This window comes from Drosophila simulans, chromosome 2R (genome assembly GCF_016746395.2).
Source record: "Drosophila simulans strain w501 chromosome 2R, Prin_Dsim_3.1, whole genome shotgun sequence".
Lineage (NCBI taxonomy): Eukaryota > Metazoa > Arthropoda > Insecta > Diptera > Drosophilidae > Drosophila > Drosophila simulans.
Window position 1 is genome coordinate 17,103,005 of NC_052521.2, and position 52,858 is coordinate 17,155,862.

At 43.3% G+C, this 52,858-nt stretch overlaps 8 protein-coding genes across 17 annotated transcripts; 5 read left to right on the forward strand and 3 right to left on the reverse strand.

The window, feature by feature from the left end:
- Nucleotides 1–13,344: 13,344 nt before the first annotated feature.
- On the reverse strand, nucleotides 13,345–14,100 carry LOC27207758. 2 transcript variants are annotated; one of them, XM_044922494.1, is made up of 4 exons: nucleotides 13,961–14,100; nucleotides 13,812–13,906; nucleotides 13,649–13,751; nucleotides 13,345–13,535 (listed from the first exon to the last, which is right to left on the reverse strand). In XM_044922494.1, the coding sequence occupies exons 1-4, from the start codon at nucleotides 14,058–14,060 to the stop codon at nucleotides 13,465–13,467; spliced, it is 369 nt and encodes a 122-aa protein (XP_044778429.1). In that variant the 5' UTR covers nucleotides 14,061–14,100; the 3' UTR covers nucleotides 13,345–13,464. The 2 variants fall into 2 exon arrangements, with proteins under 2 accessions (XP_044778429.1, XP_016028663.1); XM_016183431.3 differs by having other exon boundaries at nucleotides 13,601–13,751.
- Nucleotides 13,961–15,090, reverse strand: LOC27206758. 3 transcript variants are annotated; one of them, XM_044922495.1, is made up of 5 exons: nucleotides 14,807–15,088; nucleotides 14,661–14,755; nucleotides 14,452–14,608; nucleotides 14,301–14,391; nucleotides 13,961–14,101 (listed from the first exon to the last, which is right to left on the reverse strand). In XM_044922495.1, exons 1-4 carry the CDS (start codon nucleotides 14,904–14,906, stop codon nucleotides 14,330–14,332), a joined length of 414 nt encoding a protein of 137 aa, XP_044778430.1. In that variant the 5' UTR covers nucleotides 14,907–15,088; the 3' UTR covers nucleotides 13,961–14,101; nucleotides 14,301–14,329. The 3 variants fall into 3 exon arrangements, with proteins under 3 accessions (XP_044778430.1, XP_016028665.1, XP_044778431.1); XM_016182568.3 differs by lacking the exon at nucleotides 13,961–14,101 and having other exon boundaries at nucleotides 14,184–14,391; nucleotides 14,807–14,932; XM_044922496.1 differs by lacking the exon at nucleotides 13,961–14,101 and having other exon boundaries at nucleotides 14,258–14,391; nucleotides 14,456–14,608; nucleotides 14,807–15,090.
- Nucleotides 15,091–15,275: 185 nt separating this feature from the next.
- On the reverse strand, nucleotides 15,276–17,463 carry LOC27207019. Of its 4 annotated transcripts, none has more exons than XM_044922493.1 (5): nucleotides 17,254–17,463; nucleotides 15,774–15,881; nucleotides 15,632–15,726; nucleotides 15,424–15,580; nucleotides 15,276–15,365 (listed from the first exon to the last, which is right to left on the reverse strand). In XM_044922493.1, exons 2-5 carry the CDS (start codon nucleotides 15,871–15,873, stop codon nucleotides 15,295–15,297), a joined length of 423 nt encoding a protein of 140 aa, XP_044778428.1. In that variant the 5' UTR covers nucleotides 15,874–15,881; nucleotides 17,254–17,463; the 3' UTR covers nucleotides 15,276–15,294. The 4 variants fall into 4 exon arrangements, with proteins under 4 accessions (XP_044778428.1, XP_016028666.1, XP_016028668.1 ...); XM_016182782.3 differs by lacking the exon at nucleotides 17,254–17,463 and adding an exon at nucleotides 15,967–16,147 and having other exon boundaries at nucleotides 15,424–15,489; XM_016182784.3 differs by lacking the exon at nucleotides 17,254–17,463 and adding an exon at nucleotides 15,967–16,147.
- On the forward strand, nucleotides 16,132–16,994 carry LOC6735324. The gene is made up of 2 exons (XM_016168531.3): nucleotides 16,132–16,286; nucleotides 16,360–16,994. The coding sequence occupies exon 2, from the start codon at nucleotides 16,402–16,404 to the stop codon at nucleotides 16,861–16,863; it is 462 nt and encodes a 153-aa protein (XP_016028669.1). The 5' UTR covers nucleotides 16,132–16,286; nucleotides 16,360–16,401; the 3' UTR covers nucleotides 16,864–16,994.
- Nucleotides 17,464–20,343: 2,880 nt separating the features above from the next.
- LOC6735325 (dynein light chain roadblock-type 1) lies at nucleotides 20,344–20,972 on the forward strand. Its single transcript, XM_002082240.4, has 2 exons — nucleotides 20,344–20,499; nucleotides 20,550–20,972. The coding sequence occupies exons 1-2, from the start codon at nucleotides 20,479–20,481 to the stop codon at nucleotides 20,871–20,873; spliced, it is 345 nt and encodes a 114-aa protein (XP_002082276.2). The 5' UTR covers nucleotides 20,344–20,478; the 3' UTR covers nucleotides 20,874–20,972.
- Nucleotides 20,973–22,382: 1,410 nt separating this feature from the next.
- On the forward strand, nucleotides 22,383–23,616 carry LOC27206875. Its single transcript, XM_016182655.3, is given in 4 exon segments — nucleotides 22,383–22,963; nucleotides 23,029–23,104; nucleotides 23,164–23,277; nucleotides 23,279–23,616. Coding segments are annotated over 4 exon segments (390 nt in total). The 5' UTR covers nucleotides 22,383–22,881; the 3' UTR covers nucleotides 23,397–23,616.
- Nucleotides 23,617–25,188: 1,572 nt separating this feature from the next.
- LOC27208632 lies at nucleotides 25,189–25,980 on the forward strand. Its single transcript, XM_016184188.3, has 4 exons — nucleotides 25,189–25,351; nucleotides 25,416–25,507; nucleotides 25,563–25,716; nucleotides 25,770–25,980. The coding sequence occupies exons 1-4, from the start codon at nucleotides 25,246–25,248 to the stop codon at nucleotides 25,877–25,879; spliced, it is 462 nt and encodes a 153-aa protein (XP_016028671.1). The 5' UTR covers nucleotides 25,189–25,245; the 3' UTR covers nucleotides 25,880–25,980.
- A 17,247-nt stretch (nucleotides 25,981–43,227) lies between these two features.
- Nucleotides 43,228–48,777, forward strand: LOC6735326 (organic cation transporter protein). Of its 4 annotated transcripts, none has more exons than XM_016168532.3 (4): nucleotides 43,228–43,317; nucleotides 46,314–46,719; nucleotides 46,928–47,071; nucleotides 47,134–48,777. In XM_016168532.3, the coding sequence occupies exons 2-4, from the start codon at nucleotides 46,325–46,327 to the stop codon at nucleotides 48,101–48,103; spliced, it is 1,509 nt and encodes a 502-aa protein (XP_016028672.1). In that variant the 5' UTR covers nucleotides 43,228–43,317; nucleotides 46,314–46,324; the 3' UTR covers nucleotides 48,104–48,777. The 4 variants fall into 4 exon arrangements, with proteins under 4 accessions (XP_016028672.1, XP_016028673.1, XP_039147540.1 ...); XM_016168533.3 differs by lacking the exon at nucleotides 43,228–43,317 and adding an exon at nucleotides 45,024–45,252; XM_039291606.2 differs by lacking the exon at nucleotides 43,228–43,317 and adding an exon at nucleotides 45,947–46,221.
- Nucleotides 48,778–52,858: the final 4,081 nt, after the last annotated feature.

Sequence of the window (52,858 nt, forward strand, 5' to 3'; positions counted from 1 at the left end):
CACTTCCCTCGCAGGCATCCGAAATTCATGCCTCAGTTGCCTTTTATTCGGAACCGCAAATTCCCAAGCTCGATTGATCCGAAAGCAACTCGCTGATGGCCAGGGAATGAGCAGTTATCCTCCAGCTAGGACCTCCTTTTACATAACTCCGCGCAGTTCAGTGCCTCTCAATGCGTACATATGTACTCGGAATGGCCGGGAGAACCTCATTGCTTATGCGATGATTTATTCAGAGGAGTCCATAATTGCATTTCGTTTCATATACTGCTCCGGTTGCGTTGGTTAATGGCAGTCGTGGTTGATTAGCACACTTTATTGGGAAATCAAAATTGTTCAAGCGCCCTGTACATCTGTCATCAGCTTGATTGTTTGATTATGATTAAATGATAACTAATTTTCTCACAGGAAAAGAATATATTAGAAATTAAAAACGAAATCATTTACATTCTAGGATCAACGATTTTCACTTTGTTAATATACGGCCTTGTATATTTTTTAACTCTTTTTAACCTTTAGAACCAAGATATACTTATCTCCTGTTAGTGGCAGGAAATTACGTAAATAATCTTTAGTGAAGTTCTCCCTTATCATTGCCAAATCAAGTACGCTGACCGACATGAGTGAATGTCCCACCTCGAATTAGGCCCAGCTGCAAAAGAGCCGCTCTGGCTTAAGAAGTTGCCAAAATGCAGGCATAATTCTGTCGGTAATTTCACACGTCTACTCTACCTGTGAATCCTCCATGGCCAAATTCAACTTCGTAAGCCAACTGGTGGCCACGTCCTAATTTACACGAGACTCCTCCCGCGGATCTTCCAATCCAGACATCCGACAAGGAGGCTTTATTCGCAGGAAAAAATTAACGCAGACACAAATTATATCTGGCGCTGATTAATCACTTAACAAGCCTTGTACTCCGCGGATATTACCCACACACACTCGCACTCGATCCGGCCCACGTTCGTCCTGACCTCCGGACCGCCAGACCGCCAGACCTCCAGAAAATCGAGGGAGTGGGGAGTTAAATAAAATGCCACGTCAATTTCATGCAAAGGTGCGCAGTCGTAAATTTAACTGGACGCGTAAATCCTGTGCGCAAATGTTTCAAGTTCGCGCCGACGACGCGATCGCCAATTCAGATCACACGGAAAATAATCTTTAGTTGGTCAAGAGTGTGGTTTTATATTTTAAAAAATTGCCAGACCAAGAATTTATTTCATGCAAACTAATCCATTGTGTTGCCATTAATTCGACGTTTTTAATGTCATTTTTATTGTTTTTTATAGAATAGGCTTAACAGTTTCAATATATTTTTTTAAAGTGCAGCTTGGTTCAGCTGAGCTCGGCTCATTTCCAGCCGATCCAGTCCAGACCATTGCTGTCCAATTGTATTTATTTAGGGCCCGCTCAACTGCCTTTTGCCAGGCATTCTGGCCTGTCAGCTCGGCTGGCCGCGCTAAAATTTAAATTCATACACGATCGTTGGCCCCAAAAAGACTAATGAGCACAATTATGCATTATTGCAGCTCGTTGCATCGAAAATGAACTTTAACAAGCCTCGGCGAACACTTGATGCGCCCTGAGTTCAAGTTGAGGGGATTCGAGGGAAGAAATGTCTGGCAGCTCGAGTTGGGTAAGTCGCAGAAAACTAGTTTTTCGCGGTTGTCTGTCGGCTTCTTTTTTGGGTTTTGGCAAGCCTGGGATTGGCTTAGGTTGTTAGCACTGCTCCTCTGCATTCTGCAGAGCTCGCAAGACAGTCGAAGTCGGAGGAAGTCCGCGATAAGGTCAGCAGACAAGGAGACAATTGCACATGACACTTGCCGGGGCACTAATCCGATTTAGAGCCAAGAATAATGCCTAAATTTGTGCTTGGGTAAATATACCTTGGGCAAATGGATTGGTTTACGAGCAGAGAGAATGGAAAATCATTTAAGCTTTAGATTACATTTAGTTCATGTTCGATTTAGCTATTGATAATAATTTGTAATGCTTGGGAAATTTCGTAATCAAAGATCAAATAAAAAACCAAATATCGATAGCCATAACAATTTATGAACTAATAAAATAAATTGCACAACTTAACTATTTTATTCTCGAACGAAATCGTCAATTCAAATGATTCTCAAATAATTGACATTTATCAAATATGTAATGCTTAATTTGCGATTTGATTAAAGTTTGTGATGACTGGAATTATCCGCACTACTGCGGTTGAGTCATGAGTCATTCCCCTTTCGTCCACTTCAGAGTTCCACACAGAGGGCACTTGCCAAAATTGTAGCAGTCAAAACAGATCGCCGGGATTGGCAAAAGGCAACAGGCAACGGGCAACTTGGCCTGACAAATAAGGCTGTGAGTTGCCCAGGAAATTCGCTTTTTCCTGGTCGCCTCTTGCGTGCGCATAAAATTCAAATCAATGACAAGACGTCGAGAACGACGACGACGAGGACAACTTTGCCGGCAACATTTGCGTTTCATTGCCAAAACGCCAATTTGGCAACTGGGAAAGCGGAATGCTGTTGCGGTGCTGTCCTGGCTTTTTATGGCTTATAGATATTGTCTCAAGATGTCTGCGGCGGATAATCTTGTTATCGCGTCTCGTTGCATTTAATTGAGGCAAGCCAACTCCAAACTCCAGGCTCCAAGCTCCAAGCTCCAAACTCCGATCCCAAAGTTCTTCAAGTTGTATCTCGAGGGTAAAAAATTAATTGGTATATCAAAGCATTTGAATTTTAATGTGTTTTGCGTGGTCAGCGGTTAGAGTTTTTTTTATAATTTTTCTAGTGCTTCCCGCCCCAAAAAGGAAGGCGTGGCCTTCATTTCCATTCAATTGCACTTGAGCGTCCATTTCTTTTCCGCCTTCTCCATTTAATTTGTTTTTCTTTTCATTCCATTCTATTTTTTTTTTTTTTATGTCATAAAAGGGGCAGGTTGAGAGGGAAAGACGCAGCTGCCGTTGACATTTGGCATATCCATTCGAATTTCAAACCGAATTCTAAGCATATCAAAATGTTATTCAATACTTTTTGCCCAGCATTCCTTAAATGCTTTGTAGTAGGCTCCCTCCTTGGCCCTATTCTAATTTACCTCCGAAAAGGAGCCGGGCGCAAGGAAAAAAATTGTCGCATAAAATTACAAAAGACAAAAGGTCGATTGTCCGTCCGAAACGCTTTAATAGAAATCTACGCCCGTATTTTCGTTTGACAGAATTTCCAGCCATTTGGGCCCTGCTCTTTGGTTCGTTGGATTTTTGGTTCTTTGGCTCTTCGGCTGTGGTACACGCTTTTTGCATTTAGCTCTATTTTCGGGCAAAGTTCCTTTTGTTTAGCTCATTGTTGGGTCTCCCTGCGATTCCATTTGCCATTGCCCCATCCAGATTCGCAGTTCCATATGCAGATTGAATTACACCGCAGGCCGCCATCGTCTCTTTAATTGTCAGTTCAAAGTGGACCAGTTAGGATAATTTGCAGTTGTTCTGGATTAATGCTCTCCGGGGCGGAACTTCAGCGGTTGGGGGATCCACGCCTCCGGCTAGAAATATCATTCTTTATAGCGGGGCGGGGTCTCTTTCAAACTCGATTGGGGTTGTTTAGGCCTAGAACTCTGTGGGAAGCTTAGCTCGACAGAGACGAATATATGTATTCGTAAAACTTAACTGAGGCCATCCTTGTTCACCTCGCCCATTGCCTAAAATATCAAACTGTATGGGAAGCGGTCGTAAAATTACCACTCAGACCGCACTAAAAACTGAATTATCCCATTGCCAGGGGGTTCAACGATCGTTGTTACTTCAAATTTCTGCTGCCATGTCGTCGCTGAAATCTCGTTTCAAGTGCCCCGCCAAAAATTATTATTATATATTATATATTATATAATATTATTAAAAGAATCTGCAAATGACGCGCAAATGTTTCAACACTCTCGGCATCAGCAGCTCCTTCGTCCCGTTGTGAAAACCGCCGCAATGCCAAAGCAAGAAAAATGTAATAATAATAAAAAACGAAATTATTGCACTTCACATTCACAGTCATCGGACAGTGCCATCTTTTGCCGGCGGCCATCCCGTCCTCTCCTGCACTTCACATTGCGCAATGGGTGCCTCCATCGTGGAAGAGGCCAAGAAGACCAGACCCGCCGATCGAGAACCCAGAATTGAGGATCGAGGATCGACAGTCGACTGGTCCGCCACTCGTTCTAACAAGAAGGTGATATAAGTGGTTCGATTGCGCCGGCCATTGCACACTGCTTTCGAATAAAGAACCCTATCCATCACTCGCAACTTTACTTAACGATTTCTTTGGAATTAATACAAGTCAACTAGGAATTACCATTTAAGTGTGAAGAATACATGGAAAACCATTTAACCATATTTGTTTTTGGCTTATCTCATTTATGGAACCATTTAATAAAATAATCTAGATAGGTTTACAAGTTTCTAAGGTTGACTTGTTACTTAAATCTTTTCCTAAAACCACTGTGCCAACGATCTTGGCGGCGGCGCGTTAGCGCTAATAAGCAATTGCCAAATTACATTCGCGTGAGTAATCTCGCGCCCCGATGCCTGCGAACGGGTTAAGACGGTAAGACGGTTAGGCTAGGACGGCTGCAGCTTGGTGGGCGGAGCCTGCTGGGCACCGCGAGCGCAGATACTTAAGTGATGCCTCGTCCGCCGGAGTCCGCTGTCCGACGTCCGCCGTCCTCAGTCCGCTGCACGTCCATGGCCATCCGCAGGGGCCTGCCAGTCACTCACTCACTCAGTTAGTCAGTTAGTCAGTCAGGCAGTCAGTCAGTTGGCCGGGCCACTCATTCATGCCGTCTTCCGCACACAAGAAAAAATATTACAAAATATAAATCATTTCCCTTATATTATAATATACAAACATATTTATAATTGTGCAAAAGAACGAAATAAAAAATCTGCGCAAAATATTGTCAGATGCCTATTGTAATACCTGACACACGAAATATATATTATTTCCTAAGATTCCCGCATTTGTTCTGTGTACTTGAGGAAGCAGCTCCGAGCTCCCCGACTTCGCAGACTTTTCGAATCGAAGACTAAGCCTGTAATTTAATTTTTTGCCCGTTCGGCTGCTTCTGCTGCTCTTGCTGCTGCATTTTGTGGCCCAAAGTAGTCAGTTAGTTAGCGCTGCGATCGCCATTTCTTCGCTCCCTTTCCAAGCCGCTCGCTCGGATTGGGAATTTCTTCCCTTTAACACATTTTGGCATGCAATTTGTTGAAATTAACTTCAATTGCAATTTCTGTTCTGTTCTCGCCGTGCTCAAGCCGCTCTGGCTCCTCCTGCAACCCAAAACTTGTGTCATTCCCATTGGGTTATCGTTGCCGCATCTTTTTGGGCCAACTGACATGTGCATATAGGCATGAATGTGGCCATTAGAGCGGCAATCTGGCTGTCAGAGCGAGGGGAGATCGGTTCGCAATTCGATTGCCGTTTTGCTGTGAAATAATGCCCCCCAGGCGGGATAACTGTTAATGGCCAATGAAAGAGCCTTGCGATTAATTTAACGGACAAGAAGAGCAGGGGAACCACTCTTCGGATTTACGAACAACTACCTAGTACATTGTAGTATAGGGATTCCAGCTCCTTTCTGAGTTCTTTACTTCTTACTTCTGCTTAATTTACTTCGAACTGAGGTATTTCGATTGCAATCCTGCCATATTATATTGGTATCCGCCAGGTATTTCACACAGAGAAAAAATCTATCTGAAACTATATGTATATGTCAATTTTCAATATTTGGCTGCAAATGAAACATACATAAACCAAGAAAATGTCAGATGGCAGAATTGCTTTCGACTGGCCATGGCCTAATATGAAGCAACACCATTAACAGCATGCAAATTAAAAGTACTCAACAACACATCAACTGGCCGGCTACCAGGCTCCAGCTCCAGTTGGAGATCCAGCTGCTCCGACTAGGAGCTGGGCTGCATCCTGCTGCTTTTGCTGTCGGCTGTGGCACCCAATGCTGTCGAAACAAAGACTAAATGCCTGCAAAACCTAGCAAAGAGCGCTGCAACACGAAATGGCCGGCAAGAAGCTATCAAAGCTGGCGATGGTAATTGCAGGTTTCGCTGCCAACATTTTGCACCAAAACGACGTCGCTGCTTTCAAGGAGCTGCCTCATCCTCATCCCCATCAACATGGCTTTCAGCTCCGAACTTCGACTACAATGTCGGCGATGACTGCCCTCGATGCGCATGCGCAACGACCATGGAGATCAGAATGGCAATGGCCATCAGTCAACCGACCGACTTTGCGACTGACTGACTGCTCGACTTAATGACGGGCCAGTGAGTGGAAGAAACACACTAGAGTGAGTACTTCTTCACCAAGGGCCCCCTGCGATTGGCGGTCTTAGACTTGTACCACAACTTTCTGCCATTGGGCCCAGAAAAAAGTTTAACTTCTTTAATAACTTTATTTTTAGGAGTATACGTATAAGACCATTCCTTTGATTGTATAACCAGAGGTGGTTTCATTCTAATTTTAAATACAATTTTTTTAATAGTATAATAAGAATGAAAAATGTCGTTTTTTATTCTTACCTAAAATATCCATCAAGGATTTCCCCCAAGTGTCCTGCAAGATCTTCACAAATGTATTGACTTTCGGTCTAGAGCCTAGATGAACGACTCAGTTCCTGGTGAACCTGAATTTACCAGCCATTGTGGCCAACTCCCTCTGGCTACCTGCTGCCTGTTTGTCTTTGCCATTAGAGCCACCGCACAATTTCCCAAATGACAAACATGCCAAAACGGCTACAGCCCTAGACAATGGCCAAAAGGAGCAGCAGGATGGCCAACAAAGGCAGCAACAGCAACAGCAGCAGCACATTAATCACAATGCTCCAAAACGGCTTGACAGGCATCTACGAGGAATTGTCCCTGGTCCCCGACTGAGTGTGTGTGTGGTATCCTTGGCATAATTCTTATTCAATCGCTAAGGACAATGGCTACGGCTCGTTGTAGTTTCAATTTGCGGTGGGCTTGAGATTTGTGCCAAGACAATTGCCAAGAAAGACAGGAAGCCAACGACTCCGGCCATCAATTTAAAAAATGAAAAATTTCCTTCTGCCTTGGCAGTGGCCGGAAAATGGAAAATTAAATTAACCTTTGCTGCTGTCTTTTCCTTTTCCTTTCCCTCTGTTCTTGCCAGCTTTCCATGTTTTGTTTGCTGGCCGAAAACAAATGCAAGTCCAGAGTCCGAAGTGCGATAGCATCTACTGCCGAAATATGTTAATTTTCAATTTAGTAGTTGGTCGCTCTGGAAAAATTGTGTTTTTTATACACCCACCCCTCCCACTCAGTTTCTCTTTAATTTTTCGTTTATTTTCGGGCCTGTTCTTGGCCTTATTGGAGGCACTCGAGCGGAACGGGAACCAAAGTTTCCAGGGAGCAGCGCGTCGAACGAATTATCACATCCACTAATCTGCTGCATATCATTTTCGGAGGCGTAGTTGAACCTACTGCCCCGCCCCTTTATACTACTAGAGGAAGTGTTGCCATGTTAGTTTGCCGCTCACCGACTTCATAAACAATTTGTTGGGCCTGCTGTAGAAATAATTAAGACATTATAAATTATTTGGGCCGGGGGTGTTGAGTGTCCGGCTTTGTCTGCGGCATTTTCGTTCTTAATGAGCATAACAAAATATTTCGTTTGATATGTATCTGCGCTCTTTTCATCATACTCGTTGATAGTTTGAGTTATGTGATGCGGCCTGTTAACCTTCCGTTTTGGGGATTTTTTTGTGGGAACTGCTTTTCATAGCACAACTTAGATTCTAATGATCCATTTCGGGGCGGTCATTCAAAGAGATTTTGAGACATTTGGTTCATAACATAGAAACATATATCATATGAGATAATATAGTTAAAAGTAAGTTATTTCTTCTAATATATATTAAATTACTGTCTAAACTATACTCTTAATGATTTAAATTCCAAATACATTTTTGAATTTTACTTCACTTCATAAAGGCAGTTGGCAGGTGAATGCACTCCTCAAAAACCCTTTGCGGAAGTCGCTGGCTGAAACACATTCAATTCGCAGCGAATTCAATTAAGCTGAAAAAGTTTTTAAATCAAAACTGCTAAATGTCGAAAACTTCAGCAATTTGAAGGGCACTCACGACCAGTTAACTGGACGGATCAGTCAACGAAGCGCCTGCCAGAGATGTAATCTCAGCCGGGATCTGCATTTCAGGCCCGGTCGGAATCGAAATCGGAATCAGAATCAGCGCAGCAAAAACGATTTTTAAATCAATTTCTCAATCAATGTCAGGGCGAATACAAAACACACGTCGGAGGAGAGCCGCTTTGCTTTTCAGGCTGGATTTCGATTGGATTCGCGCGATTCCTGGAAGCCCAAGCCGAAGCTGGAAATCGTGTGCTCGCATACTGGTACCCAAAAAGTAAAAGGTTCAAATTGTGTCCAAAATGTCAAAAGCGGGCTCAATATGATCACCGCCGCCTCGCCGCAACAGAAGCCCAGGAAATTTGATCGCATGCAGATAGCGCTGGGCCCTGGGACTCCAAGTTAACCAAGGTTCTGGGCTTAAACTTGGGCTATGGACTCGGGCCTGGGCTTGGGCATGCAACTGTTTTGTCGTTTTTGGCGTGCGATAACCCAAGTCAATGACTGCCACTGCGGTCTGAGATCCGATCCCCACCCCAGCCCACCATCTCCTCCTTATCCGGCATGAAAAGTGAACTTGACTGCAGCCGGCACTCGAGTGCACCGCCAACTTACGGGAGCCATGGGCCAAGGCGGTTTCGGCCCGGCCAAAACTGCAGTCCCGGCCGCGGTCTCATCCTCATCAGCATCATCATCGCTGCATACAATCGCCGATAATCTCACGCTTGGCATCGGCAATATCGGCGCAGACAGCGCATCCGCACTGGGAGAAATTTGTATAGAGTTCTTTGGTTGCTGACAAATAAATAGTACGTGAACTTGTATTACCTTTCAGAACTTACCTAGCTTACAGAAATCTTTTCAGCATATGTGTTTTAAATATTTAATATTATAGTTTACACTTTTGACGTGCTGCTTAATTTCTCTCTCTGTAAAGTCAGATGCGACCTGAGCTGGGAGTTCGGCTTAGTTCGCTTTAGTTTAGTTTGGCCCCTGGTCGGGCAGTTGTTGTGACTTGGCATTCAATTGAATTTCGTTAAATTACATGAATGTATAACCATTTTAATTTTCTTTTCGGCTGCTGCTCGGAATCGTCGGGCATCTGGATTTTAGGACCAGGCTGGCCAGGGATAGCGACTCCTTCGCTGCGACTGCTTCGTTTTGGTATGAGATCTCGCCGCGCTTGTAGTCGATGCCTTTTGAATGATGACCCTACAAATCACGTTTCGCAATGGCTCTGGTTCCTGCTCCGATCATCAAGATGCTGGGCCGCCGATAGTCCCACCAGGAGGCATTCCCATAATGACGATGATGATGGGGAAGTGCCAGCAGCGACGGCTCCCAGGAAAATGGGTTTTTCGAAGGTGTTGCCACCGGTCTTCTTCTTGCTCAGCCGGAGGCTTTTCCGCAACCATTCGTAGGTACAGTGCGAACTCAGTTCGGTAGTCGGTAATGCACTATTAGTTAATGGTTTTTCAGTTGATTGACGTAGTCAATATTCCTAGTGTCATATGGGTGTTCTTTTTTTAATTTTTTGGACAGTGTTTGTGTAACAAATCCCATTTCGTGACTGTCAAAGGCCCAACCACTTTTGTTTACTTAGGTTCCCAGACCTTCCCCGAGCTATTAGCCCTGTGACTGACTGAAAAGCATAACGATTCTGCGACTCCCACCCAGAATTTTCGCACTGCACAAATCATGTTCATTACCCAACCACCGCTGCTGTGTCAGTTAATTTCAATTTTGAACATGATACGCCCCAAAAAGGATAACTCGTGTGACAAAAAACAATTAAGTCCCGGGGTGACACGAAACGTGAATGTCCCGCTGCATAGAAATCAGGGAGTGGGCTGTGCCTCGGATTCAGATTTGGAGTCGGAGTAGCAGGCGACAATCCAATGCCCAAGTAATGCTCGTTCACAGTTCCCATACCAAATAATACCTGCATGCACGGTGAAAGCGTGAAAACGAAATGAAAAATCACGCTCGAGATGATGGGCCAAGCGGGGGTAGGTGGCTGTAGGACGCGGGGTGGGGCGGGACGGGCACCGAGGCATGCACAATTGGGCGTTGTAATTGAATTAGTCACACCCACAGATTGCACACATGAATGACTTGCCGAAGACAAAAAGACACAGGAGTCCTGGGGGAGGGACTCGGATCGCAGGCACGAAAAAACTGCGATTTATTTATTAAACTAGGTTACCAGGCAACGGATCACGAAGGCGGGGCAGGGATGAATGGATTTTCCCAAGGCTGGACTGGTAAACGATGCAATGCAATGCATTTAAGTAGCGACTTAGACAGATTACAGAAAAGAACAGAAATGAAGATTTAATATGGATGCTAACCGCGCTAAATGAAAGTTTAAAATTCAAAAGCAGAGAATCCAATGTTTTCGCAACGTTTTAAGGTAACTTAGCTCAAGTCCTTGACTAAATTCTTTCTAGTCATAAATATGGGCACATACCGCTTAGTCCTCTGATTTGGCCGCCCGGGAACTTTCACCTAGTGTATAAGTGTCTGTGTGGGTGGGTTGTAACAGTGTGTGTGTGTAACTGGGTAATGCGTCTCAAGGACCTCTGTGGCACTGCTCAAGTATTTGCCGACATGTGCAAACACTGCGAGGCCAATCTGCATTATAATCGGGAGTGGTGACGACTTGACCTTGTCACACACACACACACTGTAACGGTAGTACAAGCACACAGATAGACACTCACACACGAACAGCCCGTTGCAGCCCGTTTTTCTACTACACTTTCACGAGCACTTTTTTCAGCGCCGCCCGAAAGTATGCTTTGAGATTTTGCAGCTTGTAATTAAACATGTAACCCGGCACTACATTAAGGTTATTTATCGCCGAGTGTCGAGTGCCCTCCAGCTGCTGCTCTCCAACTTTGCTGCCTTTCTACATTTTGCTATTTAAAATGATAAAATGCATGTTGACCTCAACGGAGCAGCCGAGAGTGGGGAGCACTCAGCATCCTGACACGGGCCCCGTAATAAAATCCAAAAATGTGTTGCCACAAAAATGTTATTTCCTAAATAAACCCACCCACCAGGTGCTCCTCCTCCACTTCCACTTGGCATCTCAGTTCGCCGGATAACGACAGTCTGCTCCACTCCGCTCTGCTATGTTCTCATCCCGGGCTGAAGTTACTCATGCGGTTTTTACTGGTAATTAAATTAAATTTATTTAAGTTGAGTTAGCTTACGCTCGCTGGATGTCCTGGATGTCCTGGGCGGGTTACCTTCTGCCTCCTGGCTTGGGTTACGGTGGTTTTCTACCAACAATGTTGCGGTGGGGCAACCACAGCACTCATCCGCTCAGGTGTCCATCCACTTGAGGCCGCTTCCTGTTCTTCTCCACTGCATTTAAAGTGACAATTTTGTTTTTGTGCTTAAAGTGTGTAATCGGAGCTGATAAAAGCTTTTGCTATTTGGACGTTCCGAATGCCTGAGGTCACTGGGAGCTAGAAGGGAAGGAATTCTATTCCGAAGCGCAGGAACTCAAGAGATTGTAGCTAAAAAAATCGCATTTCAAGGCTGAATTGTGAAGATTTGTTGGGGAACAAAAACAAAAAAATACTAATTAAAGTTAGGAGTCCAGAAAAATTCAATAATTTTCATAAAGGCTCTGGCCACTTTATATATATCTACTATATATTTTTGCTGCAAACTTTGCCTTCCATTTAAGAGCAACTTGTAAATGAAACTGGTAAGGTCAAGAGTCAAGAGTGGGAAAGGCGGAGCACCGACGATGAAAAATCAAAAGGGATAGAAAACCAATTGAAAATCTGGCTCTTGCGGTTGTTATATTCACATTATTTATTTTTTTCACAATTCACGCTGTTTGCCATTTCTGGGCTCAGTTGTTCGGCTGCCAACTTTATTTATAGGTCATTCATTGTGGAACTATATGGAAAGGAGGGGGAATTCACAACAACAATGGCTTGTGGCCAAGTATGCAAGTATTGTGCACAATATATTATTTTATTTTTCACAATTTTCCAATTGCAGCGAACGCAGTGCCTGCCTATTTTGTATTTGTTTCATTGCTGGAAATACTTTGTAGGTATTTACAAATGTTTTTTTTTTATCCACCATAGACACGAATTACACCTCAAAAAAGCAGGAAATGCCCAAAGGAAAGCTTTCAGCTGGAGTGCATTGATTACGATATACACTTTAATTAGGCTTGGAAGATATATGTGAAGTAAAGATTAAACTATTAAAACGTCTAAAAAATGGTTGTTTACATTTAAAATATTTTTTTACTTAAATTGTTTCTGTAATACTATATTGTTTTAATACTATAACATCTTTCTAGAAGTAATGGCTTTTCAATTTGTATTTAAATTTAAAACCTAAGAGACTTAGTACTTTCTCGACCATTACAGATACTGATAAGGATTATCAGATTGGGAATACCCCACCTCGAGTGAGTATCGTTGACCCAACATCAGGCCAAAGAGTGTTGCCAAAAGCATTTCAATTTCAATTTTTCGGTCGAACCTTGCCACCGTGTTGCTGCTGCGCTTTTCTTGCCGTTGCTGCAACGATGTTGCTGCTGCAATGTTGCTGCTGTGCTTTTGCTGCTGCGGTGCTGCCGGCAGTCAGCGGCTGAAATCGTGCCGTTAATCGCTTTAAATATGCGACAGGTTGTTGCACAGCTCGGTGGCGTCTCCGCGGTGCTCGTGTTTTCTGCTGGGCTTGCAGGCTGTGAGCAAAGGATTTCATAATCCACGGCATTTGTCTCACTGATTATGCAATCCGAGTAGCCAACAGTTGGGCTGGTACCCTGGTATATGCAGCACACAATTCAGGAAGTCATTTGCCAAACGTATTAAAGCCTTTGTGCAAACAAATGTTTATTTAAATTAGAGGCCCGACAAATAAACACAATAGACCCAAAAATCGGCCAGAAAGTGCCGAGATACGAAAGCACAGAAATAAACGGTAGCGTTTTGTATTTGATTTTCACTTTCTATTTGCGGTCGGTTTACCATTTGCATTTGATTTGTTGTCACCCATTGTTATTGCCTCTGTTATTTTATGCAAATTTGCATCCCCTGGTCACTGGCTGCTATTTGTTTAATAAAAAACTGAAGTCATGCAACAGAGTCGGAATATCGCACAGTCTGTATTTTGATTTTTAGTAAAAGCGGACAGACAAACGTGATGGCTTTACTTTTATTGATCGTTGCTTGAGAAGTGGCTATTCTTTTTTAAATGTTAATTAATAATTTTGAGCACTGCCAATATATTTCATATTTCCACCGTCTACGCCCATGTGATAATATTAAATCTTTTGCTGTTCCTTCAGATCACGCATGTATGCATAAGGATAGGCCGCCCAAACGAAGACCAGCACTGGAAAATAGAAATTGCACGTATTATTCAAATACTACTGAAAATTATAGTTCCAACTGACTAACTTAAAAATAGTACATTCAAAATGGCGACCACAATATCTAGATACATACGAAGCCTATTCAGGTATATCATCAATCCGATCTTTATAATTATCAAAGCAGCTCCGCAGATCAGTGACACTATTACCCAGATAAGCAGAAGAATAGGTATTTCCTTGAGAAAACATTTTTGTTTTTAATTAACCATTGATTGTCTTTACTAGCAAATACTTACCCTGAGTGCCCCAATAATTAGAAAAATAGCAGCAATGAAAATGGGAATCCATGCGATCAATGCTGCCACTAACCAATTATTCATTCCATGCAAGGCTAAATATAATGCAGATATTAATTTCTTAGTTTTATGGTGGTAAGAACTATTACCTAAATGAAAGCACTCATAAGATGTCTCTATAACTCCAACAAAAATCGCAACCAGGGCAATTATCACGCAACAAGGCTTTTGGTTCGCATTCAAGCACATTGTAATTTTATTTTTCCAATTTTAAAGTATAACACATATATCTACAAGAAACCACATTTGATTTAAACAATTAAAATATACAAAAAATTGTTTCAATCTGATAATTTTGTTTGAAATTTAAGTCCTAGTCACTGTGTATTACAGTTTATGCGTCTACTGATAGAAGCAATTAGCATCATACAATAAATATCCCTAAAGCAGTAAAAATATATGTTCAAAATAAATAAGTAAAACAAAAACCTTGTTTAGATTCATTTAATTTATGCGTATTAATCTCCTTCCAGCTCACGCGCATATGTATATGGGAAGTATATAAAACAGCTGATCAATACTGAAATATTAAAGTTTTTATTATTAAAATGAAAATTATAATAAAACTAAGTAAACATACATACGAAAACTATAATGACCATACCACCGAGAATATGAAAGGCTGTATCAGGGTCCGTATTAAAAAAGTTATTAAATATTTCTATTTGAATAACTAGCAGAGAGACACCGCTAATTATTGCGACTACTATCCAAATCACCAAAAGATAGGGAATTTCCTATAACAGGACATGGGTAATAATGGATATTTATTCCTTCGCGCTTACTTGCTTTTATTGCTCCTATAATAAGAGGTATCGCTGCCAAAATAATGGAAACCCAGGCTACCAGAGACGCCTCCTCCCAATGGCTTATACCAGTCGTGCCTAAAAGCATAAATATAATAGTATATTTTTAATAAACCATACGTAATTTACATAGCCGGTAAAACGTGAATCCTAAACATAATGTTGCTATCAGTATCGCCAATACTCCGATAAAGACGCATAATATCTGGCGGTTGGCATTGCAGCACATCTCATTGGGATCCGTAGATAATAAATCCAAAATTTAAAAATCCGAAAATTACAGGAAGCGATGGAATATTATTATTTTTCACCATTATGAATTTAGCAAGGGAAATAGAAATATAAATTTTATGTAAAAACCATTAATGCAGAATATCTACAGAATTATTTGACATTTAAATCCAAATTACTTTGGTTTATACAAGTTAACTAACATGTAAATTAGCCAAAAAAAGAGTTATTAAATATTCAGAAAGTTATGTCCTTTATTACTGAAAATAAGCCTTAAGAATCTTACTAAAATTAAAATAGTAGTAATTAAAAGTGTTTACATAAAATGAAAAAAGTAGATTTCAACTGTGATTTAATAAAAGAAACATTGATTTTGAAAATTTAATTTATTCGTATTCCTCTTCTTCAATTTCACGCTTGTATGCATAAGGGTAGTATGCGGAACAAAATACCAACACTGAAAAAAAAAAATTGGCTAAACATAATGCAGAAGAGAAAATTGTAAGTTAACTTACGTATAAGAAGTATTATAAAGCCGCTTGCAAGAATATAGTATGCGTCGTTTGGATGAATGTTTTTGGCTGGAGTGAATAACACAATTTTTATAAAAATTTGAGCAATTCCGACAAGCAGTACGAATATTATCCAAATCAGCAGAAGAGTAGTTATTTTCTACAATTAGAAAAATGTACATTTGTTTCCGTTTCTTTAACAATTACTTACCTTTATTGCGCCTACAATCAGAACAACTGCGGCCATGATTATGAGTACCCACGCTATCACAGATGCCAGTATCCAACGATTCAAACCATATGTGGCTACAAAATTAACTGATATAGAAATGCATAATATGGCACAATTTTACCTAGCAGATGAGCTCGGTATCCTAAATCGGAGGACCCTACAATAATGGCCAGCACTCCTATAACGACGCAACAGTATTGGTGACTCACATTGCAGCACATCTCAATTTCTGAATCAGTGATAAGATGAGAGGATTTTAATCACAAAAAAAAATGTTTCTATGTTGAACACATTATGCAATTTACGCCTTTTACCGAAATATAAATAGTGCATAATCAAAATATTCATAATTTTGCGTTTCTTTGTTAGTTAAAGTGACATTTAAAGCCAAGACGCTTTGTTTCTATGAATAATTTTAATTTAGTTCTTAGCACACGATAAATATTGGTAACACTGATATTTATACCCGTTACTCATAGAGTAAAAGGGTTAGTCGTGTAAATTTCAATCGTTTTGCCAAAAAATCGATTACAGCATTCTCTATTGTTTTTTGGTGATTTCCATAGTAGGCTTTGAAATCTAATGACAAGTCTTAGTGATTGTATTATTGCTAAAACATATCAAACTCCGGAAGGTAAGTTTTTTTTGGAAAACCTTGAATCTTTTGCATATAGACCAATAATTTTTGTATTATTTACTTCTGAAAGTAAGCAGACTTGTCGAAAGATTTTGATTTCTCTCAGAAGGGTATGAGCGACTCACGTAACGAGTCAGCACAGCCAACATTCTCAGGGACTAAGGACCTCTTCACGTCAAGTTCGCCGTTTTACCCGGGACCCACGACATTTGGCGGTAGTGCAGCTATTACTCGCGTTGACGACAATTTTAAGCGTATCAGAATACTTGCTTCTGAAATCAACGAAAAGATGGAACAGCCAACTAATTCGGAGTCCACAGAGTCGAGGATCATGAAACGCCGTCGTCTGTACGCTTTTCTAAATAGGAATGAAATTACGTACAGGAAATACCGCAATATACAGAATGAGTCCCGGATGGGCATCATTCATGAGATGGAGGAAACACAAATGCCAGAAACCACAAATAGGAAGACACCAGTTGTGCGAACATTCTACTTCTCGGAGCCTATACCGCTAATGCAACATCATTCAAAGCGCGATTTCGTATTTTCCGAACCAACTCCTCTGGATTAGGATACTTGTTTGGATGCTATCAAGGAATTTTAAAAATGTATTTCTGAATTATATAAATATTGAAGGTGTTTCTGTAAATCGGTTAAAGCCACGGTATACAAAGAAATTAAAATATTTTAGTATAGCTCCTATTCAAGGTCTCTCCATTATACATAGGGAAAGTACACGAAAATATAGATGGTAGGATAGATCTTGACTAAAAGAGAAATATAACGAATATATCCATTTTTCTTATTAAATTAAAATCTATTTTTTGTAACTGATGAATTTGTTCTGATTTTGCTTTAAAATGGACTTTCGAACAAGTAAAGGGTAGCACAAAGGATAAACACATTTTCACACACTAAATTTCCAATATTAATCAAACATATTGTTAATTTAATCAACAACCTGTGGCTGTTGCTGCACTTCGAGGCACTTCCTGAATTCTCTCTACCCTGCCAGGATATTCCTATGATTTTAGTGAGTACAACTGGAGGGTTCCAAAATGCCAGAATTTTAATTAAATTTTTTAAGCAATTCAAGCAAAGTTGCCAATGGTTGACACTGGGCGGGTGGGGGCGTGGCAGGTGCACTTTTTTTGTTGACTGCACACGCCGAGAAGCGGCAACAAATGTGCAGAAAGTTTTCGCACAGCTCCGGGACTTCGTGACTACGGGGCTGCGGGGCAATTGGCATTTGCAGTGGGCGAGGGCAGGAGGCCATTAATTAACTAGAAATGCCATTTTCCACAATTATACGTTCGCCGACTATATAGAAATGTAAAAACTAATTACATTGCAATTTGCCAGCGTAATAGCCCGGGCCAGGCTCGTGTCTCCCCTGCTTTTCTGCAAACTGCATGCAAAGCGAATTATGTGGGGTTGAAGGTGGTGGATAGGGGTAAAATGGGGGCTGGATGGGCGGATGGCCGACTAACAAGTTTCCGCGCTACTTCCTTGGAAGTTCAAAATCAATGCAGAAAGCAAAGGACACATCCTGGTGGCTCGGAAGTTTGTCCAGGTCCAAGCCAAGTCCCGCTCCCTGTTCTATAGCAACTTATATTCCTCAGCAAGGACTCAGGTGTCCTTTTGAGCATGTATGAGTGCTGGAAGGGCGTGTCACATTATTATATGCTGCATGCAAGGCATTTGCAGGCCCCATAGACGGGAAACACTGGTTGAAAATACTATAGAACTAACCCGTAACAAAATGCTCTTCCATTAGAAGAAAACAAAAACTTAAATTAGTTTTTAATAAACCCATATCTGTATGACATCTAAATTTATAGAAATCTAAAGGTACAAATCCAGAGTCCTACTCCGACCGACTTGGGCGATTAATGGCCAATATAATTTCCAAGTGCTGTGCGCCATTGTGCTTAGCGGTTACTTAAGCCGGGTTTAAATTGCCTTTGCTGCACCCGCAATACACACACAAAGCTTTTGTTGATACATTAGTTGTTAATATGTTGCTGTTGTTAGGGCAACGGACAATTTGATTGATGTGGGATTTGTGGCAGTTGCGTTCTCAAACAGACTCGTCCGCCAAGAGGGTCTTCCTATAGGGCCAATCTGCTTATGGATACGCCTAGCACTTGGCTTAGGTGGTAACGCTATTGACCAAATGTAAATAGTTCGTAATTACTTTAGATTTGTGAGATTTTCACTTCAAAACCTAAAGCTATGCTTAGGTATACGAAAGTAATATTTCTGGGGATTGATAATACCACTTAAACGGACAGCTACTTGCTGATGCTTATGTTTTTTGTGAGACCCCATCACTCGAAGCCGATCGAATGACGTCGTAATAGAGAGGAGTTCGAGACCAGTTAACCTTTCCAAAGCATTCCGTCCTCCAAACGAGGTGCATTTGAGCCATCATAAGCCCGATTGTTCGACTGACGGCAGCCGGAGAAGAAGTTATGACTACAATTTGCGCTAAACCAAAGCAAACCAAACAATTTGTGGTCGCCTCTAATGCACTCACATATAACCCATGCCCAGCTCGGCCCGAACTTCTTCGACATTCAGACCCCGGCTCCTGGCCAATAATTACGCAGAGGAGCAGAGGATGGGACGTAAATTATGTGTGCAAGTTGTGCGTAAAGTTCGGGCAATGCTTAAACTTTAGCGCCGTGCTCAGGACGGGGAGAGGGATTGGCTTGGTATCGGGCTCGGAGGACCACGGACCTGGGCCCAGGGACTGGCGGATGCCCGCTGACAAAGTGGCTGCACTTCCACTTCCCTCTCGATGTCATAAAATTTATCAGAGGAAGCCGCTCTTCGGCAGCCAGCCGTTTTGGGACCCCATGTGCACTGTGCTCCATTGTGCCGGCTCCTTTCTATACTTTATGGCATATTATTGGCATAAACATGGCGACGTGCAGTTGGTGAACGCGGTTCGGGTTCGGGTTCAGGTTCAGACCTCCGTCGACTGGCTTGCAAGGTGCAAGCTGGCAATCGTGTGATTTATTCGATGTGTCAGACAAAGCGTTCAATTAGCAACTTAAATTGCGCGGCAAGAAGGCCTAGACAACAAAAGCGCTGCGAGATTTCCAACTCGAAACGAACCTCTGACCCAGTTCTCCGGTTGACAGTCGAATTGTATAAAATATGGCCAAGGGCCCCCTTAAGATGCTCGCATAAATATATTTCATGTGCGAGTGCGTAGGGTCTGCCGAAACATTTAGCACAATTTGCGCCACATTGGTACCAATAACAATGCCTCATCTTCGATCCAGAGCCGCAGCGGTTCTGTCCATTATTGATGATACCGAATGCCTCTAAATTATCAATTGACCATAAATTTGCTCATTACGTTCGCTTCTCCTGTTCGAGGTATTTTCATTCAAGTTTCCATCCTCAACACGTCTTGAGTGAAGTCGACTCCTTGGCAGCGTCTAACTTTTTGCGCGTTTGCCGAAACGCTTAGCGTTTAACGTGAAACGACTGGACGTCTCATCATCATTTGCCATTGTTGGCTTGGATTGGTTTGGTTTGGCCTGGCTTGAGATTGGCTTGAGTTTGGCTCTTGGACTCCAGCCGAGTTGGCTGGGCTTTTAAATAACTTTTTTATAAGCGCTCTCGCACGGCGAGTTATTGGCATTTGGTCTCAGATGCGAGATGCGCTTATGGCCGCCCGGCAAATTGTTGTTTACAGCTGTCGGGTGTTGGTATTTCATGGCCCTGCTCCTCGCTGCACCGCTATAATTGCACTTTATGCTCTGGGAGCGCGCCTCGAAAGTGGGCCGTCCATGATGCTTGGCAGCTGAGTTAGGAGCCGATTAGAGTTGGCCATAGACTTACAGCCCGCTTTGGCAAATAACTCCCGCCTAATTTGGCCCTGCTTGGCATCCGACTAAATCATCTAATGCCCGTGATTATGACGTCACAGGATGATACCCAAGGAATTTATTAATCTTCGCTTCTGCCTGGATACTAATAACGGTGCGCAATTACTGCGATTTTACTCGGCTCCAACTACAATCCTTTTACAAGAAAATACAATCAAGGTACTCCAATAAATGAATATCATACCCATAAACTCAAATTTAAGCAACCCAAGCAGTTATTGATTTAGAAAATATATAACTAAAAGTACATTTGCTGGAAGTTTAAAAAAACTGTAGGCAAAATGCAGGAAGTAGAGACTGATGTAAGTATGCTAAATGTATACTTCCTAAGTAATAGTTTAATCCTACGCAGCCAAAGCGAACTAAAAGTTACGTGGAAGAAGTATTTCGCAAAGTGCAGGCCAAACCCGGCGTGGAGGACATATTGATCATGAATCACTCGGGTGTGCCGGTGAAAACCTCGATGGATCGTCAGGACGGTTTGCAGTACGCCTGTCTATATGACAATTTGCGGGAGAAGTGCCAGGCGTTCCTCTCCAAAATGGAGCCAGCCCAAAATTTGACTCTATTGAGAGTTCGTACCAAATATCATGAGGTGCTCATTACACCAGATGCCAAGATCACCGTTTTGGTGGTTCAGAATGCCAAGGATACTTTTCTTAACATAAAGGGATAGCATTGATATTATGATGTTTATAATTACCACACAAGTATTAAATAAAGTTTTCAGTTGGACGATTGCTATTACCAACTGAAAGTCTTTGAAGAGCATAAACTATTGCGGAAAATGTTGTCCTATAAAGTAAGATACATATTTAGTGAGTCCAGTCGGCAATGTAAAACCCAAAAATATTGTATTGAATTCATTTAAGTGAATATAAAAGGAGAAATCTTCACTTCAAGCCATGTCTAACCGACAAGTGCTTTTCTGTCTGCCAAACATCCGCATCCGAAACGTTCCACGTTTTCGCCTGAAAGATTAACATATCACGTCGCCAATACATTTCACAAGCTCTACGCGATCTGCGGCACCACCCCCTCCAAAAAACCTCTTGAGTGGCAGCTGCAAATCAGCGCGAAACCTTTTCCCCTTTTCTGCAACAAGGGGGCGCTTGTAATATTTAACACCGTCTGAATTTTAATGCGCTTTCGACTGCCGTTCACAGCTGACAATGGTGTGCGCCTAATGGCCAACTAATATGCGCAGAATCACTTGGCAGCCGAGTCGCGAACTCGATCCGCAGTTCCAGTTGGGCTGGAATTGAAGCTAGGATTGGAATGGCGAGTGGGGTTGGGGATTGGGGATTGGGGAGTGGGTGCCCAGTGCCCAGATCGTGCAGCTTTTGTGGAACCTGGCCTGTGTTGCAACACCCTCCTTCGTAGGTGCCTCAAAACCGATCACGTCACGAGTTTTACCGGCTGTTGGGTGATGGGAGTAGGTAGAGCGGAGAGCGGAGGAGGTGTCAATAACTTTCAAATGCCTGCCCAGGATATGCATTATATTATTATAATGCCGCAGTCTGCAGTTCGCTCCATTCGTCTCCGGAAAATTTATGCATTTTTGAAGTTTTAATAATGTAGCTCGTTAGCCACGGTTTGTTAAACTTTGTTTTCATTTTCACTTGGCTTCACTTGATGGGGGGAGGGACTCTGAGTTGAGGCAGCTGCACCCGCTCCACTTCCATGCATCCATACAGCCATGTAGCCACACCGTAAACACAATCACACAATATGCCCCATCACGTGTGCCTGTCTTCACTCCTCTCAGACTGCAGTTTTGTTTTCAATATGCGAGTCGTGAATTTGCCCCGGGTCCTTTTCAGGTTTCAGCTGTATCCAGCGCCTTTGCCGTTGTTACTGTCAGCTATTTGTTGCCGTTGGTCATATTGCAGCCAGAGTTGGAGCCCGACCATGGCGCCTTGCCAACAAACCCCACAAGCCCGACAAAACGACAAACAAACCAACCAACCAACTAACCAACCAGTCAGTCCGACACCCGTTTGATAAACGAACAAAAGTGAAAACACATTTTGCATTCGGCAGCTCCTGCTTTGCATAACTCTCAAGGATGTTCGAGGGCTTGCATTCGAATTAGCATCGCACAGTGGAATGCTGGGGTGATGGGGTCTAAATACACATATACATATATAAATAATAAATAATTTTCCACACAGTCTGTATGAAAGTATTTTTCAATATAATGTCGTTAAGTACATTGACCTTCAATTCAAGAGCCGACAAAGTGATAATTACAAAATCTGCTTTGTTCAAGAAGGTTGAGAATATTGATTCACTGCAACATTCACCCTACATGGTGTTTAAATCCCGCCCGATTTACCTATTTGGTAACCTGAGTTGCTGCATCACATATTTGATTGAGTAACCCAATAAATGGCATTTCATACGCCACAAAGGGAGAATCATGCAGAGGCAGTTAGCCAAATCACAGCCCCCGGCAGCGGTTTCAGTATGGCAATATATCTGGTCATTAGCCGGAATGGACAAGTCGTGAGTTGGTGTTAAGTGCCAGGCAACAAAAATTAGTTTTCATTTGTTTGCCTGAATTATGGATGGATTTCATTAGGTGAAAATATGCGAAAAATATGTTAAATATGTCTTAGAATGGAAGAAATATCATAGAATTTAATGTCGACAAAAAATTTAATTAAATTTAATTTTCAAAAATGTGTAAAAGAAAGTTGCCCATTGTATGGATTCATGGAGGTATTGCTTGTGTGACCATGATGATCCTACTTTTGCGACACGGTATATTAATATTCATACTTATTATAAGTGGGGTCTTTAATTTTTGGTATTTTACAGTGTTTAAGGCAGCACATACGCTATTATTTTCCTTACTCCAGTTGTTATTGTCATTGGCTTTGCCTCTATAATAAAACTGATGTCGTTTGTGGTAAATACTTAGAACTTTTTGTGACTCATTAGCGCTAAAATATATTTTTTAGGAGTATATATGTACATTTTGCTCTGCTCTCTATTTTTGTCATACCAATAAACAGTGCATTCGTATTTTTATTGAAGATAAACAATCTACTGAAGGATTGGAGGTCTTTCGAAATATAAAATTTTGCATTTGACGTTTTTATTAGGTAAGCAATTATGTTTTGGTAATCAAATATCTAATGTTATTAGTGTTTTCATGCTTTTGGCTTCTGTTTATTTTGACCTATTTAAATGAAACGAATGGTTCGGGCTAGTGCTAATGGAAATATTAGGAGAACGCTTGGGCCAACAATTATGCCGGAAAACAGTTTATAAAGTTACAATTCCATTCATCGACAACGTGATTAGCTGAAAATTTGATGCCAAACTTCTGATGAATGAAAATCACCGGAAAGTTTACCGCTGGCAAGCCCTTCTAATAAGACACATTGTCTAGCCGAAGGATATGGCCAAAACGAAAGGTAAGTTCCAAAAAAAAAAAAAAAAAACGGCAAGGGGACTGGTCCTCTGCCTCCTTCGACGCTTGTTTTCCTTGTTATTGTTGTCGTAAGTTTGGCAACTTGCGCTCCTCCTTGGGCTAACCGAAGCACATTACAACTAATACACTCAGACGATGTACCCAAAAGTTTGGTTGCGTCGCACAAAGAGCATAATTACCAACAACATGGAAAAATCGGGAAAATTCAGTAATTCAGTGAAAAGGGGAGTGCGGAGAGCGGCAACTTTTCCACAAAATTATTTGCGGTCGCAAAGATGGAAAGAGCAGCAGGACGAAAGTTTGACATAAAGGAAAGTTTGCGCAAACCGACTTAAAGAAAATTATAATTACACGCACAGTCAGCCAAATAGTCCAAGTTTTGGGTTCTGGTTCGGGCTCGTACCCGATTTCGTTTGGTTTCGTTTTTCGTAAAATTCTGTAATTGCCGCTAGTTTTCGAAGTTTTCAATTCGCAATTTGTTCGCCAGGACAACTGGCAGAACAAACAAGAACAGCAAATTATGGTAAAATATGCAAAGAAAAAGAGGCACACGAATCCTCTCGACTCATGAAAATTGGAGAATATAATTATACCACCTGCTCGCCTCTTCCACGTAAGCCTACTCAAAGAGGCCAGCAAAACTGAGTTGCCCAGATTGAATTACGTGCGGTGCTCATCGACGTTCCTTTTGGCTTTTCCATAGTTTTTGCGCTAGTTTGGATTTCCAGCCAAACTTTATAATTGGCCTTGGCAAATCATGGTACTATAGGATGGGGTCAATAAATTGCTCACATTTTAATATCCAAGAATCCTTTTCTGAATTGAATATCGGGCCTGAGCGACCAATTATATAATGTGTAAAAAATGCACCAAGTACTGATAATATATCAGCTTGGCTTTGCTTATAGAAAATCTTTAAAGAAAACATTTAAAATATATTCATTCAACTAGTTTTAAATGTTAACGTTTGATTGCATTTGTTGCTTCAACATCGCCTGCCCTTTCCTAAAAGTTATCCAAGCCCGTCTGTTTTAATTTTTTATGCTCAACCCTCAACTGCAAGTCTCCCCCTACAAAGTACCCGCCTTCGCCTCTTATTCCCATTTTAATTTGCACATGGACCCGAGGTTATTCCTGGTCCGACCCTTGGTCACTCTGTCCGTCCTTCGGGATAAAGGGAGTTTCATTTATTTAATGCATGCACAATTTCCTAGACACTTTAACGGCGACTTTTGATTTCCATTCCCAAATCGCTGGGCTGAGGGCTTAATGTGGCGGCAGGCTTCGCACAAAGCCATCTGGCCGGCCTTATAGAACTGCAGAGGAAATAAATATAGACGGTCCCGGCTGCAGACGAAAATAAAAACAGTCCAACAAAGGGATTTTTGCGCTTTTCTTTCTGATAACTTAACTCTGGGGGTGGTTTTGCTTTTCGGTTAAGACTGCACTTTTCCGACTGCTAGGTTTCATTAAAGTTCGAGATTAAACCATTTGGCTGAAAAAAGAACTTGATAGGTTGATATATTTTTTTACGAATTATCAAGTTCTTGAGTTTTCTGTTACATTTGACAAAAATTATTAGATTCTAATCTGATAAAAAAGCAAAATGTGCAAATTTTGTAGTGGGGACCTTACCAGTCGTAAAGAATGCGGTATTGGGGCCATCGCCATAATAATAATATGTCTCGTTATTATTGGATATGTGTCTACCCGTAAGTATACTTTATAATATAAATACATTTAAAAATATTAACTCTAAGCTCTTACTTTTTGCAGGTGAAACCTTTAACATATACCACAAAATCGTAGTTGGGGGAAGCAGCTTTGCAATTTTAGCTGCAATATTCCTTCTGATTGGGGCCATCTTGGTATTTGAGTGTTACGTATCTAAGACATTTTGTTTTGATCCTTTTTAATTTTTAGGAAAACCGTTTTCTTGTGTGGATTTGGGTGGCTATTATGATTCCGATAGCTGTGATAATTACTACCGCATATATAATCAAGTTGTGCAGAGAATGGGAGATCATCAGAGTTCGGGATAAGATACACATCATTATTGGTTTAATAATTTTTCCATGTGAGCTACTCGACTTTTAACAAGTGTAACTATTTAATTTCGATTTGTTTTAGGTTACTGTGCGTATCAGGTTCTCATCTCAGTAGTATACGCATTGAAATTGAAAAGAAAAAGAAGTGAAGTTGAAGACCGTGCGGGTGTATATTTTGTGAGGTGCCTTTGACTATAATATTTCGATGTATATTAATTGAAATTGTAAAACTGTATGTGTGCTTTTCGAAACCATTTTAAAAGCTATACAAATTTGTCTGTTGATTGATAAAACAAACTGCCTTTTACATTGGATATGAATTTCGCCTTACTCGAAGGGCGGGGCACACGACCCCCTTTGGTTTTCATTGAGGCATGGAGCCTCAGTCTGGAAGCGAAATCAATGACAGAAATATGAAATGAAAATATAATTGGTAATTTATTGTGTCTACAGATCGTTGCTGCAAAATGCGAGCAAGCCAAGTAAAATAATAAATGCACATACTCGTGTGTGCCCGCCTGGATATGCATATCCATATACCCAATGCAGTTCTGTTTACAGCCTCAGGAAAGTGGTGCGGGTGGTGCGTCATGGGCCTGCAACTCCTCCAGCTCCACTCCAGCACTCCAGCACTCCGGCGAAATCCACTCGAGTGCGCACCAATAAAAATAATAAAAATTGTGCCATAATAAAAAGCGCAGCGCACAAAGAGCAAAAAACACCCGAGCCGCCCAAATAAATCACACAACTTTGCAGACAAGGGAACCCCCGAGAGTCGGGCTTTGGGCTCGGTGCACTGGGAACAACGTTTTGATTCGATTATTTTGTATTGATGTATGTAATGCACTTGAAAACATATATTAATTTTTGCAAGTGTGTCTGTGCTGCGGAGGCGCCTGCTTTGAATAGAAGGAAATGCAATGAATTGGACGGGCTTTTGCATTGGTCCTTCACGGTCGAGTTAACATTTAAAACCAATAAAAAAGAGTGGAAATGGGTGGAAATTAACATAATTACAAATCCCTAATGATAAGATTGACAAATCGAAAAAAAAGAATCTCAGATCGATTGATATCAATATTGAATCAACTAGCGCTTGGTTATGCAATATCCTTGATCAGACATCCAGCGCTGCGTTGTATTACCAATCGTTTGCCATAGTTCAGCATAGCTCAGATAACAATTTTGCAGACACGATAACGAACTTAACAAAGGCTTAAAAACCAGGCTCTGATTTCTATAAATCAACCGTCACTACGCAAACTGTCAAGACAACGGAAAACTTTCCATTTTCCGGCGCTGGCGGCGGCAGCTTTTGTTTGTAAACGCAGCAAACCTAACGATAAATCAAAGTCCAGATCGCCAGGCAGATCAAAAGCCAGAAAGCGATCCGCAGGCCATGAACACCGAACCGAAGGAATCCCAGAAATCCAAGCAATATTGTCAAACCTCAGGCGACCTGTTCGCCCGACTAACGAACTGAGTGCTGTTCGTTCATTAACGCCATTAAACCAGTTTTGACATTTTAATTAAGAATGCGCAACATTGCGTATGCGCATTCTAATCTGCCAGCCAAGGTCAGGATCATAGATCATAGGCGAACGCTTATCGCCGTCTACAAGCTGATGCAGAACAGCAGCAGCAACAGGAACCCGCTAACAGCGCCATCGCACCACGGCTTATCGGCCATATCGGTCGCCAGCATCTGCATTTGGCCATGTCCTGCGGCGAGCAGTGCGACAAGGCCAAGAAATTTGCATTTACCAGACTGTCGCCCACTTAATTACGCAGCAACGCAACAGTTGCAGTTGCAGTCGCCGGCGTTGCAACAGCATGTTGCACACTAACAAGCCGGTCTTGCAGAAAAGTCTTTTGCCAGAATCCACCAAAGCCGCGGGGAACCCGACAAAAAATATACTAAGGTAAAACATACATAAAATAAGAAGGGCCCATTATTTTAAAATGAGAAAGCCTAAATAATATCAACCATGCAAACTATTAGGTAATTATGTATTAAACAAAGCTTACAAAAGGGTAAAAGGCAAAAGCTGAAATATACTAATTTGACAAAAGAAAATAATCTTAATTTTAAATCCAAATCGACGCCTTTGTTGGGTGCAAGGGAATCGCCGGCATTGTACAACTAGAAATATTTCGCAACAAATTATTCAACACTTTGCATGCACACCCAATGGCTGAGAGGACGGAGGTGACTTGGCGATGAGCATGGACAACATGAGGCGACGGCGACCGGCGACTGGCGACCCTCTGCCCCCCATTCGGCTCGACGCGTCTTGATGCCCACTCTGGAATCCAGATCGGATCGTATGGGATCGCCCAGCTCCCAGTTTACAGCTCCCTTTACCCGTACCCGGATGAGTCCCTGTGGCTATGTCAGCGTCTTGTCTCCGCTGTTTGTCATTTCCTTCGGCTGCGGCTTGTTAAGTGCTGTTGGAATTTGCCATATTGCCACAGTTGCATCCACATGGATGACAGGCAATGCGTTGCGATGCAAGTCGGTTGCTGGTTGGGGCAAACGTAAATCATGCCAATTTAAATGAGAGCAACCTGCGTTTTGACACTTGTCGTTGTCATGGACCCCAAATGTGGCCTCCGTTTGATTGCCACTCCGTGATCCGCAGACTGCATGACGTCGTGAACATCGCCGACATCTTCAGGACCATCCCCAAGCTACACAAAAAAAAAGTCTTTAACCAGAGGGATAATTTCTTAATTGTTGTTAGCTAGCAACTTACTTAGATGGTTTTAGGCAGCATGCAGTAACGCTCTGTATACAACTAGCTGCATACGAATGCATCCAAGATTAGTAGAGAAAACTATACAATTTTTTCCAGCGTACAATAAGTCCCCATCATTGTCACCGGAAATGTTTCACTTGTCGTCGGACAGGCAGCTGCATTAATCAGCTTGCATTTATGGCCCGCTGATTGAGTAATGTCTGAAATCCCACTCCACCGACACCCACGATCACAGCGATCTGAGTCCTCGTCATTAAAATGTTATCGCTTTTTTAATTTAGGACTGAGAGTGGTCACCGAGATGCATACCTTGGGTTTTACCACGGCTAAATATCTGTTGCAACATTGTTGAGGTAATTTACATCTGCGTGAAAGGATGAGGCTTGAGACAAAGTAAGAAGATTTAAGAACTTCCCTAAGGCAACCGCAAAGATTTTTAGTACTTGCACGTTGTTGTTAAATTAAATATAAATATACAATTATCCTTGAACGTCTCTGTTCACCGATAAATCTCAGCAATCTCTAAATTAAATGCAAATCACGTGGTTTTCACTCCACTTCTCCACCCCAGACACAACCAAAGGGATCTGGATTCCAGAGTTGAAGTCCAGATATCCACTTGCATCTCGAGTGGATTTCGCAGTTCATCTGATTGGTGGGCTGCTGAATGCTAAGTTGACGCTTTGATCTTGTCTTGAGCGTAAATCTGGTGATGCGCTTTGGAGATTAAATGCCATTTGTGCGGCTATGGGATGACCATGTTTGTCTCCGATGTTTCTGGATTCCAGTGCACACTGCACTGGGCAAATTAAGTAGGGATGCAGTTCCAGCAGAGACAACAACACGGCACCTGTTCATTAAACGAGGGGGAAATTATAGTGCGCCGAGTGCAGTAAACAAATGTAATCGACATCCTGTGTAGGCCACAAAGGATGCCGCCGGCCATCGATGAGTGGGAGGGGCAGCGGCTGAGGGCCGAAGGATGGGAAAGGGCGCCTTCATGGCTAACAAAAGGAAAGACATCGACTCGCACACAAGCGCCGCTCGGCTGAAATGAACTGGAACCGAAAGACAAACAGGAAAAGCGAACCGCGGAGTCCTCGGCCGCGGCACAGCACACAAAACAAATAATAAACACAAGCATTTTTGATTTAGCATGAAATTTAAATGACCCGCCGCACAGATACACAAATACAGGAATACTGAGATACTAAAATCCAGGGGATGCAGATGGAGGAGCTGCAGCTCAAGACTTCACTTTGCGTTTTATTGTCAGGGCGCGCAAATATTGTCAAAAGACTTTCGAGCATACTCAAACCATTCCACTCAACAAAATCTAGGTACAGTATTGCTACAAGTTATTGCATATTTTTTTAACGTTTTTTTTTATAAGCAAGAGGTATAATTAAAATTTATATTTAATATTATTCCATAAACGAACTTATTTCCACTTTTTAAACTCTAAACAGAGGATTTATTAAGTCTTTCCTGCTTAGGACTTGAATTTCTCTAAGCGTAATTTGCCAGACATTACCATTTGCATCTCTCGTTGCAGCGACGGAAGCGCCAGTGTGGAGTAAAAGATGCCGACAAAACAGGAAAAGATGGGCTAAGGGTCTGGACTTCGGTCCCAGATTCCCTGTCCCCTGATTCCCCATTCCGAGACCCTTGTGCCCGGTCCTGTTTTGTTTGCCCCGGCGCTTCGAGTGTCCCCTAGACGGCTCAGAGAGCACTTGTTTGGATTTATATTTCGGTTTGCTTAGGTCCGAGGAGGCGGCCAAAGTGCCAGGCAATCAAAAACAAATTATGAGTGCTACAATTTGCCGGGGAATGCGGATCGTAATGGCATCGAAATGGGTCTAGGAGTGGGTATCTGCCTCCTTATCGCTGGCTTATCAATGTTTATGGGGGCAGCTAATGCACTTGGCGTGCAGTTGCCTTTGGCGTTGGCATTGAACTTTCGCCGTAACGAAGACCAGGCCTAAAACAATGGCCCGAACGGGCATGGCCACACTCCACTGACCCACTTGGCCAATAAGGAAGAGGCAGCTTAATCACGGCTGCAAATCCTATATCAATAATTGACTTGAAAGCAAACAATTTATGATGACCTAAGACCAAACAAAGAGCGAAAAGGGTGCGGTAATCAAAGGAATTGGCCAGGCGAGAGGGCGAGGCGATTGGGCCAAGAGGATAAGGCCAACACAGCGCCATGGCCCAAAAGCGATGACGGGCTAGATGACGACGACGATGATGATGATGCTGATGCCGAGCCGATAATATAAACGATGAACGATAGAGCACGTCGACCCACACAAACTAATGTGAAAGTTGGAGGGGATTTCGATGACTGGCAAAGGATGGATGAAGTCGGAACTGTTGCTGTCTTGCTGTGTTGCTGCAGCGGATGACCTTTGGAGAACCCGTCGTCATCCAGCTCCCAAGTGAAAACATCTCAAGAGCAATAAATGGCAGACGAAGCAGCGGAAAAATTGGAAATTCCAAATGGAAAAGCAAAGCAAATAAATATCTTACGGGCAAACAATATTGGCGGGGCTAAAACAAAGGCCAACTGGGTCACCAAGTCAAGGACCAGTCAGCCAGTCAGTCAGTCAATGTGCCAGTCCTGAGGGAATTGACCAAGCCAATACCGAATCGGTACAAGGAAAATCAGCTAGAATCATGAACAGTAGCAAATAAGTGCATGCATTTTTGAACCGCAAATCAACGTAATGATGACTCTGCCCCTTCCATTCGCTTCTCAATTTCTCGACTTTCTGACAACGCAGCTTGAGACGTCTAACCAACTTGTACTTGCGTTCCATCATCATTTTGTAGTCGAGTTGGAGCTGGTTTCCTTTTCAGCTGACTCACTTATGTAATAGCTAAATTGGCATCGACGTATATATTAAAAGGGGGGACATGGGCGAAGATTTGGGTTTCAGGGCAAGGCTGGCTGCTAATATGATTACTCCTTAACCGGAAATATTTCAAGAGTATCGGCGGGGTTGGCAGAATTGCACGGTCATTACTATTAGCACAGAACTCGAGAGGCTGTTAGGATAACGAAAAATGCCCCATACCTAGCAATGGTAAAGTAAACATTTTCATTTTGTCGGATTTATGAAAGCTATTGATACAAACTATAGCTCTATAAACGATCCAGTAGCTTATCTTACAGTACGTTTAACGATCGAAAAACCTACTATAGAACTTAAATTTGAAAGAGCCACGAGTAGGACGCAATGGCAAGATATTGAACTCATTACCCGTTGCCGACATGGCATCCTCCCGCAACACCACCCGTACCGTCTGGCCAATATCTTTTGTTATCCGAGTGCCAAACTGCTAAGTCCACATTAATTACGTGTATCTTCAAACAATATACGAGATGCGGTGCCAAGACACAGTGCCCAATCCGAATCCCCAAGACCCAAAGGGGCCAACATGGCTAATCAGGTCCGTAGCTGTTTGGCATTGTTCACTGTACCGTTCGCTCGGTCGGTCTGACATCATTAAGACCACATATCCACGTATCTACGACGGATCCACATCCACATCCACTCGACGCAGTGGCCAACTAATAACCGCCGACGATGAGAATGCGAATGAGAGCGAGGAGTGGATGCACTGAAAATATTTCCAATCGGAATCTTTCATGGCTTTGAACAAAGCGAGGGTCTCAATAAAAATTGTAATATCAATGATTCTGTTTGCTCCCCCCAGTCGGATACTAATCATTTTGCTTTTTTAAAAGCTGTTATTTAGAACTACTGAATTTTCTCTCCGTGTACCAGGTCGATGAGACGTCCGACGCATAGCGCCACTTAAACGAAGACGCTGTGCGTCAAGCAGCGCCGCAGAGTCCGGCGGGAGAGCCCAAAGCCGACGGACATTGAGCCTGCGGTCGGGGAACGCAGGATGCCATAGACGGCGGGAAGGAAAGGGGCGAATGGGGACTCTCGACTCTGGCTGCTTGTAAGCTGTCAAACTCGGAAATTTGCAATGACAGCAAACATTGCCAGGGCGCAGATAAGCGGCGAAATGAACGCTGCACAAACTAAAAACTCATTGTCAGGCGCTGTCTGTTTGCCAGCCGACCAAGCGATCCAAACCGCTTTGGGGGTGCGTTGCTGCATAATAAACTGCTGGCCAGGAGGCGGGAATCCTGCATCGGGGCATCGGGCACCAGCGGACCGGCGGACTGGGGGCCACAGGGAACAATAGGGCGCCAGTCAAGCTGCTGCTTTGGCGGCAAGAGACTGCAAAGAAACAATAAACACACGAAAATAATGTAATGAGTTGCAGCGAATGGAGGACAAGTGCAGCTTGGTCGCTCTATGGAGGTACAGTGGGCACCTATTGGGAAATAATTTAGAAAAATAACTATATAAATGTTTTATGTTCCAATTTCAAATATATTAAAAGATAATAATCAACGATATATAATATATATAATAATATATATATATAATATAATATCACGAGCTGAGTACCCAGATCTTCTATATAAGATTCAAGCCACATTCCTCATCATTTACTCCACTGTTGCTGATAAAACCGTAGCTTCTTCACTTCAACTAAAGAGCATATTAAATTCATTTTTAAGCGAGTCCCGTGAGAAACTCGCCAAGTGGGCGCGTCTCCAGTGGGCCGTTGAAATCGGGGGATATTATTGGGGATAGGGGAACTCTTCCATAATTGATGCGCCATGCATTACTAGACAAAACTGTCTGCAGCTGAGGCAGAAGAGGAGTGACATCAAAAGGGTTCTTCCCCATCTCTGAACTTGGCCCGGTCATCTTCTGTGGCCATCGGTACTGCCCGCATCTTTGCTTCTGATTAATTAAGAATTATTTTAATTAACGTAATAAATTTGCGGCCAGCAGGCAGCAGAAATGTGAGGCCATATAACTCTTTCCCCGTTTCAACTCTGCCTGCTCTTTTTTCTGGCCTGCTGGTTGATTTCTGGTTGCATGTGCCCGTCGAACGCAGCCCGAAAATGTGCGAAAATTTATGTTGCTTGCGATTTTGGCGACGACTTGTTTGCAACTTGTTGGCCATGTTCGATGCGCGATTTTGGCCAAGCCTCCGATGCAATGCGATGCGATGCGTGTTTGTCTGGCAAGTGGGTCAGAGTCACAGTCCACAGCAGGGGCAGAGCCAAAGTCAAAGTCAAAGTCAGAGTAGGAGCCAAATTCAGAGGGAGAGTCGCTGAGTGCTGGCCTCTGCCGAATTTCAATTAAATGCACATAAATTAAAAATTAGTAATAACTCGGGAACGCGCGGACCCCAAACAAAACGATGCCAAGCACGCAAAGCCATAAAAAAGGAGGAACACACTGAGAGAAAATTGGAATTAATTCATTCTTTCGCAAAATGTATATGAAAGCTAATCGATTATTAAAAACGTCTTCAGAAAGTTGCGGCTATATTGTGAAGGGTATGCACAACTAAGGTTTTGATTTTAATTTAAAATGGAAATTACCTGTAACGAACTTTTTTCCCGTGCAGCAGCAGCTGTCGCCCGCATAGTTTGCGATGCGGATACGGATGCGTTTACGGTCCAGGACGTGACCCGTTACCCGTTCCCGGTCTCCCAACCCCAGTTCCTGCTCCCGATCCCCCCTGAAACCTGTCGTTAAAAATCTGTGGGCCAGCCAGGCAGTCTCGGGCAGCCTATTAATTAGCCAAACTCAACACCTGCTGTGCGGCAAGCAAATTAACCTGACAGCTGGGAAGAGAGGCGTCCCGACCGAAACTGGGAAACTGGGGATTTAAATTGGACGAACGTATCCAACGGATCCGGATCCCTTTGCCCGATTGGGCTGTGAATTGGAAAATAATTGTGCGACGACCATTAAATTACCATGCCCGGATGGATTGGGCCCACGTTCCGACAATTAAGACATTATAAATAAACAAAGAGCAAATAGTTATTAACTAATAACTGGCACGCGGCGGTGGGCCGATGTGTTGGCCATAAAAGTTTTCCCCATTTTCCCCTTGATAGAGCGAGCCAATGAAATATTTATGCGCCGGCCACCTGTCAATGGGTCAGGGGTCAAGGCTCAAGGTTGTCAATGAACTCGCTTCTGCTAACTGCTACGGGGTTGCGGTAAATGACTAAATGGTATACCGAAATAAATCAGCCCAAATATAGACCGTGATTTCACGTTTCTATGCTAGTTGCTTGCCAAAGCGATTAGTAATTATTAATTGTGGAAAGCATTTCCGATTTGGGCGGAATCGAATGGCCAAAGGGGTACATTATGTTAGGGAATTAAACGGCAGCAAATTGTCTGAGCACCCCCAACCCATCTTAATGAGAATGGTTCAGTGCACCCGATTCAGTACGCCTACCCCGCACCCTGAAAACCCCAACCCAACCCCAAGCCAACCCATTCCAGCACCCAACTTTCACACACACCTGTGCGCTTTCTCAGACCCAATCCACGAGGCTTAATGTTGTGACAGACAACCGCGTAACAACAATGGCACACCAAACACCTTTGCCGACACACACTCGGGTGCCAAACAACTTCCACACCATTTACAGTTCATTGAATTTGCCCGATAAATACGCATAATTTGTATACATTTTATGCGAAACATAGAGGCTCGGGACCCCGTGATTTGCTGCATTCTGCTCCACTGAGTCCTGTGCGCAGGACCCCCAGTGTCAGCCGACTGATACTGACACCCAACCTTTGGCGAAAGGACGAGCGGAACAGCGGCCCATAATTACAATTTGAAATAAGCAGACTGTTAACCAACACCCACAGACATAGGGGCCAAAAGGCAAAAGGAGCGAAGGCTCTCCACGTCGCCGCCATCATCCACCTACGGAGAAACATCAAAAACTTTTGTACATTAAATCAAGCATCCTTCGCCATTTGTTGCTATTAACGTCAGCTACAGTGGAACATCTGTGAAGGAGTCTTTGGCATATGCAGAAATCAAGGCAGTTGTTTTATGATCGCCTAACTATTGAAAATAACTTTCCAAATATTTTCCAAGAAAAAATACTTATCTCTGTAGCTTGTTAATTAGCCCTAGAGAGCCTAACAAAATTCTTATAAAAATAAGGTGTCACACATTATTGTGAATTCGTTGAGATTGGTAAGAATGTCCTTTTCGGTCTCCTTAGCGAAGCTTCCCTGTGTCTTTCTCGCCCGCCTACATTTCGTTCTCTTTGTGCGCCGCTGCTGATTTTCCGTTAATTTCCGCAGCGCGGCAATCGTTGACTTTTCAACGGGAGCGTCAGACTCACGGGAGGGCCATTAGCGGGCGCCAGGGGGTGGGCGGTCGCTCGAGTGGGTGGCCTTTGTAAGGGCTCACATGCTAATTCGCACACCCACTCGTATCCGTTGGGGAGTTAGAGTTCGAGAGGTTAGCCCCCATTGTTATCCCTGCGTCGAAGTCGTTGATTTTTCGCATTTCAGCCTTTTGCACACTTCCTCTCCGTGCATTTTCCCACTTTTCCGCTTACCCATTTTTTGCGCTTTCCCTCGTGAATGCGCGTGAGTGAGTAATTTTTGTTTACACTTTTGTAAATAAAGATTTATGTTGCACGGGGACGCCACCGAGCTCGGCACGTGGCACCTTGTCGATAATAAACCCAGAGCAGTTTATTTACGCAAATTGATTAGTTCGATTATGTTCGACAACACGGCGCAGATAGAAGTGGCTTACGATCCTAGCCCCAAAAAGACATTAAAAACCATCGCCATAAGAGGCGATAAGACCGAGGCAATGGAAAACTGGTGCCAGGAATAAGCTCCATATAAGTAAAAACTGGGTCGTGCATATAAAGATGTTCGATATGGCGCTTTAAGGACATATTTAGTCATACTTCGTTGGCATTATTCCCTTAACATTGCAAATAAAAAGAATCTTTTAACAGAGTACGTAGAACAAGAAAGAGTTGTGCTTCTAAATTATTTGAAAAAACTATAGGCGGTCCGTCAAATGTGATTAATTGGTCGCTTGCACTTAGCTTCCTTTATAATGCAGATGCTATTTGTGATCCGGTTTAGTATCAAACCCATCTCCAAGGCCTCGGATCATTAAAAGTTTTCGCTAAGCGAATGCACTACACAGTTTTTCACGGCATTGTTCCCGCTGCTCTGCTTCCTGGCACTTGGCAGGCGAGTGGAAAACTTTTCCACCAACTACAACAACGGGCAAAGGTCAGAAAATGGCTAAGGGGACGCGGCGGGGGGAGCGCAAAGATGGAGCAAGTGTAAAAGAAATAAACGGACTTAAAATAGGAAAAGTCAACATGAGCTGGGCCATTGCGTGTCCGGGGACAGGACGTTTGCCCAGGACTAACTTATTTTATGCCGGTCCAGGGCGTGGACAATGATAATGCGAGCAAGCGAGACGGTGCAGGAGGTGTGAGCGAGAGGGGAGCTGAGATGGGGCAAACACAAAGATGAGATTTGTTCTTCTCCGGGGGCACAAAAGCGGAACGGCGCTCAAAATGACTGACACGGCTAGCTGGTCACATGGTCAAGAGCGTGAAGCGAGCCATGGCTATAAAGCACACACATAGAGATCCAGGACAAAAGGCAAAATGAATCACACTGAAAGTAACTGAGGGCAATTTGGGAGTCCAAAATTAAACTTATCCTTCGACTATCAAAAAATGGTGGATAATAATAGTTATTAGGTCCCAAACTGCCAAGTTCCAGGAAATTTCCTTTCTTTAAGAATGTGTAATTTATTTTTGATATATAAAACAACAGTGGATATATACAATTTGTTAAATTAAGATAAATACTGTAAAGAACAAATTTATTACATAGGTGCGCAAAAGAGTGTTCTGACTTTTTCACTGCATCCGTCCAAAATGAAATTCCGTAGAACATTTTGTATCTTGCTTAGTTGTTTTAAACTTTATTGTTTACGCTAGTGATCAGGACGATGGCTCCTCTTTTGGCCGCCTTCTTCCGCTCCCGCTGCCACCAACTTGGCCATGCCATTGTGTGGCTCTAAAACATAAACGGAAGCGATTTATGGTGCAAACACAATGAACGAGCCAGCAACAAACAACCACTAGGAGCAGAAGAAGATGATGACGCACAACAACAAACACATACAAAGGACACGGGGCCCGGTCACATCAACAATTTGTGTAGTGTTGACCAGCAAAGTCCTGCATCCTCGTGGCAGCTCATAAAAAAATCGCTCGAGAAGAAAAAACTCACACACTCCGGCCAACTCAAACAAACGGTCGGGCCAACTCAAGTTGGCGTCTAGGAATTCCGCTAGCCCAAACAAAAGTTAAGCGCAAAGGAGCCAAACAATGAACTGGGCGAAAAATCAACAAATTAGAAAATGGTCGGGGCTCTAAGAACAAGAAATTCTTTTAATTTCTTGTGTTCGCCTAATCAAAATTTTGATTTATTTTTTCTAAAAAATGCATTATTACTACTTAGGTTTATACTGTATGTTTTTTTTCTAATTTTTAAAAAAATAAAATAAGCCCTATTTTGGGGACTAATTTTTTTCTTCTAAGGCTTAGCTAAAAATTACATTACACTTTAACCAGCAAATTTATTGTATAATACAAATTGCTTAGATATTCTGGTCTCCCAAAAATCTTGTAAATTTCCGAATAAATTGTTGGCCAAATTCCTTGGGAATTTACGCTGAAAATCCTCCGAGTTCCCAGCTCCAATCGTTTGGGGTCCCAGATCCGATTCCATTGTCCGCTGGCCGCAACTAAAGTGCTTGTCACTGGTCACGGCCCGGAAGTATCTTTATTTCAGCTTTGTTTGCACTTGCACACACACACTTGGCAGGACACTTTCGGTACACAGATACTGTCACACATACACTCGCGCAGGACGGAAAGGAAGTCCAAGTGTTATTATCCTGCTTAGCCATAATACGTTGTTAAAATGTTGAGACTTTGTCATTTGCTGGGCCATACTAAAAATCACAAGAAATTGAAAAATGCCTGCGACCCGAGGGAAAGCTACATATATTTTTAGCGGGGCGATGGAGGTCCTGGCAAGGGTCGTGGCAAAAAGATGCCACGGCAACCGGGCGAGCTGAGAGCAGAGGGGGCTAAAAGAGGAGTCTTGCCAAGAGATTCCTGTGGGAATCGTTGACAGGCGCGTGGCCATTTTGTCTTTGCGCCTCGAAGGGGACTTTATTAAATTTTCAGCACAGGAAATGCTTTGAGTACTTTGCCGCCGCCTTTGATTTCGATTCGCCGCCATTTTTGGAAGCCATTGCCATTTCCGCTTCACCGTTTTGCATATTTCCCGTGTAAACCGAGTCAGGCCCACAGGTGAAAAGGTAAGGTAGGCTTACGGGCGCCGCATAACAATTAAGTTCATTAAATTTCAATTAATTCCATTAATTGAAGCAGAAATATGCGTTTCATTTGATTTGTTTTGATAGGCCGTCAAGCACGCCGAATATTTTAGATGAATTTCTTTTCTCTTCCTTCTTGCCTTCTTTTACTTGCAATTAATTACGTCAGCCAAACCACAATTAAAATTAATTTGCCCGTCTAGAGGAAAGTATCTTCGGCCAAAGGCAGGAGCACCGGAAGCTGGAAAATGCTGCAAAAGTCCGAGTTCGGCATCCGCATGTCTGGCAATAAAAATTCTCAGCGTAATTAAAATCAAAGGATTTCGCATTTAACAATTTATGTACGCTATAATTTTTGGGGCGGCAGTAGACACTGCGAACTGGCTCGTAAATTTCCCCCTTCCCACGACGACTGCCGCCCGCTGAAAATCGCTTTATGGTCGTTAATTTGTTGGCCATGGCAACGGCGGGGGAGGGGTCGAATGGGGGCAGGGACAGGACTCCATTGTGTGTGTGTGCAAATGATTTGTTTCCTTGGCGCCTGTTTGAAAACAAAGGCTGCTGACTGACCAGACAACGACAACGGGACACTGGCCAAAATGCCGGACTGCAATGCACGTGACTGCATGCCACACATGCCGCAAGGACATGTGCGGGAATATCCCTACGCCACCGACGCGCTACAGCCCAGCCACGCCCCTTTGGGAGAAGCCACTGCATTTCATCGCTAATTTAAGTTAATGGTCATTGTTGTAAATTACATTAATTTTAATGCGATTTCGCACACACGCATGCACCGGAAGTGCTCCCAATCTGCTCCCTGCTCCATCCCCATTTCTTCTGCCTTTCCCCGGGGAAAGGCTTTTAAGTGTGTGATTGTTTGGCCATTGCACTTTTATGTAATTACCGCACTAACAAATTACATCAAGTGTCACAAATGAATGCATTTATGATGTGCATTTTAAAATCCCGCAGCCACCGAAAAGGAGGATAGTTAGAGTGCCGGCATCCAGGAGCCGTAAAATCTCACCAAGTGGCCCTGTTAAGTATGCTAAAGTGCACTGCTCGCTGTGTGCGCGTAATTAAAATGCATTTTGCCCGAACAAGGGATTAAATCATTGTTGGGCACTTTGCCATCCGTGCACTGTACCGCTCTCCGCCATTTTCTTGTCAGAGGAGCACCTATTTATGGAAAACAGAAAAGCTGCAAACAATTATCGCCCTGTAGAGAGATTTCATTTGGAACAGCAAATAAGTTTATAAGATGCATGAATTCATTATTATATACTATTAAAGCGTTTTACTGTACTCAATAAATATAAATTAATTTGTTATAACACCTCTGACTTTATCTTAAATAACTGGATTCATAATATAAATATAATTAGAAGTCACTTAAGTTTGCCCAAAATACATCTGTTGTTACTTTAAGATATGTGTTGTTTAATTTCTCACATAAAACTTAAATTTCTGCTTAAAAACGGCGAAAAGAACTCCTTTGCTGAGACCAACAATAGGCCTTGGCACTTGAACTGGTTTCTTTGTTGCAAGCGGACATGTATGTAGGTACACTTTTCGCTACACAAAACCAAAGAGAGGTGGGGCCCGCACTCACGTATGGGAAAAAGTGGCAAGCGTTTTGGGGCCATTCAAAATATTTGGCTGCATTTGCATAAAGTTCTGCTGCAGCTCCAAAGCAAAGGCAGTGCAAAAATGTCAGGTGCAAAATGGGCAGCCACAGCAAACGCGGCGTATACGCAATGCAGAGTGTGCCGAGCAGCAGCAGCAGCGAAAACAAACTGGAGAGTAAACAAGGCTGTGAAGTTGCACACTCGGGGCTGCAGCATACAGCATGCAGTATGCAGCATATAGGGCCGGCTACCGGGGGAATCGGGATTCGAGGGATCCATAAACTGAACGACTGATTGAACAGCAAACATGTCGTCCAGTGGCTCAACTCCAGTCCGCTCTCTCATGTAAAACACATGTTGCCCCTTATTTCTTTTGCCATCGGCAATCCCGCCCCCGATATCGGTTGGTGCCCCCTCGTGTCCAGGGCGGAGCCAATTTTAAGCAAATATTATTGTTTGCATTTATGTTTGTGTCTGATATGGCACTGGCGATAATGCACTGAATGCGTTTACGGCCTCAAACCAAGAACACTGATCAACAAGCTGAAGGTTTAGAAAATATCAACGCTTCTCCATTTACAGTTAGAAAAGTACACATTTTTGGTACTTTAAAGTATATTGTTGATTGCTTTAACATGTGAACTTCACCGAACTAGTACAGAACTGCTGTGGAATTTATTTTTGTAGCCGAGTGTTGGGTGGGCTTGCTGATCCTGTTATTTCCGTTGTCCTAGGTCCTGTCCTTATTATTGTTTCTGTTGCTGTAGTAGTGCTTCCTGCTGCCGTGTTGTGTGACTTGAAGCGTGCCACAGAGCGGCATGTAAACACAACCTTAAATTAAAATATGTTTGCTTATGCAGTTTGTAGAGCAAACTGAACGGCAAACTATAACCGATTCCTCCCACCATCCTAGGCATAAATTAAAACTTCGCAACATTCGCACGGAGCCACAGTTTCGCTCGGCAAAAGCTAATTATGCATAAAGCTGCGGCCCTGACAAGGGGTTTATTTACCTTCTGGTCTACTGCCATCCAAGAGGTTGCTGTTGCCACAGCCCCGAGAATCAGTACTCCTGGGTCGGAGGTCGGAGGTCATCGGCGGTCGTGGGTGGTGGTTCGCTGAGCGGTATTATGACAGCTGCCCAGCTGACTGACAGGCTGCGGTGAGAACGGCTGTCGGCGGCGGAAATTAAACGCCTCGATTTGCGTGCCCGTCACGCGTAAATCAGGTAACACAAGGCCCGACGAGGCAACTGGCCATCAAATTCATTAGAGCCGATACCTACATATGTACCTCGAAAAACTAAAAGTTTCTAGGAACACTGAAATAGTAGTCCTACTTCCATATCTAGTAAGCTGGATAAATGGATCTTCATAGGTATCAAGCTCATTAAATATAAATTGTTTAATGGTTAACATAATACTTTTCCTGAAAGTGATTAGTGTATAAATGACTTAAGTGCGATAAAAAAAACTGAATTTAAGTCTTAACGAAGTATTCAACCGATTAAGCAGCAAAGACCTAGTCGGCCTGCAACTAATGATCAGCTCACTCATCAATCTGTGAAGTGTTGGCAGACCGCTCATCATCATCCCCACCAGCTTCTGGGGTTAATCCCTAGCCCCGAAACCACCGAAATGGGCAGCCGCAGTGGATGAGCCGTCCGCTGATTTATGTGACACACATTAGGACGACCGGCTAGTTCGTCCAGTGTAAATTGAAAGGGGCTCGGCAACGAAACTGCAACATATCGCCGCGTTTTATTATGCTTCGAAATTAACAATTTTAGCTGCCCGCAGCGGCAGCCGCATTCCATGTTAATGCACTTTATCGCCCCCGGCCAGGCGAAATTACTCAAAAAACGGCGCACAAATTGCAAACAGGGCGCGCATAAATTAATCGAAGCCTAGGCTAGCGAAATTAAAACATTAATCTGCGCACCCGACCAAGCAGCACAATAATTAATGCTGGCTAAAATTTATTAATTTATTTATAAAGCCAAAAAGGGCGGCTGAAAAGGCACTGAATAAGAGGTGCGAATCGTGGTCCGAATGCGAGTCCTACGGATCCTCAAAAGAAACGAGAACGAGAACGGGAATGGGTATGGGAATGATGGAAGTGCCCAAGTGCCGTCCGACAATAAAAACCAAAGACATCTTCAAATGGCCCGGGATGAAGTGGACAGCCATGAGGCAGCTTCCTTGGCTCTGCTGGACAGTGCGCAGTTTTTAAAAATGTCAGTACGCCCTCTAGGGACAGATTAGCGATTAATCTACGGGGCATGGTCACATGGACGCCCTTCGGACTCCGGACTCCGGACTGCGGACTGCGGTCCCCCTCCTTGCTGGGAGGACGAGGTAACGATTAAAAAATCTCCACATAAAAGACTGAGCACTTAATCAAAGAGGATTTAGAGAAGAGCTAAGGGGCGATTACAGAGGACGGGGTAAAAAGCCAAGGCAACCAGAGCCAAAACCGTTGACGCGGCTCTTTGTTTCTAGCTGCTTCTTCTCACAACGCATACCCTGCAATCTCAGGCTGGGCATTTCAGCAATCTTAGCTAATAAGCTGAAGAAGATGTTGTAGAGGAAGATCCAAAAAGTGTACTAGTATCCATGTTATTAATCATATGGTGTGGCATACTTTTATAATTCTATTGAATGAAACAGGCACTTTATTACTTTCAAACACTTTAATGCATTTCCCTTCACTCAGGTAGCTAATTGCAGTGAGACAGACAGGCAGATGCTCGATAAGTAAACATGCAGTTTAAGGTGTGTTTCTGCTTCAAGGGTGGTTTGGCAATTTTTCCATTTATAAAGTAAGGTGAGTATATTGATTTTTCGCAGTTGGAAGCGAACACTTGGCAGGTGTGAAGTGCTGATCCAGAAAGGAGCTAGTCATAGAACAGGTAAGTTTTCCGCGTGAAATTTCTCTACCTAATATTTATATATTTTCACATTTTTGAGATAATTAATGGGTTCATATGGGAGAGCATTTTCCAGTCGCCATGCTCTCGCATTAATCGCCTTACTTGGATTTTAACTACATATTACAAGCACTTTTATTTCGCTAAGCGTTGCTCATAGTTTTCGGTGCGCTTTTTCATTGCCATGCAGCATCCAGCTCCAGCTCCAGCTCCACCTTCACCTCGATCCCCTCGTGAAAGACCTTAAATAGTGGCAAAGACATCTCACAGACTTGGCGCGCTGCATTTGTCAATTTACTACGAGCTGAAAGGGGCGTGGCCGCGCATAAAAATGATATATGTGAGCGCTGAGTTAGCAATTTTCGTATGAATTGGCAGAGTTGCAGTTGCTGCTGATGCTGCTGCTGCCGCTGCCGTTCGCTTTATGAATTTCTTTATGGCCAACCTATAAAATATTTTGATTGCACCATGGTGTGTTTGGATGAGGGGGCAGTTTGAAATTAAATGCCTGCTGCTTGATTTGCTCGCTGGCCCTCAAGTGGATTCCTCGCAATCCTCGTCCACTCGACCACTGTCCACTTCAGTTCAGTTCAGCTCGGTACTGGCCTGGCCTAGCCTGTCCGGCAATTATGGAAGAAAAACCGCAAAGCGCTCCAAAGCCGGCCCAAAACATTTGTTGGCCTTGCCAAGTGCTTCTCTGTGCAGCGCCAGAAATTTGGCATTTCCCCTGTAATCCTTTTGTGTGCTAATTGGAGCGTTGCCGGGCCATATATATATCCCCTGGAAAATATCTGGCCCAAACAGTCCGGCTGCCGGCCCATTCGGGGCACTGAAATCGGCTTAGAACACTTGTCAGCCCACCAAATGTAAATATTAAACGGGGCCATTTAAATGGATTTAGTTTGGCAAATGCACGGCATATCGGCTGGGCCTTGAAATTTTAGTTTCAGATTTAAATAAGTTACTTAATTATATTAGTTAAAGGTGGAATTCTCAACTTCAAAACAACATGTAACTTATTTGTACATAACATGCAACACATCGTTAAAATTTGCAAATTAAAATTCAATAAAATTTATATTACTTAAACTTTTAAAACTTATCCACGCGTCAGTTAAATGCTTCTGAAGATAATTTATTACCTTCACATATTAACAAGTTGATTTGCACAAAACGGAAAAAGTTTGTATCTATAAGAAACGTTTTGGAACTAAAAAGATTAGTAAAATTAAGCTCAATTATCGTCTTGCCAAATAAGTCAACAATGCGACTCGCTTTATTGATATTTGGATTTCCAATATCATGGGTAAACCAATCATTTTCAAGTTTGATAAACGCGTGCTATACTGATGAACACTGCGTGATTATGTTTGGATTTCATTGTGATCAGCTATCGACTCACGGCGAGACATCTCTATTAATTTATGAAAAAATCACTTCATTTATAACACAGGAGCTACAAGGTAGGCTAAGTTGAATGTGTGCTTAACTGATTATATGATTAACATTTGCCCAAAGGCTTTCTGCAGGTAAACAATATGTACATATTATCTCGCACAAGTTGGCCAGAAGTTCAGGGCATTTGGCATTATTTGTCATATTCGCGACGCTTGTCGAACGCCTCTTATCATCTGGGATTAAAGTACACACGACTTTATCGCCATCTCAGTTGCTTTTCTCATCCGGCGAGACAAGATGAGATTTTTCCGCCATTGATAGTAGAGCGTCGGAGCCCACCAGACGTAGTTCAAAAAGTGCGAGATTGCGAACAGAGTGTTATCAATCAACTTGCTGCGTTATATAACTCGGTCGGTAGACAAGCCCCCGGAAAGTTCCGATTACTAATTACAAATAGAATTGGTTCTGACCTACTTATAACTGTTTTTGTTTTGATCGCCATTTAAATCGGCTCTTTAGGTAAGTGCTTTTTGTCTCACAGGGCCTAAATATATATTATATAAATGAGGTAACATATGTTAATCGCAAAGTGTCGTTGAAATGAGCAGGACAACATTCAAATGTCATGAATGCAGACAATGGGCATTGCTTTAAACAGTGTGCATTTGTTTAGTTCCCAAGTGGGTGCTTTGTGTCTTGCCAGATTTAGCATGTGGCGATCGTATTATAACGCTGCGTTTTGTCAATGGTTATTCCACATTCATTGGCCAGCCAATTTGCATATATAATTTATTTGCAATTGTTGTGACATTTTGCCAGCCACTGACGATTGCGCCAAATGCCTTCGCCAGACAGGTTGTCGTTGCCGTGGGAACTTGTGGCGGAATCTCCGACCAGAAATCTCAGACCTTCGTCTCTCTCTCTCCGGTTCAACTTTCACTGAGGCAGTGCTTCCTTAATTAAGCCATCTTAATGGGTAACTGGGGCTCGTTCGGTTATCTGCGGGCAGACAATGGCTTAATCTGCCAGCTAGATCCCAGCATCATCGGGCCGGGTCCCCGGGCGCACCTTCCTTCAATTAACCAGGCAGCCGACTTCATTTACCTACTTAAAGAGTAAAAGTTTAGCGTCTTAGCCCCAGTCTCTTGGCCTTTTGGGCTGACAAACTGCAGCGGCGCATGGAGGCCGTACTCCTATTTCTATTTCCAAATGCCATTTTGGCGGTGGATCCAAGCGGGCAAGTGCTAATGCCCCCAGCTCCGCCGACTGCTATGTCTTTGAGCTCCAACTTGTCACGCTGCCACAGACTGGAGCTCTCTCTCCGCGGAAACCGGTTCTCTGGTGGCCGGTCGCAAACGAAATCTCCATCTGCCCGGCTTCCATAATTCACGCCAGTCTGCACTGAGCCGCACCGGTCGATATGTCCAATTTGCGCTGAGGCCGGCAAATATTTGAGAAAGTCCACCCACTAAGAAACCAGTCGGCTTGGTAGGCCTCTGCACTGAAAGAAACAAATTTAGAATATTTTACAAACACACAAAAAATACACTTTTTTTTGACTGACAGGCAAAAATCTTTAGTTTTCAGCAACATGGCCGATCGACCGCAGGATCCAAAGGCTCCAAAGCCACTGAAACCCGTCCCCAAGACAGGTGATCCGATAATCTCGCAGATTGGCGACTTCCGGCGCTACCAGTTGTTCTTTTTCTTCATCGTTCTACTGTGCAAATTTGGCACGGGATGGCACACCCTGGGCCACATTTTCCTCGCAGCACCGACGCCGTTATCCTGCAAGACGGAGAACGTCACGGATCCCTGCAGTGACGAATGCTCCGAGACCGAGTTCGACACTAGCGTCTTTAAGTCCACCATTATAACTGAGTGGGATCTCACCTGCGAGAGCAAACGGCTGGCCAGCTTGTCCCAAAGTATCGTCATGCTGGGCATCTTGTTCGGCAGTATTCTGTTTGGCATGTTCGCTGATCGGTGAGTATCTCAAGATTATTAATAAGTTTTCCTATGGTAAACTAAACCTGAAAGCAAGTCGGTAAAAGAGGGCTTTCGCTGTTTTACTAGTTAAACCACTATGTTAACTGGTGGACCATTAGCAAACACCGTTTTATTAGTTTTAAAACAATTTTTCTGTTTTGGAGTTAGTCCGCCTACTATTGAATTTTTCATTGTCAATTCCCAGGTATGGACGACGCCCTGCCTTCCTGACGTGCTGCTTCATGCAACTGATCACTGGCCTCATCGTCTGCGTATCCCCCTACTACTGGTTCTACTGCTTCTTTAGGTTCCTGGTGGCTGTGGCCACGGCGGGAACGATGACCACCAGGTGGGTTTAAAGGCACTGCCTAAGAGATTCCCAGTCATGTAAATAACTTATCCCATCCGCAGTTTCGTCTTGCTGATGGAAATCGTGGGACCCCAAAAGCGCGAAATGGTAGCCATTCTCTACCAAATCCCCTTCAACATCGGCCACGCCTCCCTGGCCCTGTTCGCCTACTTTATTCGAGAATGGCGCTATTTCCAGTTCAGCATCACCATTTTCTCGGTCGTGTTCGTGATCTACATTTGGCTGGTTCCCGAGTCGCCACGCTGGCTCTTTACCACCGGCAAGCTGGACAAGTCCATCAAGATTCTGGAGAAGATCGCCAAGTGTAATAGGGCTCCGACGGAAACGATTCGGCCGGAGATCGAAGCTGCATATGCGGCACTGGCAGCCCGCCAGCCGGTCAAAAAGGGCACCGTCGTGGACCTATTCCGGACACCCTATATGCGGATTAAGACCATATTCATGGCCAACAATTGGCTAGTGGTTTGCATGGTCTACTACGGCACCGCTCAGTATGTCTCCGCGCTGGGCGGCAACATCTTCATCAGCAACGCAATCGCCGCCGGAGTGGGCATTCCAGGCACCTGCCTCTGTGCGATCATGACCAAGTACCTCGGACGCAAGAAGACCCTGCTTCTTTCCAATGGATGCAGTGCTTTGGGCTTGATCCTATTGGCCTGCCTTTCCACTCAGGCAGAGGTTGTGCGTGTGACCTGCGCCACCATTGGACTTTTTGGAGCATCAATCACCTTTCCGAATGTCTACTTGTACGGCGGAGAGCTCTTTCCCACTGTTGTGCGTTCCAGTGGAGTTGGTCTCTGCTCGATGGTCGGACGAATAGGCTCCATTGTGGCCCCGCTCATCGTCGATCTGGCTGCATACGGTCTGTGGGTGGCGCCCCTCATCTTTGGAATTTTCTCCATTCTGGCAATGCTTGGCACAATTTTCTTGCCGGAGACACGAGGAACTCCACTGCCGGAAACACTGGAGGACGGAGAGACATTCGGGCGTAAAAATAAGACTCAGGCATAGAGCTTTTCTCCCAGTGTTGCATCGGTGTAGCAAGGCGAAAATTTAAAATTTTCGAGCCCAGCTAAACTCCTATTGCCTGGGCTCTAAAATTATTAAATTTCGACTTAAGTTGAGATTTATACGATGCGATATGTCAGTCACCGAAAAGCTAAACTGCCGTTCGTGCCGCAAACAAAAGGCGAAAAGCAAAAAAAAAATTGAAAAATCTAGCGAATGCAAAAGGTAATTACCGCGGAGTAACTTCCACTTCGTGATTATTAAAACTGGGTTAGCAGTCTGAATCCAGTCTCAATCGTAGCTGTTCTCCAACTGCCTTAATGTCGAGGTGCAAAGCAGCCAAAAAGCTAACTGGCAAACCCGCCAAGTGACTGGGAATGCAAACTTCGCATGTGAACCCAATCGATAGCAGCTAAGACCAATGAAATTATATAGTAGAATTCAAGCAGAAGTGGGAACTGTTTCTCCGGACCGAAGTGCATCTCATAAGGTTTCTGTGGGCAAACGCGAGGCTTTCAATCTGGAATATTTGTATCAGCTGTCGCTATAAGTCCGGTAAAATCTGTACCATCAAGGTCGTATGAAACATTTATTCGGTTGTTACGTTAATAGTTTAAGAGCCATGCGATGTAATTTTGAATCGAATAAATTGCATTTTAGCATTTCATTTAATAAAACAACTCTGCAGAATCGATTACACACATCACCGCGAATGACATTCACCGCGTTTCCATTAGGTCGACTCCAGTCGATGCCCATGGCAATTATCGGCAACCATCTCATCACACCATCTCCGCATCCACATCCTCTGGCATCGCGATGGGATGAGATGACCTTGGCCAGGCAAAAACCGGCTGGGGCACCACTCAAGGTTAATATTCATTGTCAACATTGGGTACGCCTCATTTGTATGCGGCTCTTGGCTCGGATCCTCGCTCCTCATTCAACATCCCTTTTCCACGAAGAAAAAAGAGGTGAAAATGTACTTGGTTACAACAGATAAAATTAAAATTAAAGAAAAAATCAAATTAATGTCGTAACAATTCAAACATAAAGAAACAATCATTGATGTAGGATAACGTTTTTATTTGACTTTATGTTGATGTTTTTCAGACCTAATATTAATATTAAATGTTTTCTGTACACACTATCGAAATTTGTTTCCGTGCATCTAGCAATCAGTCGTCGGCACTTGGCAACATAAAGCGGTGCCCAATCCTTCGAAACTGCATCGCCACTCAGCCCGGAGCTGCAGTTGCAATTGCGGATTCGGACTGGGTCCGAAACCGATGTCCAGAATGGGCCAAGTTTTTAGCGTCATCGGCGCTGGCAGGTTGTCATGTCAGCAGTACGCAAACTGTCAGAATTCAAGAGGAGCTCCTAGCTGGATGGTTCCTCGAACCGACTGGCGGTGTCGCATACTTAATCAGCGGCGGCGTGTCTTAGTGATAATTACCGGGCATTTTTGCAGCATTGGTGCTCCCCAAAGCCGCCCGCTGATGCTGTGCGATGTGGCCAAATGAATGGTCAGAGCGGCATCACTGTAGTCGCTCGATGATTATTCATTGCGCCCTGCCTGAGTTCCCGATCCCCCAATGCTCCTCCCACAACGCTCCCATCGACTCGAAGCAATTTGTTGATATTCTGGTAGCCATTAAGGAGCAACAGGCGACAAACAGCGCTGAGGGGAATGCCATAAAAGTTAATTGCCTCAAGTAGCCCCAAAAAGACAAAAGCTCTCCGGCATACTGTGACTTCAAATCGACCCTGGGAGACAAACGGTATAAGATATAATTATTTTATGAAAAGTTTTATATTGCTCAATAGTTGTATAGGTATATCTGCATATAGTAATAAAATCATTAAGTCAATTATCTACGACAACATAAAGTAGACAAAGTTATGAGACGATAACATTCCTAAACAGAATATTTAAAAAAACTGTAAAACGGCCGCGGAAATGACTCATTTTGTTGATAAACAAAGGGTATGCCAACAGCAACAACAGGGTTATAGATTGCCATATTCAGCCATTCAAAAACGCGACACTTGAGCGAAGCTGTAAAGGCAAAACTGCCACTCAAAAATGCAACGAGAGGCAACCTTTTGGCCAACAGCACATGGCAAATTTGCCGGGCCAAAACCGCAGACAGGCAAAAGCGGCAGAAGCAGCAGCACGGAGACAAAACCCATTTAAGTTCAAAGCAAGCCAACCGACAAGACGATCATTATCTGAGCGGCATATCTATTTGCGATTACCGAGGAGAGCTGGCTTGGCTCTCAGCCTGAGTTTCAGTTTTGGCTCGAGATGAGGATGCGGACGAGCAAGAGGATGAAGCTCAAAACTGGCCTGAATCGTGGGAGTTTCGGATCGCAGACTCCAAGGCGGTGTGGTGGCAACGTGGGCGCATAAGGCAGGGAAATGTCAAAATGACGCGCTTTGTTGTTTATCATATTTACCGCAAGCCCGGCAAAAAGAGATTGGCGGACTATGAGTCGGGCCAAATGCAATTAGTATTCAAATGTGGACGCGCCAGCGAGCACGACGCCAAAACGAGTCATCATCATCTGCCAGGAAACGACACTTGGACTTGGACTTGGACTGGGATCTGAGGTCTGAGCTCTGAGCTCAGAGCTGTGAGCTCTGGAAGGGGCCAACTTCTTTGGCCACAAAGGAGCCGAGCCGGCTCTTTACATGCTGAAAAATGCCTAGGCTTTTGTGGCTCACATTTCGCCGTAATTTAGCGTACGCATTTTGCATTTGAAATGCGAGCAGCGAACGGCGACGACTTCTGATTAATTCCTCAGCTGGGCGCTACAAATTCGTTTGACTAATTGCGACCGGGCAATGGGAGTAGGAAAGACTGGGGCAGCGGAATGGAGATGGTAATGGTGGTAATGGGTGTGGGTATTCCAGACGGAGGATTCCGCGGAACACCTTATCGGCCGCAATTAAACGTGCCGTCGTCCAGTCCAGCGATTTAATGTATGATTTCTTTTAAATCATATCTACGTGACTGTGGCTCTGCGTTATCAGCATGGGCATTTCCCCAGCTACAAGTTGCACTGAGAAAAAAATAGGCAACACTTTAATTCAAACAAATAAAAAGTAACAACAAGCTGTAACATTTAATGACAGCCTGCCAGAAAAGAAAATCAAGCCAATAAATAGCACCAAGATAACTAACTGATAACTCATCTGGATATGGAAAATTTCTCTGAATTTAACTTTAAAATGTTAATAAATAGCAGATATTAATTAATAGGGATATTTTGATGCACTTTTTGTTTTGGATATTTATACTTTTTTCACTGTACTGTTGCAAACTCATTAATGACAGAAACCACGGGCGGGCGGCCCCTCAGATGATTCAATATGGCCGCTAGTTGCATATTAAGTAGCCAGGCTTCATCATCGAATATGGCCACAGCCTCGGCGATTCCGATGCTTTCTCTTATATAACCATAAAATTGGCTGGCAAACAGACAAAAGTAGAAACCAGCAACACAAAATGTGTCGTGGGCGCTATCAAGTGACAGCTCTGTGGATCCAAACAGTTTTAAAATTAACAACCGAGTTATGACAACTGCCAGCAATTAAAATTGACAATTGATATGACATACTGTAGACTTGCGGGTGGCGGGTATATAAAAAATTGGCAATAAAATGAATTCGTCTGGAACCTGAGAATGAATGTCCTGGGAGTGGCTAGATAAGGAATGGGACAGTTACTTAATCCAAAAAAATACCGTTAAAATAATACCATGTTCTTGTTTGAAAGATAAACTTAATATAATCTATCGAGTTAACTTTTTCTTAGTTTTACCTTTGGCTTTAAAATTTGCGTCCAGTGCACCAGCTACTATCAAACAAAGGCGATTAGAGTGCCATAGGTTTTAATTGCGGACTCTTTTTGCAAATGCTGGTCAAAAGTAATTGCTGCAATTTTGGGAAAGCGACAGATCGCGTAGTACAGATCCGTTGCAGATACAGCCTTTTTGGTTGCACAAATATGACAATTGTCGGCAATATTAAAATGTGCTACGTGCGCTAAATCTGCCGACATCAAAAAGCTTCCGAAAAGGGCACAAAGTGAAGCACGGCAGGGCCAAAACAGGTGGGCCACGATGTTGGCCTGGCCAAATGACATTTTTTTTTTGGAAAGAGGTGCGGGGAACGCCATTCGACAGCTACTGATAGCACACTCAATTTGCATTCGAGTGGAGATGGAGGAGAATGCTGGCCGAAATCAAGTGGAATGACTGCCAGCCAATTACTTTTTATAACTTTCTAGCTGGCACTTCAATCTCGTCCAGTAATTAGTTGGCCAAAGAGTTGACGACAGGTGGTCCAGGTGCGTGGGCGACAAAGGGAACCGCACACATTAACATAATGTTATGAGAGGGCTTTAATTAAAAAACCCGAAGCTCAACCCTATTATTTCTCAGCCCCTTCCGCTTCTTTATTTACTTCTTTTTTTTTGTTTTTTGCCTGCCAGCAATCCTCGACAAAGTCGTTGGCAATTCCATGTGTGTGCCCTCCTTGAAGCATTTAAGACTGGCCATCCGGCACAGACAATTAAAAACCCTCTGCAGCTCTGCCATTTGCCATTTTATAAGCACAGATTACAGCTTTCCGTATACGTAACGCACTGGAAGGAGAGCACGAGGGCGGAAAGTGGGCGGGTCGGGGACAACCAGCCAGGACCCATCGTGGTCCGATAAGCGGTGCGCACTAGGAGGACTCCACTTCAAATA

Bases quoted from the DNA above. Each gene is read 5' to 3' on its own strand.
- LOC27207758 (XM_016183431.3), bottom strand. From the start codon at position 14,060: ATGTGCTTGAATGCGAACCAAAAGCCTTGTTGCGTGATAATTGCCCTG. The intron at 13,907-13,960 runs GTAATAGTTCTT...CATTATATTTAG, and splicing joins TTATGAGTGCTTTCATTTAG to CCTTGCATGGAATGAATAAT. The intron at 13,752-13,811 runs GTAAGTATTTGC...TGTTTTCTCAAG, and splicing joins TAATTATTGGGGCACTCAGG to GAAATACCTATTCTTCTGCT.
- LOC27206758 (XM_044922495.1), bottom strand. From the start codon at position 14,906: ATGTGCTGCAATGCCAACCGCCAGATATTATGCGTCTTTATCGGAGTA. The intron at 14,756-14,806 runs GTAAATTACGTA...TTATGCTTTTAG, and splicing joins ATTCACGTTTTACCGGCTAT to GCACGACTGGTATAAGCCAT. The intron at 14,609-14,660 runs GCAAGTAAGCGC...GTCCTGTTATAG, and splicing joins TTATTATAGGAGCAATAAAA to GAAATTCCCTATCTTTTGGT.
- LOC27207019 (XM_016182784.3), bottom strand. From the start codon at position 16,000: ATGAATATTTTGATTATGCACTATTTATATTTCG. The intron at 15,882-15,966 runs GTAAAAGGCGTA...TCACTGATTCAG, and splicing joins TATGCACTATTTATATTTCG to AAATTGAGATGTGCTGCAAT. The intron at 15,366-15,423 runs GTAAGTTAACTT...TTTTTTTTTCAG, and splicing joins CTTTATAATACTTCTTATAC to TGTTGGTATTTTGTTCCGCA.
- LOC6735324 (XM_016168531.3), top strand. From the start codon at position 16,402: ATGAGCGACTCACGTAACGAGTCAGCACAGCCAACATTCTCAGGGACT.
- LOC6735325 (XM_002082240.4), top strand. From the start codon at position 20,479: ATGCAGGAAGTAGAGACTGAT. The intron at 20,500-20,549 runs GTAAGTATGCTA...AATCCTACGCAG, and splicing joins TGCAGGAAGTAGAGACTGAT to CCAAAGCGAACTAAAAGTTA.
- LOC27208632 (XM_016184188.3), top strand. From the start codon at position 25,246: ATGTGCAAATTTTGTAGTGGGGACCTTACCAGTCGTAAAGAATGCGGT. The intron at 25,508-25,562 runs GTATTTGAGTGT...TTTAATTTTTAG, and splicing joins TTCTGATTGGGGCCATCTTG to GAAAACCGTTTTCTTGTGTG. The intron at 25,717-25,769 runs GTGAGCTACTCG...GATTTGTTTTAG, and splicing joins TGGTTTAATAATTTTTCCAT to GTTACTGTGCGTATCAGGTT.
- LOC6735326 (XM_016168532.3), top strand. From the start codon at position 46,325: ATGGCCGATCGACCGCAGGATCCAAAGGCTCCAAAGCCACTGAAACCC. The intron at 46,720-46,927 runs GTGAGTATCTCA...GTCAATTCCCAG, and splicing joins TTTGGCATGTTCGCTGATCG to GTATGGACGACGCCCTGCCT. The intron at 47,072-47,133 runs GTGGGTTTAAAG...TCCCATCCGCAG, and splicing joins GCGGGAACGATGACCACCAG to TTTCGTCTTGCTGATGGAAA.